A 72,089-nucleotide genomic window follows, 5' to 3' on the forward strand; every position below is an offset into this window, starting at 1 on the left:
AAGCTACAATCCAACAGCAGAGTTAGCCATGCACAATTTGTGTTAGCGTTCCTTCATTAACACTTTGTCACTGGCTGGTTTCTGACTGCAGGTCTGCTGTGTGCTGGATACTTTGTCAAGGCAGACCCAAGCACAGTGTTGATACATTCACGCTAGCACAATGCCTAGTACTGTGACTTTAGCATATGACATTGCTGTGGTGAGAGTAGTCCACCACTCAAATAATAACCTGTCTTTCTATGGTTCTGAGTTCAGTAAGTGACCGGGGATAATTGGACAGAATGTAGCTGATAATTTGTTTGATGTGCAGTCTGTAATTGTACACCTAAAAAATACCCATTAGAAATAAATCCAATGTTACATAATAAAGTGGCCAGTGACTGAGTATGCATGGACAATTGACTGAATTAGACTACTTGGTTTTCCTTCAGAAAAAAAAATCCCATACTTTAATAAACACAAGAAGACTACAAATATGCTACTAAATCAATTGCCTTAAGCAGTTCAATATTATTCATGTTTGAATCTACACAGATTTTCAAGCCCATTATAAAGTCACAAACGGCTCGTGAAACTTGATCTGGAGACTGGAAGTGTGTGATCTCATGTGCTATTTGATGATCTCATGTTCTGTAATGCCATGGGACGCCAAGTATGACGTCAATACCGGCGTGAACTGACAGTACATGGGCCAGGATGACGTTTACTAGCTCTTCCCTTAATGTTTTCTTGTTCACGCAGCGTGAAACCCACTCCTCGGGCTAGTGTGCTATGTCGTTTTTAAGATGGTTCTGGAACTCTCATATGGTTAGCTCTAGCATACTAGGCTTACAGACTAAACCTAAATCAACAACCATAACAAAACATTCATTCCTGACTTCAATTTTTTTTTAAAGACGTCGTCGTGTTGGTTGTTAACCTACGAGTGCACTTGATCAAGCAGTAGGCTGTATTCCAAAGCTGCGAAATCACGCCACCACACGGCTCGTAACAAAAGGAGTTTGCGCAAGCCGTCCCGTCTTTTTTTAAAGACACAGTACGGTATTTAACTTATTAGTGACACGGCACTTCCAAATTTTCAAAAGCGTCGTATCTGTGAGTAACTGAGGGCGTCGTTCGCGGTGCTGAAAGGATAGCGCCATTGCGGGGCTGGGGAAGTGTGAATTAAACTGAACCCCGGAAAGACAATCGCGATTTAGAAATCTTGGTCGTCATTACTGAGTAAAGTCAGAGGGGATTAGTGTTTTCTTATTTTAAGACTGATTTAGTTTCAGAGCTACAGTACGTTATAAAGACCTGCAAGGCAGGTACAAAATGCTTGCACTTATGTTAGACCGCATTTCAGTTAAATGCTTATATCCAGAACAGTCTAAGGACTTGTAGTTGCAAATATATTTATGTAATGTGGTATTTATTAAAATGGAGGACAACATTAGAAATATTAGGTTTTTGGCTTGCTATATAAGGGCCTTCCCATTTCTTTTAAGCAATTCCTTTAAGCATGGGTTCACGCCTATTACAGTTAATGCCGATGCCCATAATTCATGTACACTGTAAGTTTTATAGCATAAAAATCAGGTCTGTTAGATAGCAGTAGCTGTCATGGTACCTCTGCTGTTGTTCCTCTGACTCTCTGTAATGGAAATGCCTGATCATTTCATAACTATTCGGATGTGCTACATACCTTCCGGCTGAAATTATCATCGGCATCCAATAATGCATGTTATAGTGTCTCATCCCGCAGAATAATTTGTCCTACATTCGTCATAAATATTTTGTTCAGCACACTCCCTAAGCTGTCAAAGAAAACCCAGATTTGCTTTTTGCTTTTCTGTGCTAATACGGAACTTCTGTTTGTCATGTCTAACCCTCTATATATATGCCCAAGCCGATCAAGAGTCACCCTAGCTCTAGCTTTAACATTAGTTAAATATCTCCAACCTGTGTTTAGTAACTTGATCTGTCGATGGTTTCAAGGTCTAGTGCTGTGCAGAGTTGGTCGGGTTCCAATTTTGAGTCTGGCCTTTCAATATGTCTTCTGTATGTCATCTCAGAGATCTCCTTGCCACAAGTCCTTTCAGCTTGCTCATTAGATGAGTGATCCTGGTTTTCTATAAAGATGCTTTGTGATTATGTCTACGGTAAGAAATGGAGTACAAATAAAATAAAATTGAAATTAATCGGGTAAGGTAATCAAGCTATATAATATAACAAGCATGAAAGTGACCCTCTGTCACTGATGTGTTAGGTCTATGTTAAACCCGTGGTAATAAGGAAAGCGGTAACGTAAGATACTATTTCAAACTTATTATTTTAACAATTACCAATTACTCAAGCCCACCGCAGTTATTTTCGTCAAAGTGACGAAGAAATCCAATTGGCAACAATAAAAGTAAAACGAGAAAAACAAAAAAGCCCCCCCCCATATATATATATATATATATATATATATATATATATATATATATATATATATATATATATATATATATATATATACATACAAATATCCACTTCTATATGAAACGTATTTAACATCCTGTTCTCATAATCTCTTGCTGGATCGACGCATGAGGTGCGTTTTGATGCTCCGTGGGGATCCAGGACAGCACTGCCACCTCTGGTTTTGGGTTTCCACTTCTGTTTAATCTCCGGTGCGTTCGCTCTGAGTCAGTCGAAGCGTTCTTTCCCTTCTCTTCCAGCCCCCTCGCTGCGCAGCATGGCTGAAGGTAGACGCACTATGAACAGGGACGATGACCTACCGGTTTATCTCGCTCGGCCGGGTACAGCCGATCAAATACCCAGGCAAAAGCACGGAGGATTATTCTGCAACGTTGAAGGAGCGTACGAGAGCAAAACCATCGACTTTGATGCTCTTAGTGTCGGTCAACGAGGCTCAAGAACTCCGAGAACGCAAAATAAAGGAGGTGTAGCGAGCGAGGCTAGGAGTCCAACCAGCGACGCCAAGTGCTCATCCCCCAACAGAGCACACGATTCAAAACAAATGAAGGAAATTAAAGACACCACTGACAAGCAGGTACCTCAAAGCGGTAACGATGTAAAGGTAAGTGAGATGTTCCTACGTACTTTCTAGCCTACTACTTTGTCCCAAAGTAGTCCTGCTAAACCTCCACACACCAGTACAACGCTTTCACAGCGAAGAGGTCGATGTTGAATTCCTGTTGAGGATATTTCTGAATTAGGGAATTCGTTCACTATTTCTATTTTTGTAAAACATTAGACCTAAGATATTGCATGTTAGCAGCTTCTTGTCTGCAGGATGTGTCCTTTAATATTATCTAAATAAATGTTTGCATGAGGAGTGGTATGTAAGATGCACTTTACATATTTTATAGAATTTATCACTTCAGGCAAGAGAGGTAAATTCTCAGTGAGTAAACCTTGACAAAAATGTAATGCTGTAGAATCTAGTATCACCTTTTACACATTTAAAGTATGCGTGAAGAGAAAGGTTAATGTGTGTCAAATGCTCCTCATGATCAGAAAATACAGACCGGCTGTGTTGTTGAACCTTGGTCTTACAGCCAAAAGGAATTTTATCAAGTCATGCTTCTACATTTTAGCATGGAAGGGCAGCTGACCGGCAATGAGAGCTTGAGGGTTTTTATTAACGTACCTAAATAAGCACATTTGTGTCATCATATGCCACAATGTCCAGTAACTGAATAAGAGTAGGTTCTACTCAAACCACCGATCTTCCTTCCCTCACATACCCCATCCAGTGCTCAAACCCCTCAATAAAGCCGCAATAAGGGAATGCAAAGCATCATAGACAAATCAAATTCAAAACTAATTTAACTCATCTTGTCATCAGTAATAATGTTTTTGTTCTTGTTATTAATGGTAATCATTTGTAGTGCACACTTATAGTTGAATAACTAATGACAAATTGATGTTTTAGTAGCTCCTGCATGTTACCTGGTAGAGTAGAAGCAGGAGGAGTAGGGTGCTAATAACACCGGGTTAATGGGTTCAATTCTCAACGTAATGCTACTACTATAATGTTACTTCCAGCTTTATCGTTTTGTAATTCTCCCACAGTGACAGACCTTTTTTAGTTGCTGCACCTAATATGCCATCCTTTTTCTCTGCCAGTTTTCCTTTATTGAATTCTTCAACAGCTGACTTCAGTTAGAGGGACAGGTAAATAACCCTCAGACCTGTTTTCAATAGTAGAACCATCACTTATTTTCAACAGAAAGACTGTTAGATGAAGTGGCTAAATGTCTGCTAATGTGTTTCTGTAGTTTTTTTTTTTTTTCAGTGACAATTTTAGAACTTTGTTAGCCTAATACATTTCACCGAAAAGACTTCAGTTCGATTGAAAATAACTGCTCAACCAAACAAGATGCTCGGCATGAGGCCTACAAGGATGAGTCACTGAATTGAGTGACATGATTGATTTACTGCTGGATTGTCCCCAGAGATGAAGCCAATGCCGCAATTAGCAAAATTCTAAGGTTAAGGAGAAATAGTTTTTTTGTGAGAAATTGACAGTATTGCTGTCCATTTAAAGTAACCTATTATAAATGACCTAGAACAACTTTTGTAGTTTGGTTCAACATTATCTTCAATGGGCAAATCGGTGCCTGGAGCAATAATCGTGAGGGGCAATCACCACTTCTCTGACAGCATAAAAAACATTTCAGTAGGAGACTGCCCTCCTGTGGCTAGACAATATCATTACAATCCAGATTACAATTGACTCGGCAAAAACAGGAGGAAAGCAGGGGTGCAATATGATAATGAAGAAATGGTCAGTGGTACAGACTCCTAAGCATCGCAATCATTTATATTGCATATTGCAATCCCCAAATATAGAGCTCAAATAAGTCTTACATTCTTTTTAGTATTACTATTAAAGAAACATATATTTCTTCAAAAGCACTAGTTATGTTTTGGGTTTTTTTTACTGTATTTACAAAGGTGATCAGTTTCATGATGGTTTAGAGTCCATACACTGTTAGTGTTTATAGCGTTTATATTTTGAAAAGAGTAATGTGAAAGACATTGTGTTTATCCTCAGTTTTACAGTTTTACCAAGTGGAATTATTTTCAAATCCTAATGTGATTTGAATTTATGAGCATTTTAGCATTTTTGCTAAAGATTACGTATAGATATTATTAGTAGCCAAACAAGGCACCGCCCCCCTGCAGCTGTTCTTCTTTGGTAATTCATGAGCTAAGGGGTGGAGTCCAGATGGTAAGACTGCCAGAGCATGGGGTATTGTTTGTGTCCCCATCACATTTGCTTGTGTGTGTTTTTTTGTGGGTTTGCAAATGAGTGTACATGGTACGTGTGTTTACACTACTGGGGTCAGCTAATGTAATCCAAGATAGGGTGGCAACACTTGGCCAGTACTTACAGTGACACATTGGCTTGTTTTGAGGTTATGAAATAACCTATCTCAGATATTAGGTATTCAAGCTGAAAGTGGGTAATATGTCTGCAGTAGAACAAGAGTAGCCTACAGAAGTGTGTGTGTGTGTGTGTGTGTGTGTGTGTGTGTGTGTGTTTGGGTCGAGGAGGCTATAAAGGAGGTGTAGACTACAGAGGCACATAGCAGGGTGGGGCTGAGCAGCTGTTCCCTGAGCCAGACTGCATCCTCTTTGTTTTCATTCACAGCCTGGATGCCTGTCTAGTCAATATTCAACAAGCTCTTTAAATTCTTTTATTTTAAAATATGTGTTTAATAAAAACGAAACAGAATATTTCTTAAATATTCTTACCTCAAATTCTATTCATGTTTTATTAGTTTTTATTAGGGTTTGCAGAACTGTCCTGTGTGTTTGTTGGCCCGTCTAAAATTCCGATTTACAGTAACGTTTGCTAGCGTTTGCCAAATGTTACGGACTTATGAACGTTGAACAAAAATCTGAACTGATTTGAAGTGGGATCCCTTAAGAGGTTGGAGATAATATAGGTATACACACACAAAAATATCCTAGAGTTAGGGAATTAGGCTTTTAATACAGCAAGCGAACAACTGTTGATGCGAAGTGCTTTAATAAAACACATTAAAAATAAAGGGAATAAAACAATAAATAAAATGAGAAAACCCGGCTAGAGCGTCCTCTTGTGGGATGAAACGCACATCACGCACATCGGGACAACGAGGGCGGAGCCCCGCAGTCTAACGTTCTCGCTGCGAATAGGCGCTCCACTCCAGTGTGCGCAGCCACAAAATATTGATCAGTTTCCCTCTTTTGCACCAGCTGCAGACTGAGCACATCGAGAAAACAGTCATCATAAATCCCTTGGAATAACGTCCACATACACGACGCATAAATCATGTCCTACCAAGGCAAAAAGAATATTCCTAAAATCACAGTAAGTAGATATCGTTTCATTGTCCAAAAACTAATCTTCGCAAGGCAGCTCTTTTGTTGTCTGGATTTTACTGAAATCCTAAACAGAGGTTCGTAAATGCGCTATGGATAAACTACGAAAAGATATCTGTCCATGGCATGCGAATGCTTTTGTTAGATTAGATTAAATCTGCCGCATGGGACAGAATGACAAGCTCCCATAGTGACAGAAGCAGAATGAGGCGTTTTCTTAAAGCTAAATTGCATTATTGTCTGTGAACATTTAATGAACTACCCTAGATGATACACTCGGTAATATATTGAGGTTTTGTTTTTACATTTGTGAATGATTAATTCCTAAATGTGCATACTTAATCGACGATTAAAGAAGGAAGGTATATCGCCTTTGTATATAGGTGCAATTAAAAAGTACATGAATAAAGTAGCCTTACGCGTTCAGAATTGATATAATATGTTCAGAGTCGATATATAAAACGGCTCCTTTATTCAAATGTCTATTCAAATAAACAGTTAGGCTGAATCTCAGTTTCTCCTGACTGCCGCAAGAGAAAAACACGCCCATAAACGTTTAGTGCTGATAACTGGCAAACGCCGGTATTTGTCTGCCACAAAGAAGCAAACGGGCGTAAACACATTGTCCGAAAATGTATGAATTAGAACCACAAAAGGACTATAAGTAAATTAATTTTTATAAGGAGGCTTGCTGTATTTATTTATTTATTTATTTATTTTTGTCCAACTGCTGTATCACGGTTCTTTGTTCTTTTCCGTACCCTGCAAATTGCTTTTAGGATGCTGGGGCGTAATCAGTGGCTAGTGCGAGGCGATGTAGTTTATAGCCTTATAGTGTTATGACATAAGTGTATATTTTAATAGCCGGCTTTGCTGTCGGGTGAGGCAGCTGTTTTTCACTTGTCCTAGTCTACAGAAGCTTGGCTTGTGTAGAGACAGAATGAGGGTCTGGTCAAATTTCTAGGTGTGGTTTGCTCTTTTCCCGTCTCTTCGCTCGCAGTAGCTCAATGTTTCGTGCGCTGCTCGTGTCATCAATAATTTTCTCCAGACATGTGGGTAGGAATGATGGGACCTACCAGACGTGGGGAAGTCTATTTGCCCAGGCTAGCAGCGCAGAAAACGGGGTTGTAGACTGCAAACCATCTGTGTAAGGGGTGCTGACGGCAAGCGAGACAGGCAGCTGTGCTCTAGCACCACCCATACCAACATTCATTCACCATGGAGACGAAAGATGAAAATAGGCGTGTGGGTGGATGCTGCCGCTGGCACCAGCGTAGCGCTATGATTTGCAGGTTTGAATGTTGATTGGAATGTCACATTTGCGCTTACTACTTATAATCTACCTGCTGTTAAATATCAACAATATTTTACTAAACTAGTTAAACTAGTTAAATTTTTTAACTAAAGACCCATTCCTGGGGTTTAATTAAGAGCGCATTAGATACTTGATCATTGGCAAGGTTTAGAGGTGATCCAGGATCAGCCTGTAAGGTCATAGCTTGATGCTTTCATACGTAAAGGTCTGCTGGACAGTTCAGAGTTATAATAACGACGATTTTAGCTACCATGGCAACCACACCGCCTTCGTTGTAGGAAACGGATATTTTGTCCCTGGTGCATAGTATCGAGCGAGTGCAATTTATTTAGATTGATAAATTATTTTGGGTCGACTGGTCTGCCGGCAAAAAAAGAAAAAAATCGCAAAGAGTTTATGAGTGTATGGTAAATATTTTGGTCACTAAGCAACAAGGTTGCAGTACTGGCTTTCATGCCGCGTTGGTTTTCTTCCATCATCCCGCCCTAACTTATGAGCAGAGCTAATAGTACCGATCTGTAATGTCCTCTTGGCTCAGAATTATGCGACCTTTTTCCGTTCCATTTGTACAAACGACACTACTGTTCCCATCTAGAACCCAAACAGAATCGGTATCAGAATTGTGCATGTTTTACATTAGGCCCGTTTCCCAAATTGTTTCAATTAGTCCAACCGCAGATGTTCAGAAGTCGGTTAAAGTTACCTTAAAGGTTTCGGGTACTCTGGATCTTCCTGTATAGTTATGTTTGTGAGCAGTGTACAAAACTCCACAGAGATTTGGGTTTGTAGTAGGACAGCTGTTTTTGGACCATTTATGTTTTTCTAAGTGTCAAAGGTCTGCAAAGCACATGAGAAATCTGATCTGAGATCAGCTTTCATCTTGCTTTCAGCTCAACAATTACCTTTGTTTCATTCTTTTAAGGTCTGTTTGACAACTTTGTGTTGAACAAATGCCAAAAATACCACTGAGATCCATTCTATGAGGACCTAAAAGCATACTTTGCCTAGCCATCAAAACAATTTCAGAACACAGTTATTTGATGTGTTTATCCAAATCAACTTACAATTATGACTGAATACAATTTGAGCAATTGAGGGTTAAGGGCCTTGCTCAGGGGCCCAACAGTGGCAACTTGGCAGTGGTGGGGCTTGAACCAGCAACCTTCCAAGTACCAAAACCACTGAGCCACCACTGCCCACAATTAGTGCAATCACAAACAAATCACAGAGCACCAATTTTTTTTTTTTCCTCTGCTATAATGAACTGTATGCATCTGAATGTGCTGAAACATAATTCACTTAGTGATGCCATTCTTTAATCTGCACTACTGTATACTGGAAGCCTTTAATTTTTAATTGTATGACAAACCTGGCGTGCAGAAAGACAATGAAAGGAATCTTTTGTCCATGTCTGAGAGCTTTCCCCCTATGCTGCCTTCCTGTTTGCCTGGTCTTCGTCAATGTGGAAAACAGACACTCTGCTTGATTTCAGTAGAAACCCTGCATAGAAGAACCCACATCCTTTATCCTCTCTTTATCATCCCTTGAGTCTCTTGTTCATCCCTCGAATATTGCATAAGCTACTAGAACATTCCAGCACACAGACAAGGGAAAATAGTATCAATTTGAATCTGTTGATTTGGGATGCTTGCAAATTCTACTGTAAGCAAACAATTATTCCCTGGTGAATGATAGCTTTCAGCTTGGTGCATGAATGTTGTGTAATGATCTGAAAAGAGTTACATGGTAACAGTTAGCAATAAATTCAAAAAGGCTTATAAAGAGAGCTGTTACTGAGGAAATGAACACATCAAATTGAGGCATGTCACCTGACCGAAAAGGTCATGATTCTGTGAGTCAGACCTGTGCTGGTCCAAAGCAATACCTCACTCTCTCTAGATCTCCCCAGCCTCATGCCAGGCATGTTCCGCAATGATCAGTCTACATTTTCTGTTGACTCTGTTTGACTCTTCTGGGAGACTGACTTGCACTCTTATCCAGTGCCCAGCAATGTGAATGTCAGTTGTGATGTCCTGTCACAAACTTACTGACATTCATACTAGAAAAAATGCTGAAATGTTAGGTCCCTATAAGTGTTTTAAGAACTAGAACTTCAAACGTAGGTAAGTCTCACCCAGTTGTGTCCACTGTGTTTTCTGCAGAGATGTCTGGATATAAGGCATTTTCACTAGGGAACTGACAAGAGGCAGATTGAGTGTAGTGTACACACCATGCATGAAGGAAACAGGCCATTGTATCTCTGGTATTATTTAATTATAGCTTATTTAGCAATTAAAACATGTTCCCCTCCTTCATATATGATTCAATTGTGAGGGCTATGCATGTCCAAAATGATGAGGTCACCTTAGTCATATGCAGGGAAATATGTGGCAATTAGGGTTGATGATGAAATAATGTCCATGACAAACATAGTTATCACACTGTATGGCAGTAAATGGATATGATTACTAACAATTATAGAACAGCCATCCCTTATTACATAGCTCAACAACATAATTAAGTTACTGTTTATATATAAAGAGACTTATGCAGCTTAACCTCTACACGTGGAGTGGGTAAAGGAGATGTAAACTTCACATTGTCCAAACCTGATGTTCTTAAGCATTTCCTGATATACAAAGTAAGAGACACGTGGCTTTCCATTGACTTTTATTGTATAGCATCAGTCTCTGGCTACTAAATTGTGGCGAACCTTAAAGGCTGTGGTTTTAAAGAGTAATGGAATACATATACAATATTGGGGTTTCAAATATTTGCTCATGTCAGGTCAGCACCTCATTGATCATTGGCTCTGTCTTCACTTAGATGAAGCATCTTTGGTGCTGCCTTGACTTGTCAGTTTGTTTGTTTTAGCATAACACAACTGATCGAAACATATTAGATGAGTAATATGATTGAGAATTAACACTTTACGTTTGCATATAGTGCTTATGACTGTGAGGCATTTGGGCATGCCCCCATGTGCTACACTTTGTGTCAGTGTTCTAACAAGCAGACAGGAATTTGTTGAGACAATTATTGTGATGCCAGTTAATGTCCTCTTATAGTAATGTCCAACAAATGGGGTCTGAAAAACAAAAGCAGTTATGTCTAAAAATGGCAAAACTGGCTAATATTTTAATTATGCAGTCATGTTTTATTGCTGTATGAAATATCTTTTCAGATGGAAAAATAACTAATGTCTCCAATGATGAACAAAAATAGTTTGTACCAGTGAGCCTGAGCTAATTACATACACAATTCAAAAGCCCTGTAGGTTGGAAACCTCAGTAACTCCACCTCTACTTGTGTGAGAGTGTGAAAGCCAACCTCGCTGCATTTCGCTAATGTTTTGAAATGCAACTGTGATTAAACTGTAGTGTCTAACAAACGTGACCCCTATTCATTAAGTATTATAATTCACAATGTGTATCATACAAGGGGGCAGAATATAATTAGTCCACTGATAGCAAGGATGTCCCTAATCATACTTTAACCCAAGCAGTAGTGCCTAAGTACTCTATTTGGCAGTAATGAAAGTTATTGATCCAGGCCCCTGTTCCTCTGCTACTGCCCCTGCCCCTGCAGGTTAGAGAAGATGGCCCAGGTTTTATGGACCTGCATTACTGCTGCTTCACAAATAGGACTAGTGGCACACATGCTCAACCGCCTGGTGCTGCAAAACCGTGGCAACACCCTGCCTTTCAGCCTGTGACATCACTGAATAATTGAGCAATGGCCTCAGTGATCCATGTGGGTGTGTTGTGGTGGTCTCATTATGTTGTGTGTACTGCACATTACCATATGCTGTAAATGCACTACAGATTATTTATACTTATTTTAAATATGCTAAAAGTATATTAATTTTATCATATAATTTTAAGCAAACTTTGATCACACTTCAAAAAATTGTATCGGCCAGAGCAGGATGCCCCCCTCCTCTTTGAGTCTTGGTTCCTCTCAAGGTTTCTTCCTCATGCTCTAGGGAGTTTTTCTTGCCACTGTAGCCCTTGGCTTGCTCACTGGGGACTTGGACTTAGACATTTGTAAAACTGATTTGTGACAACATCTGTTGTAAAAAGCACTATATAAATAAATTTGATTTTATTTAAACTTCTTGATCTGCTGATTCTGCTGTTCTTCCTCTTTAGTGCTCAATGAATGCAACTTACATACTTTACAATGTTAGATTAAAATGTTACTGCATTACAAAGAGTATAGGCCATAAAGTCTGTGTTTGTAGTGCAAAAGACAGTAGTACAGATGGTTCAAGATAAGATGTTCAGTGCTTTTCCATACAACTGTTCGCAACTCTCTTAAATTAAACCAGTAGTGTGTGTAGAGAGTTTACGTTTAATTCCTAAACATCTCTTGACTGCTAGGAGGCTAAAAAAAACCAAAACAATTGTTTTTTTTACCATATCCCAAAGGAGTCTACACAGATTCAGACACAGTGTGTGTTGGATGTGAGTTGTTCAAGGATTCTTTGGCCCTCTTTCATCCCGCTGAGTCATTGTAACATTCTGTCTGTCTGCCAAGAATGTAGCCCTTGTGATTCAGTGCCCCTGTATTTCCGTACAAAAAAAAACAAAAAAACACTCCTGCTTTCTGCAGGCCTGAGATAGTGTATCTGATAGGGCTATGTTAGCCACAAGCTAGCGGCTTGACGGTGCACTGACGGTGCCAGTGACTCAATGTTACAATGTTTCACTTAGCCAGGTATGCTGCCACTAATTACGGGAGACATTTTGTCATTGAACTAGCTCCTTGGACATGAAGCTCTCATAGCTGACAAATGTGGGCTATTGGAGAGACTGATATAGTTCATGTTTATTCATATCAGTTAGTCCTGTGTCTTAAATGATATTGCATACAGAAAGCATTTGTTTTTCTTCTTCAGCTGTTGGCTGTTATTTTTCAGGAAGAGCAGTAGGAAAGTTCCCAAATACGTGTCCAAGACTGTCACATGTGATTGCCTCATATGTTTCCCCCCCCCCTCTCTTTTTCACTCTCTCCCTCCCTCTCTCCACCCTATCTTGCTCACCCGTGTTTTCAGAGCGACCGGCTTCTAATTAAGGGAGGCAGGATTGTGAACGATGACCAGTCTTTCTATGCTGATATCTACATGGAGGATGGCCTCATTAAGTAAGATAAATACCAGAGTGCACACACTCCAGAACACCCCCCCCACACACACACACACAGATACAAGCACACACTTCCTGGGACACAAATCTAGGCTCTTCGCTCCAGCCCTAGTTTGAGCATCCTCCCCTGTGGGCTCTGTACAAACACAGTGCTTGCATTCTTCAGTCCTATTCCAAGCTCACTCCTGGCCTTCTGCTCCCTTTCTCAACACTTAGCTGAGCATAGTTTCCTTCTTTACCCCCAAAGCTCTGGTGCAGTTCTGTTCGGTTTTTTTTGTTTGTTTTTTTTTATCCAAGAATGAAATAATTAGTGATTTGCAATGTAAGAAACTCACTCCTATTAAAAACCTATACATGCCTATATGATCTGCACCTATTGTACTAAGCGATTACAAATCATTTAGATTGAATTTATATTATAGCCTTTTCACCCAGCTCATGCTGATTATTGGTCATGGTGAATAATCCTCTAGCATTGAAATACATTTGTATTTAGTCACAGTATCATAGCAAACAAATACTTTAGTTACATTACCAACCCAGGTAACAGTTTACATAGACATTACCTTATGTTGCACGGCAATGTGTATATCATAGTCATTTCATTTTTGCTATTTTGTTGCCTGCAATGATGTTTTCTGTTTTCCTGAAGTACAGTTCAACTGTGAGTCCTGTTGTGTGTGAAATACTGAAGCTGTCATTGTTAATAGTGTGACAAATATAGCCCATGTTTGAGCAGTCCCCTTCCCTAAGGTCCTATCTCCTCCTGATCAACAGACAAATTGGGGATAACCTGATAGTCCCAGGAGGGGTAAAGACGATTGAGGCAAATGGGAAGATGGTCATCCCTGGGGGGATTGACATCCACACCCACTTCCAGATGCCTTATCGGGGCACCACCACTGTGGACGACTTCACGCAGGGCACCAAGGCAGCCCTGGCAGGGGGAACCACCATGATTGGTAAGAGGATATATGAGGGGAAAAAAACAGTATAAACAAGTGGTGAAACTAGGATGAAATGATTGAATAGGGTCATATCTTTTAACTTCTGGAGGCTTTTAAATGGTTTACCACTGTAACTGAAAGGCTTTTAATGGGTTTAAATTCCTGTATGAATTTAGAAGTTCTTGCAGTCACACACTGGCAGTTGCAGTCAAACACTAGTACTAGTACTGTTTGTTCTAAAGCAGTCAGTGACTGTTTACAGAAGTCTTTCCAGATCGGCTAAGTGGGCTGGTTAGTCTCTTTTCAAACTCGAGTTGTGCACTGTGGCACATGAGGTTCATCCTTGATTTAAATAGGCAACCAGGAAGGTCAAAATGTGACTCAAGGTGACAAGCCAAGCTAAGACTGCCAGGGATCACTCACTGGCAGGGAGCTATATGGCTGCGTAGGGAGTGCTTACTATGATAATGTAGTCTTAAATGACACAAAGCAGGCAGTGGTCCAGCAGACCACACAATGCTCAAGTGAGGGCCTGGGGAGGCCCACTGTGAAACACTAGTCCCGTGGAACCCCAGAAGCACTATAAGAGTTGCCACAAACCATAGAAACAGAAGCAGCAGCTTCTGTCTCTCAGCTCTCTCTCTCTCTCTCTCTCTCTCTCTCTCTCTCTCTCTCTTTTCACTATATCGCTGTTATGCTGGACCATTGACTACTTAATACACTCAAGGAAAGTTAGTTCTGTTATTCTGCTGTATGTCTGTCTCTGTTTTGCACTGTAGTGTTCCTGGAGTTAATGAATGCTAAATGACATTGAGAGATGTCTAGAGTGGATTAAACTAAAGTAGTGCACAGACACATTTCTGCGTAAGACTGGGAAGCTCTTAGCTGGATTAGGTTTTGCTTGATGGAAGTCTTTCCAGATTCAGTTGCAATGAAGGTGAGTTTAAGAGAAGCTTAGAAGTCTTAGTCTGAAGGACCATGGGCCTCTCTTTTCCAGTTGGCATAGGATGTGCACTAGCTGGTTGAGCTTCTTGTAATGAGTGCTATACGCAGAAACATCAGTAAACTAAGGAAACATCTTAAAGGAATAGTGTTTCTCCCCCCCCCCCCCCCCCCCCCCCAAAAAAAAAAGATCAGCATTGACTTTAATGGAATCACCTTGTAGTGTATACTTACAGGCAGGGGATCAGTTAGCCCTAACTATAAAATGCACCTATAAGGCACAATTACTTAATAAATGGCCAGGGAATGTGGGTAGAGCATTTGTGCTTGTAGCATGATCTCATTAGCATAATACTAAGTGTAAACCACTAGATTTCATGCATTCTTAACAGCATTATCACATTCCATTAAAAAAAGAAACAAGCAGCTCACTCAGTGTGGTTTGGATTCTGAATCCAAACCACACTGAGTGTGCTGCTACCACACTGAGTGAGCTGCTTGTTTCTTTTTTTGCTACAAGCACAAAGCCTCTGCCTACATTCACTGGCCATTTATTATGACCACTGGTAACCTTAGAAGCCAGTGCTCATGTGCTTGTCGGCCCGTTTGTCCATTAGCATGGCCTTTTGGCTAAATTGTTGTTAGCCAGACTGAGGATCAGTGGCAGAATTCATGACCTCCCTCCCTCTCTCTCTTCTGCCGGCATTCTCCGTCTACAGTCGACCACGTGATCCCTGACCCTGGCTGCAGCCTGGTGGAGGCCTTTGAACGCTGGAGGGAGTGGGCAGATGATAAAGCATGCTGCGACTACTCGCTCCATGTAGACATCACACACTGGAACGACAGTGTCAAGCAGGAAGTGGAGGTCCTGCTCAAGGAAAAAGGTGAAAATTTGGTAGGGGTGAGGGTGGGGGCCATGTTCTATATATAATATTGTTATTTTTAATGCTAGTATTCTTAGATGAAAATGTACTGAACCAGTAAGGTGGACAGTACAGGGTGTGTCGTGTAAGCTGTTTTTTGTCATCTTCTTCCTCATTTCTATTTTTTCCTTCTCATTCTGTCTGTCTCTGTCCAGGAGTCAACTCCTATCAGGTCTACATGGCTTACAAAGATCTTTATCAGATGAGCAACAGTGAGGTAAATCACCAAGAAACCACAGGAATGGGAACTGTTATGGTCAAAAAAGTCTCCAACGAAAATAATGCAGCATAAACCTGTCTCAAACATGTAAAGTACATAAAAACGCTTCAACATGAAGTTTTTGAGTGAAAAACTTGGTAGTGTTTGTGCAGATGTCATTGCTCCGCTTTCCTAGCAGCATGGACAAACTGTTTTTGCCACATCTGGTGAATGCCTAGTGATTCATGCTGGTTAATGTGTTCTCATTCTCTACTGAGATGTGTGTATATTGTAGGGAAGAAATGTGAGGATTACATCATGTAAATCTTTGCCTATTCTAGTGTGTGTGTGTGTGTGCTTTGCCTGAGTGTTGATTTCTTGTGTGATTGCGTGGGAAGGTGTGTATCTATAAGGGAGGCCAAGAAAGGGAAGGGTCTTAAGTTTTTTTTTTTTTTTTCATCCAGCTCTATGAGATCTTCACTTTCCTCGGAGAACTTGGAGGCATTGTGCAGGTCCACGCAGAAAATGGAGAGATTATTGCTGAGGTATGGGCAGACGAGTGCACATACTCACCAACACAAATGTCATACTTTAGCACTCAGTCAAGCCTGTCCTATATTTCATAGCTAGACAAAAGAAAAAGATTCACACTTCAAATAAAGTAGAGGAAGTGTGCTTTTGAGAAGTTGCTTGAAATATTTTTCTTTGGTCCTTTATTCAGATGCCAGCATAGTAACCATAAATTTATTTTTGCTTTCTGTTTTTTCCTTGACTCTGTTGTTGATGAGAGGAAAAATGTCCTAAATATCTGAACTTTTTAATATATGTTTTGTCTGTGGGTGAGCCCAGGATATTTCAGGGAAGTCTTCTTGTATAGCTTATGGACTCAGGGTGGTGTAAATTGGTTGGTGTAAATTAATCTATTGGCGTTGGTCTTATTCATGTCTGGACATTCACTGGATGGTCTTATTCATGTCTGGAACATGTCTAAACATTGACTGAATGGTCTTATTCATGTCTGGACATTGAATGGATGGAATTATTCATGTCTGGACCATGTCTGGACATTGGCTGAATGGTCATATTCATGTCTGAACATTGACTGGCCATTAACTGGGTGGTCTTATTCATGTCTGGACATTGACTGAATGGTCTTATTCATGTCTGAACTTTGACTGGACATTGACTGAATGGTCTTATTCATATCTGGGCATTGACTGAATGGTGTTATTTATGCCAAGTTAAGGTTGCCTACCATTCCTTTTTACCCCAAATGGCATGGAAGGGTTTAATTACCATTAAATACTACTGGATTAAAAGTGTAGTTGAAATTATCTTCACCTCTTCTGTCTATAAGACCGTATCTGTTGTTGATAAGAGGAAAAATGTCCTAAACGTCTGAATTTTTTAATATATGTTTTGTCTGTAGGTGAGGCCAGGATATTTCAGGGAAGTCTTCTTGTATAGCTTATGGACTCAGGGTTTTTGGTGGTGTAAATTAATCTATTGGTGTTGGTCTTATTCGTGTCTGGACATTCACTGGATGGTCTTATTCATGTCTAGAACATGTCTGGACATTGACTGAATGGTCTTATTCATGTCTGGACATTGAATGGATGGAATTATTCATGTCTGAACCATGTCTGGACATTGACTGAATGGTCATATTCATGTCTGAACATTGACTGGCCATTAACTGGGTGGTCTTATTCATGTCTGGACATTGACTGGACATTAACCGGATGGTGTTATTCATGTGTGGACATTGACTGGGTGGTCTTATTCATGTCTGGACATTGACTGGACATTGACTGAATGGTCTTATTCATGTCTGGACATTGACTGAATGGTCTTATTCATGTCTGGACATTGAATGGATAGAATTATTCATGTCTGAACATTGACTGGCCATTGACTGAATGGACATATTCATGTCTGGACATTGACTGGCCATTAACTGGGTGGTCTTATTCATGTCTGGACATTGACTGAATGGTCTTGTTCATGTCTGAACATTGACTGGACATTGACTGAATGGTCTTATTCATGTCTGGACATTGACTGAATGGTCTTATTCATGTCTGAACATTGACTGGACATTGACTGAATGGTCTTATTCATGTCTGGACATTGACTGAATGGTCTTATTCATGCCAGGTGAAGGTTGCCTAGTATTCCTTTTTACCCCAAATGGCATGAAAGGGTTTAATTACCATTAAATACTACTGGACTAAAAGTGTAGTTGAAATGATCTTCACCACTTCTGTCTATACGACCTTATGTCCACTTAAGACCTTAAGACCACTTATGTGTTCTTGATATGTGCAACAGTTGGTCCTCATAACTGAAAGTATTCCTTTTGTTATCCACTATTCTAGTGTTCTGGGTTCAGACAGATCTTTTGCTATTCCTAAGATCATCAGTATGCACTGGACCTTTAACAATGTATCAATCAGTTTTCCAACAGGACTCAACATACTTAATGTTGTAGTGTTAACCTCAAATTTAAGCTAATGGGGTTTTCTTTAACTTAGTCTTTTTTTCATTCATTTTTCTTTCACATGTAATGTGCTGGAATACACAGCCAGAGCAAAAAATGTTGTCACACAATTGCATTCACATCGCACAGCCCCACGATTTCAAAAGACTCTGAAAAAGGGCTTAAACTTGTGGTGCTTTAATGTGCCATGTACTGCATAATGAACACACACATAATAAAGAAAGCATCTAAATGACAAGGAAGTTTACAGTAAATGAAGAGACCAGGGTGTGTCTATGGTTCCACACAAGTCTGTAGCACTGATTCGGGGTCTGTTTGGGTACTGAGCCCCTGGGTATATATTGTGTATGTGCAGAGGTGAAGGTCCTCAGCTCTAGGCTCCACTGTGAATAGTCACGTGTGTTCCTGTGCTCTATAAAACGGACTGACTGTACCTACAGGAGCAGGCCCGCATGCTGGGCATGGGCATCACTGGACCAGAGGGGCACGTTCTCAGCCGACCAGAAGAGGTAAATGTTTGGAATACATGTAGCAGCATGCACAGACTCAAAATAACGTCTAGCCATTATGGCACAGTGCGGCCCATTACGCTTGGTTTAAGGTCTTGTGTGAAGAGTTACACATACCAAATGATGAGATCCCATTAAACGGGCCACATCAAATGCAGAGATCGACTGTCTAAATTATAGGTGGATTACTATAATTAAGAGAACATATTTGTATGTAACTATGTTTGTTGTTTGCTGTGCAAGATATAAATAGCCAGCTATAAGAATGTTTGCCTAATTCACTCCATTTCCTACATGACACCAAGAAAATCTGAACATATATATGTGTGCGTGTGTGTGTGTGTGTGTGTGTGCGCGTGTGTGTAGTTGGAAGCTGAAGCGGTGTTCCGGGCCGTTACCATTGCCAGCCAGACCAACTGTCCCCTCTATGTGACCCGTGTAATGAGCAAAAGCGCAGCTGACATCATTTCACAGGCCAGAAAAAAAGGTACCATAAACATCACCATGTAGGCATATTAGTATATAGCCACCGATGTTCCAAGTTTAGCCCTCTGTGATAGACATTATACATTTCTTTGAGGTGCATACTGATGCAAGGCCTTATCAGACTAGGGACACAAGCTTGTCTTTAATAATAGCAATCTGTCTAACAGTAGTGGCTGCCATGATTTCTAGAACTATATCTAGAGTGTAATGCACTGCATAATCAAAGTAAACTAAATGTTCATTACTTCTGCTTTAAGGAGCAAATAAAAATAGACTGATAAAGTGTTGCACTAAAGTCAAGGCAAGAACACTTGGCATAACTACTTGGATAAATACACAACATGCACCACTGCTGTTGTCAGCACTAAGCTGCGGTCCACCTCCAAAGCTCTAAAACATGCCCAAAGGCAGAGTGTTGCAAAACCAGGTCATATGCACAGTGACTGTGCATAAGGGTGTGTTAAAGTAGATGACAAACCACAAAAAAATCCTGCAGCAATGTGGATGTCTATATGTTTTTTAAAACTGCAACCCTGTGCTTTGCTTAAAGGTTGGAAAAACTACATTATATCCTAGCATGAAGCTATACATTTATTTAAGCTCTCCAGCTGTGATGAAGATTTACCAGGCAGTTATAGACGGAAAAGAGAAAGACCTTTTTCAGAGGAATCCATCAACAATGATGCGATGTATCATCCAGCTAGCTTCAGAAACCCATCTGCCATTCATGAGGGGTTTATGAGCTTAAGCTGATTCAGTCTGGATGGTAGAATGATATATATGCTCAAAGTAGAAGCAGTGGATGAGTGATTGATATAGTGACACCTTTTTCACCACCATATGTTGTACCCAAATCTCAGACTCAGACAAATTTGTCAGTGGAGACCTGATTTGCAAGCCAGACCATTAGCCTAACCAGCCGTGTGCTTCACCAGACACTGTAACTGCAGCTGAAAATCTGCTATCTTGATTAGCCTTCCACTAAGAGGTTCCTTGTGTGTTTACATTTGTGTGAAACTTTGTTACTCACCAGATACATTTGTTTGACAAAACACTCAGCATTGCATGCCAATGTCAATATTTTCTAAGCCAAGACAGCTAGACATGCTAATTTGCTTTTGGACTTCATTCACAGGTAATGTGGTGTTTGGTGAGCCAATCACAGCTAGCCTGGGTACAGACGGGACTCACTACTGGAGCAAGAATTGGGCCAAGGCTGCCTCTTATGTGACTTCCCCACCTCTCAGTCCAGACCCCACCACTCCGGACTACCTGAACACTCTATTGGCCAGGTGAAAGGAATCAGCCAAGTACATGAAACTAAATTTCACATGAGTCGCAAAATGTAAAGTAGCCAGCAACTTGCAAGAAACTCAGCTGCAAAAGTTGCATCCATCTCAACATGTTTCATGAAGCAACCAATCAAAACACTAATATTGCATCACATGATTATGTCGAATGACATTATTTCAAACAAATGATTTTACCAGATATAAATACAATCATTTTGATTGACTTTAAGCAAGTTTGCTAGGTTTTCACCATGTTATATGTGCATGTCATTAGTTATGTCAAGACATATCCACTGTAAGAACATCATTATGTAATGTGTGCTATCCAGAATTCAAACAGAAAAGTCAAGTTAGATGTAATTAAAAAGGGACTGAGAAATAAACCTTCAGCTCTTGATTTTGTCTGTTCTCTAGATGAGCCTTTTAATCAAAGCATAGCAGTCTGACTTTTTGCCAAGTCTCCAATAGAGCATAGATCACAGCTACAAGAGAAAATACCGCTGCTACCTTATGTGCAGCTGCACAGGGGCAAGATCATTGCCAGTGTGGGTATAGGAGAAATGCACTGCTTCTCATACTGAATGTACTTGGAAAGTCCCATGGTTAAAGCCAAAAATAATACAGAGGCTTGGATGTACAGTGGCTTTTAAAGTGGTTTTCCTGTGTTTCAGGAAGGCCACTGTCATAGCTACAATAGTGGTCAATTATATCCTTAGTTTTTAACCCATTCCCTGCCAGCAATGCTCAAATTCCAGCCTAGCTCATAGGAATGCTGAGAATTTGGGAGAGAACATATGCCTTATATAGCATGACGATGGAATACTGCAGTGCTGAATGTCACCAAGAGTCTAGTTTGAGCATAGTTTTGATCTCAGGGTGTTAAAAAAATATCTGCTCTGTCGCCTCTGCCCAGTGGTGATCTGAATGTGACCGGCAGTGCCCATTGCACATTCAGCGTGGCTCAGAAGGCCATTGGGAAGGATGATTTCACCCAGATCCCTGAAGGAGTGAATGGAGTAGAGGAGAGAATGTCTCTCATCTGGGACAAAGCTGTGGTGAGGCCCTTATGCGGATTTTTAACTACAACTATCACTCTTCTGTTCTGTTAATACTAACACCACTTTGTGACTAGTTTTGCTCCAGCTCTATCTGTTTGTTTGTTCATTTATTTAACAAAACATTGCGGTAACGGGAATGTGTGAGCCATATTCATCTTGAAAGGGGATTTGTATGGGTGTCTCTTTTTTTACGTTTTCTTGGAAGCCCTGTGCTCTGTGCTTTTTCTAATCCCAACTCTGTGCTTTTTTTTCACACAGTTGGAATTATGTCATCTGGTTAGATGCACATTGTGTGTGAGGGGAGTGGTTGTGTGAGAGAGAGAGAATGAGAGTTTGAAGCCTTTTGCAGCTAGAGTGTCACGGAACGCTCGCCTCCCGCGAGTCACATGGTTTGGCCCGCCACGTGCAGTGGGAGGATCTTTGTTTGTGGCCACGCCTGCACATACCTGTATCTCGTTTTGTCTATGTGTATTTAAACCTGCATCAGTGTGTGCAGTGTCCTTGGTCACTGGTGATGTTAGCGTTGTCGTTGTACGTTCCACTCGTCATTGTTACATGTATTCATGTTTATCGTTTTTGTTCCGTGTTAAAGGTTTCGTGTTCATGTTCATTTCTTGTGTTATATGTGAGTGCCATTGTCTTTATGGAAACAATAAATGTTCGTCTACGTCGCTGGAGCCTGTGCGTCCTGCCCCTCACCCTTTGGCACTCGGGCCACACACGTTACACAGAGCATATGCTTTCGAAATAATACCACTAGAGTAGAAACCCTTACATTAATGGACAGTTATAAATTGCTAGTGAGAAACAGTGAAAAGATAGTAGTTTAGCAGTTATTGTTTAATTGTATGTTAATGGTTTTTTTTTTTGGTTTTTTTTTATGAGTCACTGTTCTCTAGGAATAATTTGCAACTGCAGTACAGAAGTGCATGAAACATTACAATTTTCAACATACTTGATTTTGTATGTTCAGTTTTGTTGATGATGGAAAAATTTTTTCTTTTCAAATTTTCTTTTCTTCCTCAGGTTACCGGTAAAATGGATGAGAACATGTTTGTGGCTGTGACGAGCACCAACGCAGCTAAGATCCTGAACCTATACCCACGCAAGGGCCGGATAGCCATTGGCTCTGACAGTGACCTGGTCATCTGGGATCCAGATGTAGTCAGAACCATCACAGCGAAAACACACAACTCTGTAAGACAACAGGATGCCTACAAGATATATTGCAATTTTCTGTGCCAATTGCCTTTGGAAGAGACAGGAAAGACCAGACATAGCCAGAAGAAACAGTGAGCATTCTAGCAAGAGAGTGAGAGAAGTAGTGAAGCAGACCTGGCATGCTTCCACTGACCTCTGGTTCCTCTGGGCGGAGATGGAGGTCTCCGTGGAGGGTTGGTATTAAAGTGTGTGATGGATACACTTCATCCTCATAAAGAGCACTCCTGACTGCTTGCAATGGCAGAGAAATGGAGGTATCCAATAAAAAAACCTGCACTCCAGTCTTACTTTGTCAGGCCAGTTGGATTTCTTTCCCTCATCATGATGTCTTATGAGGATTTTATTGAGCACCTGCAGTTATGTTGTATTTTAAAAGTGATAGCGATCAGTTTGAACTGTGCACTGAAAGTTGGTCAAAGAAAAAAGAGATTTGTGGCAGGGGATGAAATTTTAGAAGAATATCTGCCAGCTCTATCACACATGTTAAATAGTACCAGTGGAATTGAGAAGGGCAAAGGAATCTCCATTGGATTTGTCACACATGGGAATGGAGGGACAGACAATGCTCTCTTTTAAAAGATATAAACAAGAATTTTCTGAACCTTCACACTGCTTGTGTAGTTACACATGAGGACTTGGCTATGACATCATCCTTGGCAGGGTTTGCTTTTTTTTGTCATCTCCTGTTGTCTCCATACAAGAGTGTCGTGAGCAAAATACTTCACAGACAATAACAGGACATAGGCGCTTTCGAATTTCCATGGCCTTTTCATGGTGAAAAATGTAGAAGTAGTGGAAAGAGGATTGGAGAGAGAGAGCTGGACAGGGAAAAACTTGAGCAGAATTGTAAGAGGGATAAAGTGGATTAAAAAAAAACTTACTTGAAAGATCAACTTGTTTATGTCAGCATTTGTACATGTGAGAAGGAGAGAGATGGAACAGCAACAGAGAAAAAGAAAAAAGAGAAAGATAAAGAACAGGGAGGGTGAGAGATGGTGGAATGTTTTTACCGTCCCTGGATCTGGCTGGGTAATGTCAGCTGCTGGGATTTCTATGTCCAGAGAACAACTGTGAGAAACAGGATAGATGGATGGTGTGGAACAGATTAATAAAGGCGGGAAGGGTGTCCAGGATAAGTGCTGTCGCTCTGTTTTCTTCTCTCTTTTCTCCTCACATGCTGTTAATTAGAGCGCAGCCATGGTCTCATTCCCAAGCCACTCACTTCTTTCCTCTCTGTTTCTTTCCTCCATTTTCTCTTTGACCTCAAAAAAAAAAAGTTCAGAGCCAAGATCTACTTAATGCAGAAAAAATAAACACCAAGCATTTTATGAGTACATTAATAAAGAAGAATTAGACTGCTGTTTGTCTTCAGAGCAACTTTAGTTCTTTTTTTTGCTGTATGTACAGAGGATATTCCAACAGATCCATGTGCGAAATTGCTCAAGAGTAACTGATACACTCTCATGTTGCTCCACAAAGTTGTAGTAGAACATCCATGTAATTAAAGACAGTTCATACTACAATGTTGTGCTTATTACACTTGTATCAGCTTAGTGGCAAATCTATCATGAATATTTAGTTTTAAATTTACAGTTTGCTGTTTTGGTACCTAGCACACTTTGATATGGGAGCCCAAAAATTTACTTTAAGAATCAGTAGTATTGTTTTTAAATGTGGAATATTCACTATTGGCAAATTTTATATTGTGTTTAAATTATTTTTTAGCCCACTTTTAAGTTATATGGTCTTCAAAATATGACCCCCTTTTTGCATTGTGCCCAATATATGCATACAGCATATCTTAAAAGTCCCCAAAATTCAATTTACCAGAATTTGGCTGGAGATTGAGGGGAAATTGCACTACTTAATTTCAGCTATGACCATATTTGTTCCAGGACCTCAAAGTTGGTGAGATCTTTTGTTACAATTTGCAGCACATATGTTGCAATGGTGTGTACTTCAAGAATACAGTTAGTGTTAGATGAATTTGTTGTGCATGTCCTGTTGGGTTACCCCCTAATGTATCTGACATGTGTTGCAGAGAGTATGTATGTGCATGTGAATGTTTCACAGCATCTGTTCATCATTTGTGTCAGGTGTAAATTCCACAGATGAGGTCAGTCCCAAAGGAGCAATGGAAAATACTGCGAACTCGTGTTTCTGAAGAGGCTGACTTTGTTCAAAAGTGTCTTGCTGCCAGTGTAGACCACTGTAAGCTTCATGACATACTGCTCTGGCTGGAGTTCTGGGAGGTTTCTCCTTCAGACTACATGGTGTGGAATATAGGAGTCACTGAGAAAAGGAGGGGTGTAAGAATTAGACATATCATGAGCCTAGTGGTGAATGGGGAATACATTAGTTAGGAGGGAAGACTTTCAGCATGGTCTTTCTGCCAAACATCAGACATTTATCACACATTACCTACAGAACAACTTATATATTTTACATTATGATGCTCTGTGAGGCCCCTGGGAATCAAACTCATGACCTTAGCAGAGCTAGCACCTTGCCTTACCTGCTCTATTAGCTATTGCATCCCTCCAGTTTGTAGTAATATAGTGATGACATAGCCTGGTTAGCCTTTTCAGCTGCTTTGCTAAAGTCATGCTAAACTTAAAAGAAGAGGAAGGGTGTGGCCAGGAAAGGGCTGTAAGTGTCAATGAACGTAGAAGTGTAGGCATGCTCCTGTTCCTTTATTTTACCATCTAATCACTTTTTTGTGCTTGATTTCCACAAAAAGCAATTAACCATTCAATGTCAGAAAAAAAACAGATGGTCTTGAGCTTTGGGTGACCTTACATTTACAAATGCATTGACTCACTGACACAATGCGAAGTACATAAGCTCAGGGTGGACTGGCACTCATTGCCCTTGTAGGCCTCCTTACCACATTTTACTGATTGGATTTGTCTTTTTTCCCCACCTCCCCAGGCTGCGGAGTATAATGTGTTTGAGGGCATGGAGCTCCGTGGTGCCCCCACGTTGGTCGTTTGCCAGGGCAAGATCATCCTGGAGGATGGAAAGCTGCAAGCCACCTCTGGCTCTGGCCGCTTTATCCCTTGCTCACCTTTCCCGGATTTCGCATACAAGCGTGTCAAAGCCAGGAAACAGGTATGCCCACACCAGTGGCCACAGACCCAAGCACGCAAAATAGGAGGGATTCGTTTGTTCTTCTCTGTGATGACAGAGGTTCTTCCTTTGATTCGATCCCTCAGCACAGGTTGCTAGGGTCATCTAGGAAACCAGACTGGGGCAGGTTTTTATCATCGGTGTCATTGTGTATTCAGCAGCTTTGTATCACAGTAAATTGACAAAGCTACATTGTGGTTTTAACTGGGACTGGTTTGTCATTAATTCCTGTGTGGTAGGCCCATTTTGGTGCTAGTGCCTTGGCTGGCTCACAGGGTTCCAAGTTGTGTGTCCATGTAGACACAACATTACGGCCAGGTTAGGGGCTGCTAATGGAACTCAGTTAAATGATCAAGTATTCCTGGTACGGAAACTGCAGCTACAGTTGGAACCGTTTTTCAGTTAGTTCTTTGACGTTTTATAACAGATGTATTTTTTTTATTGTACGGATTGAAAAGATAAAGTAGCATTCATTAATCCAGCTTGGACATTAAAAAAAGGCTGAAGCTTCAAAGAAAAGGGCTATGTCTTTGGCAGTAATGTAGCCTCAAAAAGGACAGTGGTACCAAGCAGTTGCCTTCACAGCTCTGTTTTGTAATTGGATTTTTACCAAGCCTGCTGCCCACACTTACACCATCTTTCTTCGAGATATAGTCAGCTGCAGTAATTAAAACCAGTGGCCGTAATGCTAGAAGTTCCACTGCTGTCAGTTTAACTCACTGCTCCTCTGCGAGACACAACGGACCTCTGTATGACCACAGTATTATTTCCCAGCTATGAGAGAAGAGCGTTAAGGCAGCTCCTTTATGTACATAATGGATGCCCTGTTCTCACTTTTCAGAAGTGGAAGATAAACTGATCAGATAGTACAAAGGGTAACTAAACAATAGGAACAATTTCTTAACTGGTGACGCTGTTGTAAGAGTGTGACAAAGCACTTTTGTAAGTCCCCATGGATAAGAGCGTCTGCTAAATGCCATAAATGTAAATGTAAATGTAAACCTTACTGGGGCTGCAGTAGCAGTATCGTGTTTTAGTCATTTAGTGAATATACAGTTTGTGTTAGCACATGGTTCAGTGTCTTTCTGTTACTTGCCTTGATTTCAGCCACCATGTGTTCCACAAAGTTATTTTCATTCATGCTGTAACAGTATGTTTCAAGTGCATAGTACATAAATAATGGACAATAATCCAATACTTGAATCAAAGTCTCAGGTCTTTATTTTTTTATTCATTTGATGCCTTATGGTTTTTGGCTTATTTGAAAAAAGATACACTCAGGCCTTGACTATGAGGCAGTACAGATGTGGTGATCGTGGTAACAAATCTGTACCGTTAGTAATTCAGCAAGTTCCTAACTCTGCAGCTTCCTGTCTCACTGAAGCAGAGAGAAAAGCTTCCTGTCTGATTAAGAGTAATGGTAGTGTTATTGTGTGACTGCCATGTTTGTCCTTCAAAGAATTTTCTTTCTGCTTTGCTTAATTTGCAGGCCATCAGAACTTGTTTTAGCAGCAATATGCTGAGCTTTTTTCAGCAATATGAGAACTGCTTTTAAATAACAGTTTTGGGGGAAACTACTGTAGCCCTTTGCTACAGCAGCTACAAATGCTGAAATTTCATTTTGTCCTCTTCCACTCCTTGGCCCTCTTCGGTAGCTGGCTGTGTTAAGGGCAGTTCCCCGGGGCATGTACGATGGACCGGTATCAGATTTCACTCCCATGTCCAGGGGAGGTACTCCTTCTGCATCTGCCCGAACCTCTCCCACCAAGGCTCCGATCAGGAACCTCCATCAGTCAGGGTTCACCTTAGCAGGTAATCCTGATCTTTTCTGTCTCTCTTCAAATCCTAACTATCAAACACACCATATAAAACACATATGCACTTCATGTGACAAATAAATTATATATGCTACATTCCAAATATACATCAATTACTAGGTCTTGATCATGATTTGTGATCAAGATTTGAATACATTTTGTTGTAAAATAAATTGTGATGTTATATAATTGTGATTACACACAGAGCCACACACAGACATTTCAGTTTTATTTCAACTACTGTAAAGTTCTCTTAAGATGTATTCCTTTTATCTTTTTTAATTATATGTCAATTAAATTTATTCCTTTAAGATAAAATTGTTTACCTCATTCCTCTCTATGTTCTTTATTTTAGGTTCACCACTTTGAATTACTTTTGTGTATGAAATGCGCTATTTAAATAAACTTGTCTTGCCACGTGTAGCATTCTAGCATATAGTTCACGTTTAGTATGAACTCTTGTAGTGTACTCTCCTATGACCAGTTTTGTATTTTAAGGATTTCTATATTAGCCTATTGTGTTTATAGCCTAACAAGTTCCATATAAAGAAACTGCAGTGTCAATTTATTTCATTAAAACCCTGCTACTTTAGGACATTTTGGGAATAATCACCTTGAATCATATTGAGAAACATTGTCAGTCCTATTCGACAATTCCTACTTGCAGTCTTCTGCGCCTAGACCTGGGTATAATTAGACCAAGTCCTACTTTATAAAGAGTAATCAGAATTTCTTATGTAGTGCCCTAATGCATGTGGCTGTGCTGAGCTGTACATGGGAACAAAGACCCTTATACTGCGCATCTGCAGCCTGTTAAAAACTAATGTAACTTGTCAGGGTGAATGGATATAAACAGCATTTTATGAGAATGGTTTATGCGTGATGCACTTATAGTGGATAGTGATCTAGATTGGAAAATATTCCTCCACCCCCCTGTCGTCCCTTAAGTAGAGAGGATAGAGAGCTGATTTCCCATCACCAAGGCTAGTGAAGGCTCATGTACTGTTTATATTACATCACCGTGCGAGCTTTGCTTAAATCTGGCTTCACTGCAACAGGCTGAGAACTGAAGTGAGGGCATGCACAGTAAAGGGTCATGACCCTTATCTTACAGGACAGGCTTGCGGTTATTTTCATCACCATTCCCTCCACATATGCTAACAGACCATCACTATTAGACAAACACTGTCCAACAGGCAATGAGGTGTCTGTGGAAGACGCTACCAGTTAAGCATTTCCAAAAATATGCACCTACGGAGAGCATAAATGCCACATTTTTAGTGGTTAGATGCAATGTAAAACATCTTAAAATCCACCCTTGAAGTAAGGGCAATGGGAAAAGTGATTCAAAAAGGGTGCATGTTTGAAAATGTCACTTTCTTATAAGTTTAACTTGGGGGGGATAACAAAAAAAGTCACATCTTTTAAATGCTCTTAAACTGAATCACAAGAAATGTGGTTAACTCTTGTTGTTCATAAATCCTAGTGCCTATTAAAATTATGTTTTTTATTATTATTCTTGGATGAATTCCTGAATTTTCCCCATGTGTATTAATAAAGGAATCTTATCATGAAAGTTTTAACCCAGAGAGTTACAACAAATAGCTAGGATCACTGCTAAATTGTGATGGATGCAGTATTTATCTTTTAACTAGGCAGTCATTTTTTTCTACATATATGTTGAATAGATAAGCAGATGTTTTTATTTATTCAACAGGTACTGTTCAAGGCAGTCTTTGTGAAACTCTGTGCCACTGCACTATAGCACATGTTAATGATCCTTCACTTTCTGCCCATTCCTTCTCTCCTTTGTCTCACCCTGCATAGGTCCCGAAGAAGCCCCCATCAGGCCAGCTGGAAGGCGTATTGTGGTGCCCCCTGGTGGCCGCTCTAACATTACATCCCTCAGTTAAAATGGATGGATATGATAATTGCTTGGGGCAGGAAGAGGTCATTAGTTGATGAAAAAAAAGAGAAGATAAGCAAAACATGGAATCCTCATGCCTTACCTTTCAAATGCATTACCTGCTTTAAGCTTTAAAGAGCTCCGTATTCCTTCTCTCAGGAAAGGCTAAATTAGCATTTTAGAAAACAGAGACTGGTTCAGGGTCACAGAAATTTCGAGTAGTCACAGCATGGTTTATACTGATGACATTTGACAAACCAAAATGCAAATTAGGATAAATTAGGAAAAGGGGCATTAATACAATTCAAACACTTAGCTTCCCTATTTTCAAAACCAAGTTTGCCCACAAAAACATTAGGAATTGCTTGGAATCTTTTTTTTCCTGGAGAGGGACTGCTGCCTTGCTCAGTGAGGTGCTCATCTTTTTGTTTCCAACATGTTAGACATTAGTGGCTTCAGACATTCAATGCTAGTCTGCAGTTTTATTTTGTGCTACCATCAGCAGTGCAAGACCTCCAATGTGATCAAAGCTTTGTGAATGAGGCTGGTATGTTTGTATGTTTGTTTGTTTGTTTTTATTGGTCACTTGACCAGCAGCAGATAAATGTGTGAATCCTTATAGAAAGGCATCATAAAATAGCAGGTTAATCCTGAGTGTGACTTTTTCCAATTGTTGACTATGACCAGGCATTGGTTTAAAAAAACCCCATTCCTATCTGCTTGTCAGGCTTATTTCTTTTTCTGACTGTTCTCAGTGGAGTTACTGAAGCAAAACAGAAAGTCCATGGGAAATCAAGGACCATTAAAATTAACAAAAGTATGTAAATGTTAGCAACTAAGGCTTTAAAATCTGAACAAGAGTTCTGAGAAAACAAATGATAAAACCATGTTATTGCTGAAAACCTGCAGAGAAAAGATAATCTTCATTTTCTTTGGAGTTTTCCTTGAATGTTATTTTTGACAGTTGATTTTATTTCTGTTGAGGTAGCTGACTTACATATAACAGAGTGCTAAACTTTGCATAGTGCAAAACAGGCAAGCAATTCTCCCCAGTTATTATATTGTAAATTGGTTACTTTCTTAGCTGCAACAAGTAACTTCTGGGGGATTTTCTCCGTTTTGTTTGTTGTTCGTAGTAGTAGTAACGCATACCTACCACAGGAGGGAGTGTCAACCGGAAGGGTTTAAGGGCTCTGCAAAGAATTAGTCACACTGGAATAAGTCAGCGTTGTGAGTCAGTTCACTTACCTTTAGTTTATATTCAGTACTGAGGCTTACTGCATTGCTCACCTGTTCAGAGTTCACAGAGTTGTCTTGTTTGTACAACTAGCTACATTAGTGTGGAGTGTTTTAAGGAAAGAATAGAGCAGTCCAAGTAGTTATTGTATTTATGTTAGTTTGATTGTCTTTGTTTAAATTTTTATGTTACTTTTCTACTGTTGAATCAAAAAAATAAAATAAAGATAAAAAAGGAGGCAGGTCTAAATCAGTGATGTGCCAATTTTGTTCCTGAATATATACAAGTTAGAACAGTTGTTTAGCTTTTTTTTAAAGAACATTCCATTTTGATGTACATTAATCAGTCATGACTATTTACTACTGAATACGTACAATGCTGTTTACTTACAACTGCATCTTTCATACACGAGTTTTGAAACACTCATCATGCTCCTTTTCTTCTGATCATTACCACAATATTCTGGAATATTTTTTGGAAATGTCACATGGGTCTACATGGCTCCTACTATTCCCATTACTAAATGAAGACCATAAATGGTAATAAATGTGTTATTCAAATGAACAATGACATTTGGCTATAACATAAAATACACTGCAAACTATGCCCTCTGTTGTCCTGCACTGGAAAGTCAATGAATGTGTCATTGAATGTGATGCAAGCAACATGGCAACATTAGTACACAAATTCCCAGTGGAAAACTTGCAGTACCCTGACTTGCTGCACAGGCCTGGACTCGATGAAATAGCCTCTCCAGGCATTTTTAAAATAACCAAGCTCTGAAATGCATTTCCATGCAATAACAGGCCAATTTATGAGTGAATCATGTTGACCTGGGGGGGAGGGGGGGTGAATTATTATATTGAAACAGTATCAGTTTCAGCAAGAGAGTGGCAAAAGTGACCTCTCTAGATAAATAACAAAGAGCAAGGGCAGTAAAGAGTTCAGTATAAATCTAGGTTTAGATTTGGGTCGAGCAACCTCATACAGCCTCCATTTTTAAGAGAGAAAGATGATGAGTTTAAACTATATTAATAACTATTATTTGGATATTCCTTTTGTTTTACTGTATTGACTTATGTGCCCCAAAGTGCTTTCTAAAAGGGTGGGCTTATGCCAAACAGGTCAAGGACAGAAGAAACTTATTTATTTAATAAGAGCACAATGTTCAATATATATATATCACAAATGAAGAAGCTTTCCAACACCTGTTTTATATATGCTCAGGTGACCATAAAATGTGGCATATACCAAGGTGATGCACTGCACCCAAAGATGTTCTGTGTAGGCCTAAATCCTCTCAGCCAGAATATTATAGAAAGTGGGTATAGATACAGATTCAGGAGTGGAGATAACATCCTCTTCTATAGGGATGACATCAAGCTGTACAGCAAGATGGAGTCAAGTTGACTCCCTCATCCAGCAGAACCTATAGCAAGGACATTGGGACTGAAGATCTGTAGTCATCTGAAGGTAAAAAGGGAATATGAGCTGAAATACCAAGGCCATATAAAATATATGGAAAACAGCTAAAAGACCTGGGAGACAGCTATAGATACTTTTAAGTAACCCTAAAATGTAGAAATTACATTTGAAATGTAATTCAATAATGAAAATATGAACATTGAGTTAGAACCGTTTACAGAAAAAGAAATCATTATGAATCCTATTTAAAACCCATAGCACCACATGTAAATTATATATAAATGTCAGTGAAAACAGAAAGGTGAGACAAAAGATTCAGACCACCTGTCCAGCACTGATGTATAGCAGAGTGTGAAACTTCAGTGATGTACTTGCCAGGAATGTTATGCAATGGTTTCTTGATAGAGTAAAGTGGTGTACTGGTTCACTCCAAAGTGGTTCCTGTCTCCCCCTGCTGACTATACTGTCACTCTATGGAATGGTGCAAGCAGAGCATTATTGCTGAGTACAGAGCCGGAGTCGGAAGGCCACCGTTGTGTAATGAGATCATGGGAGAACATGGAGGGATTCAGTATCAAAACCTGCATCACTGCAGCACATATTTTGGAGTACTGTCATGCTGGGGTCGAATGTTGCTTAGATGCTCTTCATGGCCTCCAACATCAGCTGCACATACTCCTTCAGAAGGCCCTGGACCACGGCGGCTAAAGCAGCTGTAAAGCCGTAAAGGTCTTCAAGGAGCACAATAAAGTTGGTCCTGTTGACACACACACACACACACACACACACACACACACACACACACACACACACACACACCTATTTACAGTGCTATATCACAAAGATACAAAGAAGGGAATCAAATCTCACCCATGATGATGAGAACAGACAGAATCCTCCTTCCGACTTCTGGGAAGTAAGGATAATAAACTCCTCAACAATACCGTCACGGCATCTTGGATTAGGACTGGATCTTAAGATGCCATTATAACCCTGAGCAAGGGAAATGACAAAACATCCAATGAGGACCATATTCTGCTCTGAAGCAAGATTCCAGTAAGTATTCAGTTCTTTATAATACACTTACAACTACAGGAGCTGAATCACTGAGAAAGCAGCGAAACCCAATGAGCTCGCAGAGCATGCCCAGGACGTTGAGGTGGTGCAACTGGACAGAAAGTAATGGGACAAAAATGCAATTAAAATTTTTAAACTGAAACATTTATGTTTAATGATCTCCAGACTCATTTAGGCCTCGAACAATTCCACCTTGATTGAATCCCGATTTGAAGGCCCTCTCAAGAAATTAATCAGTGAGTCATAGGCCTGTTGAAAACCAACTACATTCTCTGCAAAGATGAGGCACCGTGTCAGCCCATGATACTTTGTTCACTGTGAATGCTGAAACTCTCTTAGTTAAATGGGTGAGGTGAGCAGTTACCTGCTTGTTGGATGCTGTCAGATGCCTAAGAAGCTTCTTCCCAGCCACATACATTAGGTTCTGGGTGAGGGCACTGGAAAACACCATCTGAGGACCAGATGACACACAGCATAAGTCAGAGTAGACTCAGCATGTGCAGTTAAAGAAGCTAGTTAGAGAAACTGGGTGACTAAACACTAACATCTTGCGAAGGGTGTGCAGCTTTAGCGCAACGTCCACTACCTTGCTTTCTTCAAGATGGTGGCTGAAAAGCGGGATGAAAAGGGAATTTGTCTATTTCTCAGTCCATACTTTACTGCCCATATATGAGGAGATATTCAAATGTGGAGATACTCCTTAGCTGATCAATGTCACCTCCCACTCCTCTGAAGAAAAGTACTATTAATTCTCCTGTGACAATGGACAGAGAAAAAAAGCAAACAGTACATCTATATAGTCTCCAAATTAGGTAAACAACAAAAAAAGTCATAATGTACATCTACATCCAGCTTGAGATGCTGAATTATCTCAAAGACTTACGGTATCTCAAAGTCAGCAGGTGAATAAAAAGTTGTTTCTTCCACCAATCGGAAGCATCCTCCTCTCCACACTCCCACTCTTGCATGAAAGTGTGTGAGATGTCATAGAAGATTTGCTGTCAATCATGATCAAATGTTGAGAAATGCAGCATAAATACATTCAAAAAAGTATAATGCATTGCCAGGCATCAGATCAGGAAAGTATAATGAAGTTACCATGTAAGCCTGAAGAGGCACATCTACAACTGTCTCCTCGCAAAGGCAGTACATGCATTCTGTCACTGGGCTAGATTCATGCTTAGGGGAAATTGGAAATTGGAACAGAATTACACAATGTAGTTAGCCAGCTTTAATGTTATACCACCACAAACAGATTCCTCCCTGTATTTCAGCAGAAATCTCCTTGTAGCTCCTATAATAAGGGAATCTTTACAATTGATAATCAGCCGAAACCCACACTCTACTACTGCTATTCACCTCCTCTATTCAAGAGTTATACTAAAAGTGATATTAAAGTTAAATACTGCATTTACATCATGGCTAAACTGGATTATTAAACAGGACAGTTGCATCCTGGAGCCCCTAACCATACTGAGAACATACAGCCTACCCTCGACAAACAAAACTGCAGTTTACAACTTTGGAAAATCAATCAAAATGATCAGAATGTATTTATATAGCATTTTTTTATAACAGATGTTGCAGCTTTACAAATGTCTAAGTCCAAGGCCCCAGTGAGCAAGCCAAGGGTGACAGTGGCAAGGAAAAACTCCCTATAGTATGAGGAAGAAACCTCGAGAGTAACCAAGACTCAAAGGGGGTGCCCATCCTCCTCTGGTCGACAATGGTCACAATAGCAATATAAAGAGAAAAATAGATGAAAAAATGAAAAATAAGCAATTCACTGCCCACAGACTTTCTTAAGGAAATCCTACCTGAAGTAATTAAACCTTTACTAAATTAAATAAACTCCTCCTTGAACCTTGGCTACGTTCTTAAATCATTCAAATTAGCAGTAATCAGACCACTTATAAAACTACAGGTCGATCTCAAACCTTCCATTTATTTCCAAGATCCTAGAAAAAGCTGTAGCTCAGCAGCTAAACTCATAGCTGAATCAGAACCAGATACTTGAAGTATCTATGCTGAGGACACTCAGCAAGCTAAGCTATATGTCTTAGCAAAACCAGAGGACATGTTTCATCTTAGTATTACTGACGAATGCATAAAGGATTTCAGACACTGGATAGTTGAGGAACTTTCTCTCAGTTAATAGTAACACAACAGAGGTGCTATATTGATTTAGGGTTAGCTAAAGTAGCTTACATTTCGGCTGACACCTGTAAGACACCTAGCTATATCCTCCTGCGATCCTCCCATAACAACATTGGGTCCTGAAAAAAAATTTGCTTGGTGTGATTCAAAAATAATTCTGATATATTTTTATATTAAAAACGTTTTTTTTCTTACATCATTAGACGATCAGCTTCGTGAATGGCATGCCCGTGAGTGGTCCGCAGTCTGCGATAAATGCCGCAGAAGTGGCGCGATCAGGCCGAAGCCAGTGTCGTAAAACATGGGAATAATTTCCAGATGTCCATCAGAAAAAAAATAACTGATTTTTTCAGAGCTCAGAGAGGTGCGATTTATCTGCTGTGCATAAGAAACTCGACTGAGGCTTGTAGCTCTAGATTTCTGCTTTAAACATTCCAGAAACACTCCAGTGTTCTGTAGATTATCGTGGTGCTGGTAAATTCAAAGTCAAGGCAAATTAAATGAGATAAGTTAAGGGAGGTACTTGAATACAAATATTTTGATACAAATAACTAAACGTAACTATTTAGTTAAGGAACTGCTTTGTGTATTGTGCCATGTGCTAGAAGACAAAGTCTGGCAAAAATGGAATAATCTCCTATTACAAAGATATTGCTTTCCAACTGTCATTGAATTAATTTGCTTTGCTATCATATAGGAGAGTCTGCTCAGCTTTTCTATATAACATAAATCTTTTTTGAGAGCTTTACAATATTTTCTTTATGCAATACAGCTCTTGACATTCCAAGGCCTGAAAAACTGCATGTTTTACTCACTGTATTTCAAACAAAATGTACCCATTTATTTTACTATTATATTAATACCATTTACTTTATTGTCAGTTGTCAGTTATGTGTTTTTTATATTTCATTTTATATTTTTTTCCTTTCTCTAGGAGCCACATATGAATTGTTAAAAATATATTTTTCTTGTCCTGTTTTCATCTATTCTAATATTAGGATTAGGGTTAGGGATGTTGTTAGAGGTACAATTGAACCTATTCTTAAAAATTCTGTGCCACATGCCCTTCACATGCTCTTAGTCATTCAAATTTTGCATTTGATTTTATCTGTACTTATTTTTGAAGTCCAGTTGCCATACCCAAATACAGGTTAACTACCTTTTTTACTGTATACAGTCAGTATTGCTTTCAATGAGCAACAACCATTTTGTCTACCTTGTGGTAAACAGCAAAATTATAGTGTTCACTGACACCATTTGATATTTGGAGAATTAAAGCATTGGTAGCAACTTCATAAAACTCTATACTAAAAGTTTCATTGCCACATGTCAGGCATGTGATTTTATCTGTAGTCATTTTTGCCCTACCCAAATATAGGGTCGTAACTGTGTGTTCATAGCAGCCGGTAAGTCCGTTTTCAATTAGTAACCACCATTATATCTGACTACCAATATCCTGTGAGATAAAAATGTGTATTGATGCAATTTCTGAATGGGAGAATTAAAGATTTGGCAAAAAAATCATAAAACTAAACCTTCTGACCAAACAATTTGCTCTGTCATCTCCTGTTTTCTTCTATTCTGCACTGTGTGCACAATTATTAAGCAAATTGTATTTTTGAGGATTCATTTTATTATTGACCAACTACAGTGCTCTCAGTCAATCCAAAATGTTAATAAACCTCAAGCCTGAATAATTAAGAAAGTAAGAGTGACGTTTTGGCTTTCTTAGGAGAATATCTGTGCATGCATAATTATTGGGCAACTATTTGTGTGTAGAATTATTATGCAACTAAATTATTTTTTTCTTCCATTTAACTTGTTCATTGTCATCTGTTAAAGTGAGAATAATAAATCAGACAACTAAAAATTTATAAATAAAATTTTCTGAAATTTAAAAAAAGTGACCAATATAGCCACCTTTCTTTTCAATAACTGTCATAAGCCTTCTATTCATGTAGTCTGTCAGTTTCTTAATCCGTTGGCCAACTTTTTGTGCAGCAGCTACCACAGCCTCCCAGACACTGTTCAGAGAGCTGTACTGTTTTCCTTCACCATAAATCTCCCACAAGTTCTCAATAGGGTTTAGGTCAGATGAGGAAGGGGGCCATGTCATTATTCTTTCATCTTTAAAGGCCTTTACTGGTTAGCAACATTGTGGAGTCCTTCGATGAATACGATGGAGCATTGTTCTGCTTAAAAATCATGGTCTTATTGAAAGATGCAGACTTTTTCCTGTACCATGGCTTGAACAAAGTGTCTTCTAAAAACTGGCAGTGGATTTGGGAGTTGACCTTCCAACGAGGTAATATTTAATAATACCAGCCTATAGCAGTACCCCACCTCCACCTTGCCCATCCATCTGGTCTGTCAAGAGTCACTCTCATCTCATCAGTCCATAAAACCAGTGAAAAATCTGTCTTCAGATATTTCTTGGCCCAGTCTTGACATTTCACCTTATGTGTCTTGTTCAGTGGTGGTCGGGTTTCAGCCATCCTTACCTTGGCCATGTCTCTGAGTACTGAACACTTGGTATTTCTGAGCACTCCATGTAGGTTGAAGTTCTAGAATATGACAGCACTAGAGGATAATGGGTTCCTGGTCGCTTCACGTTTGATTTTTTTCAAATCTTTGCAGTAAATGTGTGGGGGTTTTTTCTCAACACATTTCTTGTGACCCTGTTGACTATTTGCAACAAAACATTTGATGGTTCAGTGATCACGCCCCAATATCTTAGCAATATTTTAGACTGCTGCATCCCTCTGAAAGACTTTTTACTATTTTTGACTTTTCACAGTCAGTTAAATCTCTTTTTTGACTAATTTTGCCTAAGGAAAAGAAGCTTCCCAATAATTTTGCACACCTTGATATAGGGTTGATCTCTATAGATCACACCCTCCCTCATTACACAAATACACATCACCTGATATGCTTAAATCCAATAAGCATTCAAGTGTATACAGCTTGGAGTTGTAAAAATATGCATAAATATGATGATATGGTCAAAATACTCTCTTGCCTAATAATTGAGCACACAGTGTAGGGTTAGAGTTAGGGTTGTGTTTAGAGATACAATTGAATCTATCCTAAAAAATTCATTTCCACATGCTCCTAACCATTTGAAATTTATGCATTTGATTTTATCTTATTTTGTGACGTTTAGTTTTCAACTATCATTTTGTCAGCCTAGTAGTAAACATCAAGATTAAAATGTGTCCTGACACATTTGGAGAATGGGAGTTTTGAAGCATTGGAAACAAGTTAATTAACATTACATTATGACATTTTGCCGACGCTTTCATCCAAAGTGATTTACAGTTGTGACTGAATACAATTTATGTAATTGAGGATTAAAGGCTTGCTCAGCGGCCCAACATGTGGCAGGGCTGAGGCATGAGTTGGCAACCTTCTGAGTTCTTATTGAATACTTTAACCACTGTCCTACTACTGCCCCATAGAAAGATAGAAAGATACCATTTAGCAATAATGAAAAATGTAAGGGCCATTTTGTGGTTCTTGTGTGTAACCAGAAGGGTATGATCATAGAGCAATAGGGGAACCATATCTGCTTGGGCTGATTTAAAAAAGGATGGAATTTTAAAAAGAAAGTCAATATGAAAAAAGAATTTGTGTATATCTGAGAAAAATGTATTCCCTCCTACGTGTATTGTGAACATGACATATATCTACGAGGGTTAAATCAAGAATAATCCCTGAGAGCTTTACCTGACATTGGTTGACTCTAATTAATGAATGTTCTGTCGAGATTGTTTATGGATTAATCAAAATAGCCTGCTACCAAAATAAATAAATAAATAAATAAATAGTTCTGACGTACCTAAAATTTTATCATGTATCTTGGGAAGAACGTCAGGAGCATTATCATAACAGCTACTGCTGTTCTAACCTGGCATAAAGTGATAACTGGTAAGACAAATTGGCTGAAATCATCACTAAAAAATTAAGTTTTTATGTAACTACTACCTTATTTTTGTTGGAGCCGCAAGAATGCACCAAAATCTTAAAGTGTCTGTTTCAAAATCAAAGAACATCAGAGTTCTTTAAATAAGACTGCTGAATTTGATCTAAAGGAAAGCTTTGCAATACAGGAATTCTACTTATCTAGTTCTTTTTTTGGGGGTATTCAGTCCATGAACATTTCAAGAAGGGCATATAAATCAATGGGTCAAAATACTCAGACAGCCATATTCAAATACATTCAAATGATATTTAGAAGAATCCAAAATACCAAAAATGTAATTGTCTACCACTGTAATCTTTCTGTGTGTCTATTACCACAAAACATAAATACTGTCTTCCAGGAGGATTAATTTTTTTTAAAAAAAAGGAATCACAAGGATGCTGTGCTCCTACAAGTTTTGCTAAACATGATCACAGTCTCACACGCAACTGTAACTGTAGATACCAAACAAGTCTGCTCACAGAGTCCCCTAAAACAATTATGCTACTCCAGTCCTCTGCAGATAGCCAATCTAAGTATAAGAAATGTAAATATCAGTATGATAAATCACAACATTCGATTTTGGGAATAACATCAACACCATTTATCAGTCAGTGTGTTTTATTTTGCGGTATGCGACAAGCAAAGACCCCACAAGAAAATCCTATTATCAGTGTTGGGACTAACTTTTGATCAATGTGTGCAAAAACCTCTTGGTCTGTTTGGGGAAGTTAAAGGTCATCTGCTGGCCTTGGTGCTGAATGTTGAGAATCACTGGATACATGAAGAAGGGGTAATGCCCCACAGCCTGGAGGTTTTTGATGACTTGGGGTGAATTCGCTCCTCTTTGTGGACATGGCAGGGCTGTAGTCTGCAGGCTGGCATTACCATGCTTGATTGCATAAGCATTGCAAATGACCTTCAGAATGGATTGCCTACCTGAACATCTCAGATTGTATGAGGCTGTATGAGACATCGTAAGAGGGTGTGTGTGTGTGTGTGTGTGTGTGTGTGTGTGTGTGTGTGTGTGTGTGTGTGTGTGTGTGTGTGTGTAAAAGTTGTTTGTAATAAGGTGATGAGTGATGAGTTACAAGTCAGAATTTGTGGGCAAGTCAGAACTTTGCAGATGAGGACCTCTGGTGGTGATCCTCATGAATCACAGGCACAGCTGCTTAAATAATAAAGCGCTGCAGGATGCACAAAACAGAGCTGAGAAATATCATAGAAACATTTGAAAAATGAAATATTAAATCAATGCCTTACACATTCAGATATTGCAATGTGGTAAAGCATAAGTATAATATTTGTAAAATATAATAAAGTAAAATATAATATTATGAGATTCATTTTTATTTTTCTATTTCTTTAGAAATGTTTGAGTATTTAATTCGATTCGCATGCCTTTGTAACCATCTAAAACTTCAGATGTTGCTGTGATAGAAAACAAACACGTTTTCAAATATTGAGTTTTGTTTAATATAGACTTTACAAGGTACTAAAAGATATTGAAATAGAAAATGATAAAAGATGGAAAGTAAAAATCAAACATTTTCCTTTTTAAATTTATATGTGTACCATGTACTATGATTGTCATGGTCTGGACAAGTAAAACTGTTGTAGCTGAATGGACTGAAAGTTAAATCCACTAGTACAACATGTTTTAATGATAGTACTGACCTCTAAATGTCAATTTGGGAGATATATGTCCAGTTATTTGACTGACTAGGACAAAATAGCAGCCTCAAGTTTGATATATTCTCCAAACCTCCTAAAATAAAGATTTACCACTCAGAGTTTAGGCATTACTCTCTGAAGTTCAACCTATTACTTCAAACAGAATTGTTGCTTACTCACTGTCTGTGGTATATTTGTGAGAAACATTGTGCTTTAACATATAAACTGAATTTCCATGTACAAGTAGTAGCAGACTATGCAAGTACATCTGATTTGATCCGACCAAATGTATTATTAGGATAGGAAGGAAAATATGGTTTGAGATGGTTCGAAGTTGCAAATCTTTTTGAAATGGCTCTTCCTGACACACTTAAAGAATTCTTAAAGACAATCAACATTGCTTAGGACTGGTCCAGTTCAAATCAGGTCTAGCACTGATGGACCAGTGTTACGGAGACACTGGAGAACATTGTAAAAGCTATACACTGGTAATACTAATTTTATTCTGAAACCAAAGGTGTAGTTTTCCTGTCAGTGTAGGCCATGATGCTGCACATGGTGAAGGCCCACTCTACTCCACCCTGCAGTTCTTTTATTCCTTAATATGTAAATTGAGGGGTTCAGCAGGGGTGTCAGTACTGACTAAAGCAAAGTGAAACCAAACGTATTTCTTGGTTAAACATGGACACGAGGTAAGAGATGTACACACAAGAGGCTGAGGCATAAGAAACACAGGCCCCGATCAGGTGGGCACTACAAGTACCCAGACCTTTGCTGGTTTTCATTGTTTTCCCAATGCTGATGTATGATAGGAAAGTACCAGTAATGTTAAATAAAGCCAGGTTTAGTGCAGTTATGTTGTTCTTTGTAACTGAGGTATGATCACAGAAGATATGTTTAACTATGTTGGGCCCACAGAAGAGTAGTGGCATTGCTAAAATTAAGACAGGGAAAGGCATGAATCATCCAAAGACCCATGCTGGAAATATGAGTAAAAAAACCCAAACCCATTATTAATGTGTAGTGTAAAGGACAACAGATAGCTAAGTACCTATGAACAGCCGTAACTAGCAAAAGCACGTCTTGTTACAGCAGCAGAAATAAAAATATACTTTTGCACAAAACAAAAAAAAACATGAGAAACGTTACTGGCTCTGTTGTGTTAATTGTAGTGGAAATCAGCAACTGTATACAAACTAGAGAAGAAATAACACTGCATTTAATGTGGTATTTTTATGTTAGTCCATCAGTTTGAAGTGGTTTTTAAAGTTAAATCTATCAAAACATGAATACATTTAAACCTATGGGGAAACATATATGTGGAAAAGGCAAAATGAAACAGTTGATTGAACAGAAACTGAATTTTGTTCTAAAATACAGACATGGACTTACTCAGCTCAGCTCAGGATTTCTAAAGATGAAATCAAGAAACAATGTATGAATGAGGATATAAATACACACATTAAAAAACAAGGGGGGGGGGGCTCCATTATTTTAATTAGTTGTCAAGAACAAGAGTTTGTTTTCATTCATATTAATTAAAAGCTTCCCTCGGACAAATTAAATGAATAATGTTTTAGTTTCTCTGGTTACACTGTTTTTCATTAAAGCATAATGACAAGTTTAATAATCTCTGTTTGATATGGATTTTGAATCTTGTACCTTAATTGCTTGGTTACTGTGAGTGACAGAGATGAACTTGTTCAGCTGTATTTCCCCATAGATTTAAAGCACTTTGGGTATATTTTATCCATAATGTAATGAGGTAGCTTGATTACATTTACCTGTTCTATTCTAAATGTTTTACAATAAACAAAAGGTTTCCCAATGTTTCTAGCATTCATATAGTAATGGTATATAAATTTAATGAACTTCTAACTTCCAAGTAGATGAGAGGTTTCTGTGTAGCATCTTTTGGATCCTGCTTGGCATCTTTTAAATAATCTGTGTAAATAACCAATCTCTCATTTTTCATATTCAATATTCATAGTACCAAATTCTTTACAGTTTAACCCAATGCTTCTCTCTGTATGCTAGTTCTGCTTTGCAAATGTAATATCGTTCATCACCATTAGCAAATTAAATTCAAAATTAGTTGTTGAAATAGTAGTAATCCTGGTCATATTTCCATTTACAGTATACAGTACCACGTAACAGCAGCTGTTCTTGTCCAAATGAACTTACAAAAGTGCTTTCTCGTCTCCATGTTATCCCTGTGCTAGGATAGGTCCGAGGCTAAGTGACAAAGACAGAGTTGAAAAATACACACCATGTAAAAGATTTTTCCATTAATTAAGTGCAAGATCTGCTTTGGCTTTCAGAACCATAGCAACTTGTCATGACATAGATTCCACTAGATGTTGAAATCATTCTGCAGTAATCTTGGCCCATGTGGAGAGGATAGCTTCTTGCAATTGCCACAAATTAGATGGAGGTACTGATGATGCTCTGAACAGCCTTGTATAGGATTACGATCTGGGCACTGCAAGGCACAGTCATGTTCCTGAAACCAATCTATGACTATACCCTTGTAGCAATGTGCATTGTTCTACTGAAATTGTCCTTCTGCCAGTGGTGGAGATTTCAAACACTAGTACATAAAGAAGGTGGGGTGATTACATAATCACTTCTGAAAACTGTATAAAAATTATAAAAGTGTTCTTTGTGTGACTGTTAGACATTCTCTGGACAATGCCTCATTTGTACGTTATATTGAACTGCAAATAAACACGGGACCTGCTATTCTCTTCAATTAGTTCTTGAGTCTGCATCTTTATTTTCTATTTGAGTGTACTTAATAAAATTACTGGAATGTGGGAAAAATTAAGGAACCACAGGACCCAGGGTCCGCCAAGAAAACATCCACCACACTATTACTCCACCTCCACCAGCTTTAACTGTTGTTAACTGACACATCAATTCATGCTGTTTGCATCAAAATCTGACCCCCTCATATGTATGATGCAACAGAAATCTGGAATCATCTGATCCGGTGATGTTTTTCCACTGCGATTCTTCACATCCTTCTCTGACCACTTTTATCCTCAAGTTGTTTAGGTCCGCAGTGTCCCATTTCACTGGATCTTTTTCCTTGATCACACCATTCCTGGTCTACTCTTGACACCATTGAAGGAGAAAACCCCATAAGGTTGGCAGCTTTTTTTGTATACTGGTCCCGGCTAGGCTCGCACCGATGACCATGCCTCGACTAAAGTTGCTCAGATTGCTCGATTTTCCCATTCTTATGTGGATTCACACTGTGATCAAGGAAAAACATCCAGAATTCTGGGTGATTTGAGTGTATTGCTGTCTCATTAAAGTGACCATTTCCTGTTTGGACTTTGCTGCTCCAAAGTAGACTTGTAGGTAAGGCTTTGGAAGTAGTCACCAGAATTTTACAGCCCACATGAAATCAGCCAGTGAAATATACATGGACGCTGCTAAAGAGAAAAACACGCTTTTTAATCAATGGTGTGAAGCGAGCAAATGTTTCTTTTGTTTATTATTTTAGAAGATTTTAGGAGTTGTCTTCCTGAGAAAGTCAACGTGCTTTTGCAGTGTCTGTTGTTTGCCTGAGGAGGATGGGCTCCCCCTTTGAGTCTTGGTTCCTCTCAAGGTTTCTTCCTCATGCTTTATGGAGTTTTTCTGTACCATTGTCTCCCTTAGCTTGCTCACTGGGGGACTTGGACTCAGACATTTTTAAAGCTGCTTTAAGACAACAGCTGTTCTAAAAAGTGCTATATAAATACATTTGACTTCCCTCCATACACAGGTATGGGATGAATTCTCTCTAGAATAACCTAATCTGGTATGTCTACCATAGCTATAAGGGCAGGGGTGGAGCTGGGTCACAGGTTGTAGACCTGTCTGTCCTAATAAGACATGGTGCCATTGGAGCTTCAGTTGGTCATACCGAAGGTGATTCCCATAGTGAAACACTTCTCATCAAAAAACCTGGGTTTACATTAAGTAACTCAACATTCCCATTCAGAGACAACTACAAGAGGTACGTGAGCAGTGCTCTAGCAGTGTAAGTACTAACTAGTTCACCTAAATTCTGCACTCCCTGCTCAGTCAGCCTCATAGAATAGCATATAGAAATGGCCTCTCCTGTTGGTTTTTGATGGACATGAGTCACACCTGGACCTGATTAAGGTGGCACAAAGGAAGAGCATATTCATTTTCATATTCCTTTTCCAATATTACTAGTGCAATATCACTGAATCCTCCCACAGTGGCCACAGGTTCACCTGCTGTAGGTCCAGCCCTACCAACTTCACAAGGCTGGCCATAATATAGCAGATTTGGTAAAGATACTAACAGAATAGGTGTTTGATTGCCAATTGAGGGAATGATAGCAAAGAGAGTACTGCAGCCTTTCCTAACAGAGATCCACTCCACAACCATCTCCCAGTGCCCAGAAACATCACCCCATGCTTTAATCGTACCGCATAAGATACCTGTGTCTACTCCACCATCTCCAGAAACAACTGTGTTCTCACCTTCTCCTCCTCTTTAAGTGGGACCTTCACCAGCAAACCCTCCTGTATGACCATGAAAACCTTCACCTGAACCCTCATAAATCTTTTGCTGATTTCTTTTCTCAAAGGTGTATACCTCCCTCTCAAGAAAAGCTAACCATTTGTCTTGCCTGTGGCACACATGTGGTACACATGTGCCTGGGAATCCCTTAATTCAAATTATAAAGCATAGGTGGCATAGCTTCATCATTATACAGTTCTCTTTAGTTTTTTTTTTAGAGCTTTTGATGTGGTACTGAAAGGTGAAGCAAGGCAGGATGCAAATTTGACAGTGAACACTCTTTATTGGTAGTATTTCCAATATCTTTGTTGATAGAATAGGCCAGGATTGCAAAGCAGTAAGTCTGAGATACAAAACCAGAAAACATATCTGGAAAACATGACTGGGAATACAGATTTGGAAAAACAAGACTGTACAGGAAAACAAAATACTAGGAACAAGAAACAATACCTTCCATTTCAAATGTTAAAATTGATTTAAACAGAAATACAGTTGTACTGCTTTGCTCATTATTCCAACAAATCCAATTTTGAATCATATTTTACTGAATTTTAAATGCTCAAAAGTATGTTCTCATGACTGTTGCACTTGACTTTGTTAATGTGGTTGAAACTGATATATCAGTATATATCAATACTGAACATTTTGAAATGGTTAAATACTCATTTCCTGCAGAATTGATACTATTCATATCAAATGTGTTTCCTGCTTGTGCTCTTTTTTGACCTACATAGGTTTCTGTGATGCACCAGGTTTTCCTAGCAAAGTGGCTATGGTTCCTAGCAAATTGTTATGGTGCAGCAGCAAGTTTTTTTGGGACCAGTTTTACTCAACAAAGAAAACAGCAGAAGTGATATGTGAACACACAGCTCTCCTCAAAACATTTGATGGATATCTTCAAGGGAAAACATTATTTATCATTGAGCACAGCTGTGGAATTACGCCACTGTATCGTAATCAGTAACGTGCACCTGGGAAGGTGCTGCCAAAATTGCCAAGGAGGAAGTGATGGAATGTCCAACAGTATTCAGCTGCAATGGTTTGAACATTATGTGAAGTTAGCAAATTACCTAACTAACTGTTGAAGTTATCGCTAAGTAAAACATGTGCTATGTTTGAAATAGCCTACTACATACTGTATACTGCAAACTGCACTCAGTATATACTGTATACTGGTCCCTGTAGTAGTATGCAGTACAGTATCTAGTATGCAACAAACACAAACCATACTACAATGTCATATATGAAGATTCCACTGATTCCACCATTGCATGACAGGATGCAGTACACCATGAAGATAGCTCTGGTTGTGTGCTGGAATATTTGGCCAGAGTAGTATGTCATCAGGGTATATTTCGTGTACTAGAAAATTTTATACTGCATACTGCATATGTCATACTGATACAGGGCCCAATCAGTATGTGAGTAGTAGGCTATTTCAAACACAACTATGATGTTTCAATTAATATTTACAATTAGCTAGACTAACTTGCTTGTTACTTAGCAAACAGTCAGTTAAAATAATTTTTTTTCAGCCCTGTGAACTTATTTTCCTAAAGCACTTATTTTAGCAATTCATATGTTCACTGAAAACTAGACCACCACTAATTAGCTTTGTTCCACAATACTGCTTATCACTGGTCCCGAGAGCAACTATATTAAACAGCCTGTTTGAGAATTTCACTCTACAACAAAAGTGTTTTTAAAGCATCCTCGAAAAATAGTTTGATAACATTAAACTTTACCTATGACTAATATATAAAATATATCAGAATATGCATTTAATTTAAATGCAATTCATCAATTCAGCAAGCTAGCTAGCCTAGCTAATTTAACAGTCATTTCAACATAAGGTTTTAGTTAGCATTAACTAAAATAGTTAGCTAGTTAGATAATCAGCAGCCTGTAAATTCCAGACGGAATTTACTCCAAACAAAGCATCTGTTTTCTCTATGGAAGGACTGTGTCCAGTGGTGCTCTGATATTTGGCTGTTCAGAGATGAGCAGTTTTTCTTTTGCATCCAAGCACATCCAGTTTCTTAAAAAGAGGTTTCCTAAATTAATGTTACATCATATCTGTGTAATGTTTTCAGCTTTGCAGATATGGTTTGTAGAATCTGCATTTACTTTACTAAGCAAGTTCAGGGGGAGAAGAATCTCGAGGACAAGTGAAACAATACAGATCTCATCTGATAAGCAGTTAAAAATGTAGTAATCCATGTTACTGGAGAGAAATGGTAAATTTGTCAGGTCTGAAAGTAGTGCAGACTCACAAGAAGTGGTACCAGTGGTGAAGAGGCTCAGGGTCAGAGTGTAAGACAGGACCCAAGATTAGGGTATTCACTACTCAAGTCATTAAGGGTGTATTAATGTAAAAACTAGCATTTACATGATTTTAATGTCACTATTTATTTGTCTTTCTAGATTTTCTCAAAGACACAGAACAAGTCATTTTGAGTCACAATGACAAATCTGGCTCAGACATAATAAAGAGAGCATGACATGTTACCTGTGCCAAAAGCACTGTGTCCACATTCTGCAGACTGCCATCCACAATCGACAGGCTGGATACCCTAAAACAATATGACATGACAGCTTTCCATAAAGCAGAAGAAAAGAAACACATTAGAGAAGGTAGCACTTTAACAAAAGCTTTGCTCTATAAGTTATTAAAAAAAACTAATATAAAATAGTTGTTTTAAAGAATAATTTATTAGGACAACACTGCAATATGCCATAGCAATATAGGTGGACATGGACCACAGGGCACTTGAAGGCTGCTTCAAAATTATGTGTGAATGCCTCAAGCAAAAGTGGTCCCACCATCATTAGTTGTTTATGCAAGAAATTGGGCTATGCTTTTTTTGATGTTTTGAATGTAAATTCTGCAGCCATTTAATTAGATGTCTGTAAATTGAACATCTCCACATACTGTCAAGTAGGCTGACCTAATTACTTTTCTGCCCCAAGGTCAGTGGCAATTCCAAATATACAAACAGCCACATCACTGATGAAATGGTTTTAATCATTGGCCAGATTTTGTATACACAGATGGTGGCAGATTTGTCATATTCCCCAGTGTGGAGATTAATGGTGGGTGGGTGTCTGTCACCAAGCAGCTGGGTCTTCTTGTGAGAGAGATTACATACTACAATTCAGTAAAGTCAGGCAGTGGTAGCTCAGAGATTGAGGCACTTAACTGCTAATCAGAAAGTTGCTAGCCCCACCACTGCCACTGTTGGACCCCTGAACAAGGCCCTTAGCCCTTGCTTGAGTTGTACTCAGTCCATTGTAAGTTCATTTGGATAAAATGAAAGTTAAATGATTTCAAAATTCATGTCTAGGTTAAAATTACTTAGACTAAATATTGTTTTTTTGGGACCTGACCAAATGGGAAGAAACAAAACACAAAGTGCTGCATTTGGATGAAGTGTCTGCATGTTGTAACTTTGTATGAATCCATACTGACAAAATCTTTGCCAGTAATGTAGCCACAGTATTGATAGGTCAGTTGTTTCTTTTGCTTTTACCTTTAGTTTAGGTATCAAAGAACCCATATTTTTATGGATTGGTCAGAATTAATTATGTATTCACCCCACCGTTTTAAATACTAGAGGCCTCTGCCCTGTATGCAAATCATTCTAAAAGGACAAAGACTCTATACTCCTTTAGGTTTTACTGTATTAATGTCTAATTCAATGTTAGAACTCTTTTAGTACTTAATTTCTCTTCTTTCGTGACTTTATGTCACAAACCAATCTACTATTTTATGCTATTCATTTCAAATGTGTTAACGAGGGTTTAACCACATATAGAGTCTATTTGTAGGGTTGGTATGATTACACTTATCCAAATATGTGTAATATACTTGTCACGGAACGCTCGACTCTCGCAAGTCACGTGGTGTGTCCCGCTACTTGCAGTGGGAGGAGCTTTGTTTATTTGTAACCACGCCTGCACACCTGCACCGGGTTAGCGTTTTGTCTGTGTATATAAACCCGTGTCATGGAGTACAGCGCTACAGGTCTTTGTTTACGCTAGTTATATGTATGTCGATGGTCGCCGTTTATGTCATGGGTGAGTACCATTGTTGTTTTCGTTATATGTTAATAAATGTCTGTCCACGTCAAAAGAGTCTGTGCGTCCTGCCCCTCGCCTTGCGGCACTCGGGCCGTTACAGAAAGACCGACCGTCGCAGGACGCGACTCCCTTGGCGCAAGACGGAACTCCTAGCGGGAAGTGCGTAAGCACCTCCCGCGCTGCCACCAGGTTCCCTGGATATTTGGGAGGACCGCGACCAACGTCTGCGTCCACTCCAGAGGTGGAGGGGAACACCCCCGGGAATTTCTTGGAGGCCGAGGAGCATCGAGGACCGTGAACAGGGTGGTTTGGTGGAGCCCGAGTTCTGTCACCTGTGTAGAATCGCCAGCGAGACTGGAGAGGTCCGCCCAAAGCCTCGGAGGCAGACAGTCTCTGGGACGCTCCTAGAGCGGTAGGAAGAAGGACCATTTGGGGGAGGAGCACGGCCTTAACCGGGGCGGAGGTGCACCCCTGCGTTTCCATCGAGGCCAAAAGGACACGTATTCGGCGCCTGCGCTGCAGTACAGCGCCATATGTGTTGGTGTAAAGGCGCTTCCGTCTGTATTTCTGCACCTTTTGTATGTTTACAGGCGCGTCATTGTGTTATTGGGAGCGTACCGTACATCCCTGAGTGAGACACGGACTCTGCCTTTCTCCCTCCTAAAGAGAGATCTCCCTTATGGGCGACTTCTAGACCGCCTAGTATGTGGTGGGTATAAGGTTGTTACGTGCTGTGTGTAGGTGTACACGGCAGCCTGAGGGTCGTGTTCCCAGGAAGGACGCGTTAGGAGCCGCGCCCCTTGGTGGGGTGGTTCCGTCACGGAACGCTCGTCTCTCGCGACTCACGTAGTGTGGCCCGCTACGTGCCGGGGGAGGATCTGTTTATTTGTAACCACACCTGCACCGGTTGGCGTTTTTCTTTGTGTATATAAACCCGTGGTGTGCAGTGCTGTTGGTCTTTGCCCCGTATGTTTGTCTCTGTATGTTTGCTTTTCACGCTAGTTATGTATGCTCACCGTTTATGTCGTGGGAGCCATTGTTTTCCATGTCTGTGCCTCCTGCCCTCGTCCTGCGGTACTCGGGCCGTTACAATACTTCCTGGCAAACTGTAATATTGTGTGTAGCAACACTGTTGGGGCTAGTGTTAACACAAGCACGTGAAAAAATGTGAATATAAATGAACAAAAACACTTCATAAAGCTCATCATGCTCCACCGTATAAGAACCCATACTGTACATTCATGAGACTGCTGAAGCCGGAGGTGACACCGCGGGAAGTGAGGCAGAAGGGAATACCCTCCCCATGAATCATTAGTTCTGGTCATAGATCAAGGGACATCAGAGCCTAACATGGGTCAAAATGACACCATCATAATCAGTCCCTCCCAGGTTCTGGTTTGGTTTTTTTTTTTGTTTTTTGTTTTCCTCCCCCCCCCCCCCCCCCCGTTTCGTTTTCTCCGTCCCTAGTTTGATTTTCCACACCTGTCCCTCGTTATTATATATTTTGTTTGTTTTAATAAAATAAAATTTCCAACAGCCATGCTCTGCTTGTAGTCTATTCAAAATTTCCTTCACTATTTAGCTATCTTGAATTAGTAGCCATCCCCCGTGGGAAATCAGATACTAAGCTATTGATGTGTAAGAAATTGCAATTTTATTTTTAAAATACTAGGGACAGTATTTTACTTTGGAAATACATTTTCTACCTTTTAACATAATGTATATCACTAATTAAGAGGGACATATTAAAATAATCTTAAGATGTTCCACTCAGAACTTCCATCTCTAACACTACATAATACAGCTGCTTAATAGTTTTTATCTGATAAAATGTTGTATAGCTAACAACCCCCACTATCTTATCTCGTCTACTAAACAACATTCACCCCTAAGCAATTACTTTCCTTTGCTTCCACAATTTTCCTCTTTACTAAATATGTGTAATTCATTCAACTTTATTCTCTTATTCCCAATCTCGATGTTGCTGAAGATGTTTATCTTTGCAAATGTCTAGGGGTAAAATTAGCCATCTCATTCCAATTTAAAACCGCTCCTATTTTCTTCACCGTCATAGCTTTCATCTTAGGCAATTCCCAACAATATCCTGGGCTCAGTGAATTAATTCTGGCAAGCAGTAATGATGTAGCTAGTCTTCTTTCACATATCACTTCCCAATTTTTTCTTTAAATGATAGCTGGCTAAACAACAACAAGTAAAACATTACCATCAATAGCACATTCGTGTGGCCATAGCCAAAGATCCCCGTAGTACGGGCCACCAATAAATGTCATTCCTAAATCCCTCAGTCAGCTAGTCTTAAAGTTAAACATTCAAATATAAAATGAAGATGCAGACTTCAGAATTGGTTCAAGAGAATAGCTGGTCCTGTCCTTTATTGCAGGTAATGTTAACAAGCATTATTGAGGAACCTTCCAGAGAATGTCTAACAATCAAAGAACCCAAATTTTTATATATTTGTCAGAAGTGATTATATATTCACCACACCTTTTTACATACTAGTGTTTGCATTTGCCACCATTACATGCAAACCACACATTAGTCAACATATGCAAAGTGATATTCAACACACATACACACCAGTTGGAAGCCATTAGCACCACATTCCAAGAGAAGACTTCTCTTAACCATGTCCTAAAGGAGATTGCTTTTCTATATGGTCCTGAGCCTAGTGGAGAGGTCATATATCTTACCCTGACGTCCAACAAAGCCTACCCAGGATTCTTTGCTGAAGCCTGAAGCCCTGTACACAAATATTTCTGAAAGGACAAAGAATCTCTATACTCCCTTATATTTTATGTTATTAATCTGTCTAATGCACTGTTAGCCCGCTTTTCCCTGTTAACACCTCAGGTCCATGTTCATTGAGCGTTATTGTAAATTGGGATGTTATGATGCTGTCACTTCACCTCACTTTTGTCACTTAAGTTTGTTGACTGAGAGCAGCGAAGTGCTGATGTTCCAGGGTGTCCTCGTGCCTGTGGTTCCTTCTAGCTATTTCCTTTTAGCTGTGCTGCCATAGCTAGATATGACAGAATCCATCTTTACACGTTATAGTTCCTTAATTTACACACCATCTTACCTGGACATGCGTAATAATATATTCTCTTTTATTGCCGAGGTTCACCTACCCCTGATGTCATGTTGTTACTGAGCCTTAACCCGTCTCAGCTGTCATGGCTCCTCCCACAACCCCCTGATACCCCTTGCTGTAGCCGACCACACCTCTACTCTAGCCAACTTAGTCTCCATTGCCCTTGATGGACATTCTCATGCAGGATGGGTTTCATACATGTGCACATTCTCGAGACAAGAACAGGACTAGACTTTAATTGCTTATTTTTTTCATTTTATTTTAGTTTTTTCTCTTTCACTACTTATTCTGCTCATTGTTGTTTATACTGTTAATATTGTAGTGTCCGTTGTGCCCCCCCCCCCCCCCCACACACACACACACATGCTCTTAGTGGAGTTTTTCCTTGCCACTGTCGCCCTTGACTTGCTCACTGGGGGCTTGTAAAGCTGCTTTGTGACAAAATCTGTTGTAAAAGCGTTATATAAATACATTTGACTTGACTTTACAATGCAACTGGAGACAAAATAACCAGTAGCCTACACTCAGATTTAATTTCCCCGTCTTTACACATAAATCTTAAAAGCAATTAAATTACTAATCGCAGATTTTAATTCATTTTCATTTCACGAATGGACTCCTACTACTTTAAAGAGTTAAGTATTAGGCCTAGGAACCAGCTTACTGGGAAAAACCATTACATTAAATAACCACATTTGGAACTTGTCTAAAGTGAGACGTCAGCTTGATGAGGTTGGTATATTCGGGGCCAAAGTATAGTAGAACGTAGTTATAACCATGCCAACCCAGTGTTCCATTATAGAACTCTTATAATATGACAGAGCAGAACTCTACAAACACATAGAAATCTACGATATCAGTTCAGTCTGATCAACGTTTAAGACCACATTAACGTCTAACGCTAAACAGTGAGCGATTTAATGGAAAGAAATGCCCATACTATGGCCAGCCACGGTGAACGAGAAACAGACGTGTGCCACGGCGCTGAAACTTCGGCTACTCAGGGCACTGCGTCCCGAAAACGTACATTTTCCCGATCGGCTTCGCCTTGCACTCCGTCTATTCACAACATTGACGAAGCTAGCGACGGAGAGATTCGCACTTATTTGGAGGAAAAGGCATTTCAGGTGCTTGCCCAGAAATCCGTTATCAAAAAGCCGCGCGTGGAAGTTCTAGGAGACGGCGAGGCTCCGTTCGAGCTTAACGTCGCCGCGCTCTCGTTTCCGCGGAAGCTGTGGCACATAGTGGAGAACGAGACCTACAAATCTATCGGATGGGACGCGCAGGGGATGTGTGTTCTTATTGACGCTGAGCTGTTCGTGAACGAAATTCTCAGGAAAGAGGGAGATTCAAAGATTTTCCTAACGACTAATATGAACAACTTCCTGCGCCAACTCAATCTGTACGGGTTCAAGAAGATGGGCCGCGTGCGTAATACCTCCAAAGTTGCGAGGGAATCTACATCCAAGGTAAATATCCACTTCAAATTAATTAAATCTTTATAGCAGGTCAAGCCATCAAGCAGGCAAAAGACGTGTCATTTCCTCATCTTTCCACAGAAGCTGGTGTTTCATAACAGCTCCTTCTGCCGAGGACACCCTGGGCTCCTGGACCACATGAAGCGCCGTACGAAAGTCAGGAGCGAACTAGCCTCTGGTTCTAGGCACAGTGCTTCTGTCTGTACGTCCCAAAGCCTCCTCCCTCTACAAAGCTCTAATGGTGAGATAAGCCTCGACACATGCGATGCACCTCTGGACCTCAGCCTCAAGAACAAGAAGTCCAGAACCTCCTCCTCCTCATCTGAGGCCAGCATGAACTCCACCCTTCTCCGTGTGCTCTCCCTCCTGACTGAAATGACCTGCTTGGCCCAGGCCTCGACAGCTGAATCTCTGATCCCGGCCAGACTACAGGCCACACTGGCTGCCTGGATCTCGCTGAGTACCCCGGAACTCCAGGCATCTGGGCTGATCTCCACGAGCCACCCAGCATTTAGTGCACTAGCCCAGCCTTGCCCCAACTGTGGACACAACCTTTTGCCCTCCCAGAGCACTCAGGAATAGAACTTTCACCAATTCTCTGTTCTCCACTAGATATGATACTATTGTGTGTGTGTGTGTGTGTATATATATATATATATATATATATATATATATATATATATATATATATATATAGTACATACAATGAGAATACATATAGAATGTATTTTTGAGTATATATCTCAATAATACATCTACATCATTCATAATAAAAGGATATTGCTGCAGTGTTGGTTTTGCTATGTGATTTATTTTGTGGTACTGTAAAGAAGTCTGGTATGATGAAGTAAAACATATAAATTGGTCATAATATTTGGAGCCAATGTAAAACAGAACAAAACATAAACAAAAAAAGAACCATTCTGTATAAATAGTAGGCTACTGTCACAGTATGACCCCTCCTCCCAAATGTCTCCCTGTGTGTTCGTCAAGCAAGGCCTGACGCTCTCGGATATAGAGAAATAGATTTATTTTGTTCGTGTGACGAACAGCATATTGGGTGTTGTAGTGTGCTTGGGGTTCGGTCGCCGTGACACATATGTTCCGCAACTCGTACCCCCATCCTGCTCTGCCTCCTCAGCGTAACAGAAACATGGCTACTCCCACCAGCCCCTCATGTCCCCTGCTGTAGCCCATCACACCTCCACCCCAGTCAACCAAATTTAGATAATTCAGCATCATTCTTTCAGAGTGTGGATGAATTTTAGGTCACTATTCCTCACAGAACTTCTTGCTTGCATCACAGAAACCTTGCTATGTTTTTGAGAAAGATTGGCTCAGGTCTTGCTACATCACTTCTATTTATTTTAACCAGGCCACACAAAATTTTAATTTGGTTTCTTTTCAGGCTTTCTTTTCTCTGTCCTAATCGTTCAAAATTACTTTGAAGTTAAATTTTGTTATTTTCTGCATTTTTTTTTTGATCTCCTAATCTTTCATATCCTGTCAGATATATTTTTTTGTGTTTTGGAAAATCTTTGTGCATAGTGCCACTTGTTGGAAGTTATACTGTGTTACAGCAAGATGTCTCCCACCATGCAGTGTTTAGTAAGAAGCTTTATTAACACAGTCCATGCAATTAGTAAAGGTTCTTGGAGCATCTAATATTAGAGATCATATTTATATTCCTTGCTGACTCAGCTACAGAAATTGCAATTTTATGACATTGGAAATATTTTTGCTAAATTCTTTCCAAGCGGTTGTTATTTACTATAATATCCTGAAGGCAAAGAATTAGTCACTTGCCGCTTGCCATTATAGGAGGCAGGTGCGCCTCATTAGGGCAAGAGTTGTGTATACCCATAATAGAAGGGCCCTTTGAGATTTGGCTTTTGTTTAAGTTTGGCAAAGGTATGAATAAAGCTCTTCTGGGTCACTTGTGTTGGTCTTGAGTGTGTATTTCTGTGCTCCTGCTTGGTTTCCTGGCTAGAGTGACACAATCCATCCCCTGGTCTTGTAGCAGTAGTAAATATAACATCTTAAAGGTTTTAAAGTTGGTCATTAGTTTTGCTTAGTAGAATTCTCCCCCTGTCTCCTCAGGCCTTCATTACCTGAATGAAATCCCATTCTGCATTTTAAAAATCTGAGTCTGTTATCAAGAACTGAACTGATTTGACAGTATGCATTAGCCTCAAACTGCTTCCATAAGATCCTTTGATATTGTCTACATAGATTATCTTTTGAGTGAAATATATGCTGTCACAACAGTCTTAAAAGTTGGAGAAAATGCTGTGCAAAGAGGGTATTCAGATATATTTCAGTTTTGGACAAAGATTTCCCAAGCAGACACACACACACACACACACACACACACACACACACACACACACACACACAAAGATTTTTCTCAGTTAAATAATATATTCTTGTTTCATGTGTATTAACTAAATAAACTGTTACATTCATTTTGAATAAATTATGGAAAAATATGAAGTTCTTGGTAATCATGTCAGACTTTTGGACCATATTGTATGTGATAAAAAAAAAAATCAAAGTTGTTTATCATGAAAACCTGGGCCTTCAATAACCAAACGCAGACTATAGTAAACAAATGGTTATTTAATTGTTTATTTAATTTTACCTTAGCTTTAATACTTCTACAAACAGTGAAACCTAAGTTTCAGTGCTTCACTCATTTGCCCTTGTCTTTTCCTGGTCTTCTCATCTTCCTAGGGCTACTCTCAGTCTCAGAGCCATGAGAGGGACTCGGAGAGTGTGTCTCCTCCTCTTCCTACAGATATTCTGTTCAACATGGTTTCTGAAGCTCTGACTCATGGCAGGAACATGGGTGGAGCTGTGAGCTCTGCCTTCATCAGGAGCTCCAAGATCATTTCCAGGCCTGGAGCTGTGCTGAGCCTGGTCATTGTGTGCCATGGCCAAAACATCAGGCTGGGGCATCTTAGATTCATTGGTAGATGATGGCTTATTATAAATTGGATGCCATACAGGTGTGAAAGAATCCCCTGCCATCCCAAAGCAGATACCCCATGCATCGGAGTTCCAAGCAAGCATGCCAAGCAGAGGGTTGTCCCTGTCATATTCAGGCACTGTGTAGTCAAAGGGCCGGGGAGATCATGCCACTGAACGTTTTCATACTTCTTGGATCTGCACACCGGGGAGAGAAAAAGTCAAGTTTCATGAGGTCCTTATTGTTGCAGCATTGCAAAGCTCATTTTGTTGGTTTGAATTGAAATGGGTAATGTGATCTGCTTTTTGCTAGAGGATGTGTGATTTGTGGAAATTATTATTATTATTAGTTGCATTAGGTGCATATATATTTATTATTAGAGTGCAATTTTTTATTGCACTGTTTGTTATTTTCACTTTTAAAATAAACATTTTTAAAATAACCAACAACTACCTCTTTTAAATATAAGTGTGCTAAATGCATTAAGTGTAATATGTAAAATATATAGTGGGGGAAATTAGCTTTCTGGTTCATTCCCTCTTCTTATGGGGTGATAGAAATTTCGCCCAGCGCAGCCAATTGCTGACCGTTGATGATATGATACGCACATATCAACAAAAATGTAGCCAATCAGCGTCCTCGATTCTGATATGTAAGGGCGCTTCATATATCGCCCCAAGCCACATCAATCAGTAGTGGAGTAGGGACATCTGACGTAATTAACAATGACGAATTTGGTTACTCAAGACACTTTTCAAAGTGCGTTTTAGACGCCCTCAAATTCAATAAGATCTTCTCTAAAAACCATTTGAGAGAACGTTTGTCGAAAAACTGCTGAGTAGCTTGCTAAGATGACAGCCTGGCTAGCTAGATAGTCGTGTATTTTGTGGTAGTTTTTCATTTATAGTACCAATGAACTAGCTAAGATAGCTAGTGAATGTTAGGTTTACTCTAGTGTTACCTATTAGCTAATGTTAACTTTCTAGATTTATGTTTTAGTGATGGTTCTAGCGAACTGAGCCAAGTTTAGCCAGTTGTGTGTGTATGAGCTTTCCTTTTGATCTATAGCTAGGTGTCTTAATTTATAGTGATCTGCACATTTATTTAGCATTAGTTATTCGTTTAGCTTTAGGTCATTTAATTTAAGATGACTTAAGGCCATAGCATTTATATGGAGGGTGCAATCGTGTGACACCCGTAAAGCATCTACAGTATATAATCTTTTAGAAAATATGGTTTAAAAACTAGGGGCATGTTGACTAGAATAGTACACAAAAGAGGACAAACATAATTTGGCTGGGATATCGGAATTCCTTTTGTTTAAAACTATGATTTACAGTGTTGTGTTTTGTAATCCAGATAATATAGTTGCTGTTGTTTTTTAAATCTGCACATCCAATTTATTATACAAGTTAAAATGTTTTTCCCTATTAAATGTAATTAAAAGTTTTAAACATAGTTTCAGATTAGCCTAGCGTTAGGTAAGATAATTCCAGTCCAGTAGACTGAATGCACACAGATCACTTTCATATTGGCATGTAGTTGCAGTATAGCAACAAGTTAATTTTGCCATTTTACAAAAACCTTAAATGAATTATATATTTTAAACCTTTAAATGAAGCGAGTACTTCTGGCTACAGCTATGTACACCGCCCTTGTCTAACTGGCCGTGAAGTGGCATTGTAGTTATTTATACTGACACTAGGATAAACCAGAAAGCTGGTTATGATTTTAAATGCTTTAAATTCTTTTAACATGAATGATATAGCCAGGAAATAGAAGTCAGCATTTTTCACTAAGTAGTATTTACAGCCCAGAAAGACCCTAATCAAAATTTCTTAATGACTTTGCAGATTTCCTCTCTAATCTAGTTTTTTAGATAGAAATAATAAATATTATTGATTTCAGTATTCACTTTCATAATCATCAAAGTGGTATCCTGGCCTACATAATATTTAGTTAATATCGGCAACTACATTTCACCTGTTGAAACCATTGGCTGTGAGATTCCTCAAAGATCCATATTATACCAGCACTGTTCTATTTTTATATATGCTCTCTCTAGGTAATATTTAGAGAAAACAATCTCTTACTTAATCTCTTATTGTTATACAGATGATACCCATCTTCAGTGTCTTCTAAGGTCAAATGATTTTTATCCATTAAAGTGCCTCATTGAATGCAGAGGCTCTCTGAAGGACAAACAATGTTTTACAGTTAAACTCAAGCAAAACTGACATAATTTCTTTTTTCCCCCTAAATGACTGGAAACCTGGTTGGAAACCTAGGAGCATTGACAGAGTATGTCAAACTAACAATAAAGGTGTTTTGTTTGATCTAAAAATCAACTCTTTTTGAAAAGAGCAGTTTTTACCAACTCAGAAAAACATTTATAATCAAACCATTTGCAATTGCTTTCATTGAGGTTGTGGTACATTCTGCTGCTGAGCATTAGGTCCCCTTCCATTATCAGTCCTTAATTTGAGAATTAAAACACAAATGTTTACTTTACCATTTTAGCGGTGTCACGTGGGTGTCCTCATGTTACTGGTTTCCTTCCGTTTAAGATTTTATTCTTTTAAATGTGCTCTTTAAATACATTTTTCTTACTTACTGCTTACCTTCCCAACAGTGGTGAATACCATCTTGCACTAAAATAAAAGGCTTGATAGCAAAGCTATCCCAGTTATTTAAAAAGCTCACATTATTTTCTTAGCACTATTTGGACAACTTTCATTGCGGCACCAAACTGGATGGGGGCCCAAAGATCTTACTTTCTACATCACTATACTAGGTACATTTCAAATCCCTTTAAATTTTTCTTTAATAATCTCTGACTGTTTTAAATGTACATGTGCTGACATGGGTTAAATAATAGTGGGGATTTCACTGTCTCTAACATCTACCAAACCAGCATCTAACACTAGACTTATTTAAAATCCAGATGCATCTTCTGTCAGACAGGACACTAAGGCACACATTTACATGTAAAACTACTAATCCTAAACAAAAGAAGGTTAGCTAAATGTGGCACATAAGACTGAACCTGGCCATGTTGTGATAATGAATATGCTACTTAGGTTAGCTTTGCTTTGTTCAATGGTATGAAAATAAAATCTTCACAAAATCTTAATTTTCATTTTCAGTTTAATGTCGCTGATAATTGGTCTGAACATTCTTGGTAGACGCTTCCAAGTAACATCAATTAAATCCAACACGGGGTTTGCTATATTAATAATAATGAATTATGTTTGATTTATTGGAATGTATATTTAGACTGTAACAGGAATGTGGGATTGAGTTTGAGGTTTCATGATGTAACCTAGCTAGCTACATTAAGTAACTAAACCAGCTAGTCTTGACTGTGTCCTTGGTTCTGTAGACACATTCCACTTTTTGGCATATTTTAATATAGTTAAGTGAAAGGACCATTAAAAATGACTTAATCTGCTTAAATATGTTCACTTGTCGTATAAAGGGTTTGATAATTCTCTCAAGTTAAATAAATTGTAATAAACCATCGAAAACACATACATATGCAAAGCATGTTTCCCTCAACCCAGCAGCTAGATGGCTATGTTAGGATTTCACATTAAGCAAGGTTACATTCTCCCAACACCATGAACATTTTCACAATGTGAGTGCCCTGATCTGTTTGAGTTTACAATAACTTCTTATTTTTATATTCTTTTGTATTCAGCTGTTAGTTTTTACATGTCAAAACCTGTTTTGAAGTAATTTGCTCAGCTGCACTGAGCAAAATATTTGTGCTCATCAAAGCAAGTCAGTTTGAAGGTATTTATGATTGAACATTGATATTACTTTAAATTCAGATTATCTGAATAATTGAAAAAAATCAGTTATTTCAGAAAGTTTTTTTTAATAATACTGAAATCCATCTTCTCATAAATACTCCAACCTTCTGAAGTATCATGCAAAAATAGCAATTTTAACTTCACTAATTTAATTTCACTAGTTTAATCTCACAAATTTTACACAACACTGCATATAAACAATAGTTACATTTTTAATGGGCTACCTGTAACCCAAACTTGCCCAGTAGTGTCCATGTTCAATAGAACTCAATTCAGCTACCATTTTTATTCTTGGGTAAAAACCTTGACAGCACATAACAGCTTTTAAAACAGAAATGACAAATTATACAAACACAGTGCACACAGCAAGTAACTTCCTTCCACATCACACACAGGATACAGTGTGCATAATATAGAAGCAAGCAAGCAAACAAACAAACAAAAACCAGCAAGAACCCTTGGAGCTGTTCAGTCACTCCCACTGTCACCGTCACCCTCTTCGTCACTCTCCTCCTCCTCCTCCTCGCCGTTTGCTTCATTCGAGTCTAGCAGTCCAGAAAAAAAGTCCCCTCTTGTACCAAAGGCCTTACTGCTGAGGGCTTTCAGACGTCCATCTTTTTTCTTGCGCCGCCTGTAATCACTCACCCTCGTATTGGGGAGGCATGAAATGTCCCAGAACTTGATGAGCTGGTCATGAGCGGAGCTAGCAAGGAAGCGGCCGTCCTGAGACCGAGCAATCTCCTCAATTGGCTCGCCGGTGTGCTGGCCTACACTGCCAACCACCCGGTTGGGCAGGATGCTGATGACCCTATATGGGCGAGAAGCCACTGAAAAAAAAAATCCATATTCTAGAACATCTTTTAGCTGGTTAAGTAATTAATCACTGCAATCCCATTGTATACACAGGGTTGTCAGTTTATTAGGTTAACTGTTGAGGCCGCCAATTTATCAATGCATTTACCATATAAATGTAAATTAAAAGCATATGCCCTTTGGACAAAATCGGATCACTCAAAAATAGTGGACAACGTACACCAGGTAGAAGACCCTCAGCTGACTGAGAAAATAGAAGGTTTACCTACTGCAATCACTCAGTTGCTGACAGATTTCAGAAGTCTATGTTACTGAGGGGAGGGGAAGCTACTCTAACAATAAATTCCACAAAACAAAGTGAAATAACGAATGCATGAATTCAAAACAAAATTAGTGTGAGCATACCATTTAGACTAGTGAACCACTTACAGTTTTTGACTAAATTCATTTTATATTATTTTCAATTTCTATGACACACCTATACCTTAACTACATTTTGATGGGATACAGATGAACTAAAGTCTATTTCAAGTTGGAGTGAATAAAACATTTGTTTTTTAGGTTGTGCTGTGTCAGCCAACCAACGGAAAGGAAGAAAAGCACTACCCATCAAGGACGAAGCTTTCTGAAGTAAATTAGAAACACATGCGTTGAGATCCTGATTTCTGGGGCCACTGCATAGCAATGATACTAGGTTTAAATGCTTCAGTGAAGTTACAGATGTTTGGCTGTGTGCAGTATCGCTTTCACACACTCCGTTTGCAGCCCTATCTCTCCTCCTACCTGATGACCCCATCCATGGAGGCAGCACACAGCAGGCTGTCCGTCATGGGCACGATGCAGTCCACAGACTCTGCCTGCAGAGTGAAGCGGTCACTGGTGGCCCCGAATCCGTTCCAGTTGAAAATGTAGATTGTCCCGTTGCTGGAGCCGCAAACCACTTTCCGTCCCCGCTGGGAAAGCATAGTTAAGAGGAAGAATTAAGAGGCCTTGGCCATGTTGCTTCACTGATCCACTTTACGTGATGCTGCGCTGTCTGACAATGTGGCCTCTGGTACATTTCAAGCCCTTTCAGTGACTGTGTTGGTTGCGCTTGGTGTTAGCTATGGCACCAACATGAAGAACCTGACCCGGGTCAGGGTTTTTGCCATCCCTTCTCTTACTCATTTCCTCACAGGATTTATAGTGGGACTATTCATATCATTCTTTATACAACTGTAACTTTAAAAGTTATGTTTTATTTTGCATACATGTTATATGAAACATGGGATAGGAAGAAAGAATAGCAAACACGGTCTAAATCAATTATGGCCAAAAAAAACAAAACCAGAGCACTGATACATTAAATGACCAGTTATTACAAAATCCAGGACTGGATTTTAGATTCAAGGTCCAGATATAGAGAGCTCTGTCAAATAGCTTCATGCTATGATTATGATTTTTGAGTCAACATCATAGTTAAGCAAACACATTTTTGAGAAATTTTACTCAAAAGATCAAGTCTGGAAGACTTAAGTGTCTTACTTTCATAATTGAAACTGAAGTAAGATCCCCACTTTGGAACTCAGACAGCAGTTCGAATCTTCTCCTCTTTAAGTTGAACACACCCATAGTTCCATCACCACTAAAAAAAAAACCACATCAAAACACTCATTTATACTAAATCATTTTACCCTACCCTAAATAAATTGAAAAAACAGTGTTAGCCTCCATGTGCTTAAGCAGGCTTTGTGTTAAGTATAAGTTGAGTATTAGTAGCTGTGCACTACACCTACCTAAAAGTAGAGGTCTGCTTTGAACATAGTAGAGCTCAACTAGATGAAACTTGAAGGCAGCTAGAAAAGCACCAGCTCACTCTATAAAATCCAGCAGTGCTACTGAATTTTGCCCAAGCAGCAGATGCCCCCTAGACGTTAAGCAGTGCACTGCTTTGCCTCTTACATGGCAGGTCCTGCACTAACACATGTACTTGCTTGTAAACACACATCACCTAAGGCGGTCATCACCTGATATGCCTGTTCATGCTTGACACAGGATAAGGTGTGTTAAAAGAAGTCCTGAAAATGAAGGACCACTTTGGAAATCCAGTCATGCTAAATGATAACATGAGAAATTAACCGGGGCCAGTTAGTGTCTCACACATGAAAGGACTCGAAACTGAAATTCATTCTAAACTGCTTGCATGTTTCATGGGGTATTGAAATTGAACCAAGCAACAGGCTGCGGCAATGCGAACAGCCTCTTCGGGCTGAGCTGTTTGCGATCAGCTCACTACCTGGAGGTGAGCAGCGTCCTCTTGGCCAGGTCGACGGCCATGTCACTGATGTAGTCCTCGTGGTGTTTCAGGGACATGAACGCATTGCCCTTCCTCATGTCCCACATTTTCAGTGTGCCCTCATCATCTCCGGTGGCAAGCATATTCTCGTCAACCAGCAGCAAAGCATTGATGGGCTTGCTAAAGAGAAGAACAAAGCAAATTAGAAGAGCTCACTGACATATTCCTGTCAGATGAGAGGCTTGCGCAAAATAACTAATAAACATACAGATGAACTGAGATTAATATGTGGTTACAAACAAGCATTGCGCTATGTGGACTCGTGAAATTGAAATACACCTAATTTGGACCACTGCATCATACCACAAAGACTTAGCAAGTCAGGTGATACCTGTGAGCTTTTGGAATGCGCGTTTCAAGTTTTCCAGCCTCCACGTCCATGATGTGAACAGCCTTGTCTTTGGATACACTGAATAATTCTTGGGAAAGAAAATTTTATAGGAAAACAATAAGCAAAATACATAACTGAATACATGCTAACTTTTAAGAATGAATGTTACATAATGTTCATTAGATTGCAATGAACATAATATTCACTCTTTTATATGCAGTGATGGTCATAAAAGCAGATGTTAATGACAGTTCTAGTTCAAATGTCACATCATGCCCTAAAGCATCTCAAATGTCGAATGCCATTCTAGAACCAGACTTTAGCTCGTAGCTAAGGTTACTATGACAAACACAAACTGATAGACAAAACTCCCAATGTTTGCAGCTTCACAAATTTAGCACAATATAGCCACAGCAAAGATTCATGACCATCTGTTTGAGACATTAACTGCATTTCCCCATCAGTAAGCCAGTTAGTTTGTAATGCTGCACTTAGTGTGCACTTTGATTTGTTGATGCTAACATTATAAACAAATACTTTAGTAAATGCATACTGACTTCCTCCATCGCTTGAGAATGCAACCTTCCTGCAGGACTTTAAGTGATGCCCAGATGACCAGAGTTCCTTGTTCTCACCTTCAGTGCAAGAGTAGCTGTATCTGCAATGTAAAAATCAGCTTTTAGGTGACAGTGAAAGACTTCACTCATCTTTATCACTTTATGCCTCCAAAAATGGTTTTGCTTGGCAGGTCAATCATCATCATGCTTCATTAACACAGGAAATTAGCCCTGGCATCACCTGGAATCAATACTGTTTTACACAAAAGGTAGCTGTGGCACACAATTCTTTGTTAGAAAACAAGAGATGCGTGGCTCTTGATTCTGTTTAAGGGAAAGCCATCAGTAGGTGTGAATAGCATACTTCATTGTCAGGCAGTATCCATTAGCCATCAACATGCCATATAGCTATTGTGCAGAAGGATTTTAAGTGACACTGGAAAATTGTGGGAAGCCATACAAAAGTAAACAGTGAAAAGTTCTAACGTAATAACTGCTGTATTGAGTGCACTTAATCACTTTATCTTCTTGAATCTAGGGAACAGTTTAATGCAACAAGCCTAGGTAACTGAAAAGAAAAAAAAAGTGTATTGGGTTTATTATCCATAACACTGTCCACATATCTGATGTCCTATTGGAGAAGCATCGACCCCTCCTCAGCAATATCTGTGACAAAAAAAGCGCAAAAAAATAAATAAAACGTACAAATATATATCTCCGTCAATGTCCCCAGCAGCGAGAATGTCCTCTTTAGGATGGAACGCCAGTGTATTAACGATGGCCTCTTGTTTAATGTCCTCTGGAGTCTCTCTGATCTTTGGTGGTTGAGGTTCGTCCTCTATCTCCTCCTAACGTGAAACAGAAAATCAGTGAACATGCTGTGATCCAAAATACCTATAACTACCTAGGCTAGCTAAGCATCTACAAATTACTATTCACGGCTACATCTCATGCTAGTCTTGGGTTTACGACAAAATAAAGGACAAAACTAACAGCCATCTATGCAATACTTTCCAGCGCAAAATTCATTCTCACTCCAAGAACCTGTCCTAAACTGTTACTTTGCTAGCTAGCCTGGTGGCTACCAAACGTTAGCATACTATTCAGAAATTAAAGTTGTTAACCTAGCAATTTTGGATGCTGCTAAAGCTAATACAAATGTATTTCAGCGTTGTCAGATAAGTAAGAATGATGAGCATAAACACTGATAAGAACCTACATTCTCTTCTACAACGCTGAAAGTTTCTTCTTCGGGAGAAGGTCCACGCTCTAACTCGGCCGTCGCCATCTTGTTTGTAGGCTAACCAGTTTATTTCCAGGTTAAAGGTCTGCGATGACGATTTGGCCAAACGTGCAAACTAAAAATTGCTCTGCAAGTGAAGTCAACTTCAGTAGTATGAAGATTTAGTTTATATGCTGTATTTTACAATTTTCTTGTGGCAAACATAGGAAATCTTAGAATAAATCTAAGAGCATAAACTATCTGTGATTCAACTGATATGCCACTAGATGTCATTACTTACACATACATGGTGCGATTATAGGCGCCCATTCGCTAAAATATACTACGTTAGCTTTTTCGGTAATGATTAGAAATTCTGCCCTTACAGCATTATACCTTGTTTCATGTCAGGAATACAACTCTGACTGGCTACTTTGTAATAAAGACATTCCATATTGAATGTGGCCTTTTCTGTTATGTAAAGTTTTTAAATGTTAATGTCCGACTCTGGGGATGTTTCTAGGTATATGTTTATACATTCATACCTTACGATAATCTTCGAGGGCATAATCATGTACCGTCAGGAACAGTGACGGGCATTTGTTTCTAGAGCAGGTCTATAACGCTCTCTCCTTAGATTAACACTGATCACCATATGCACAATTTCATTTAAAGGATCCCCAAACTAAGTCACTGAAATCTGAAAACAAGTATTACTTAGTAGCTTATTCTGTCATTACTGTTAATTTGTAATGAAATTACTTTGAAGGTTTTCACGATAGCTGTCCGTCTAAGTGACACGCCACTCGCGACAACATAGTCAAAATATTTTTGAGCAATTTCTTCATTTGTGCATTTTAGGGTCAAGATAAAAATCACATATCAAACCCCATTTTTTACGAACACTAAAATTAGAATGATAAAAAATGTTTCAGAGTACATTTCAAGACGGCAGATTGCAGTCTTTAATAGAATCTCTGAGATCCTTCTACAGACTCCCTGGGTTTCAAAATATTACTGAAATGCTTCATCCCTCGTTCTGTAAAGAAAAATGAGCCCTCATTACTTCGATAAACAGAGCCTGTAAGCCTGTTGACAGACCTAGTTATTACTCCTGTGAAAAGGCTAGTTATTTGATACGACAGTTCCCAGCACAGTTTGGCATCCCGGTCAGTTCCTAGCCAATTTAAGTCACACACGTGTCATTTAATACGAACTGAATGACAATGGCCAAAACATTGCCAAGATATACAGATATTTAGATCATTGTTTCACATAAGTAAGAATTGTTTGCTTGCAGGTGTAAATTTTCGTGCCTGAGCCATGTTTAACCTCAAAAGTCACTGATTAATGCCTGCTTTTCATTTGTGGAATGAAAACTCATTGGGAATCAAACGACACACAGCCAAGAGCACCTCTGAGGTGCAAGACAGCTGTATGCCTGAATCCAGAATTCAGCAGGAAGCATTTTGCAACACCTCAGAGTGGATCCCAGAAGGTTTGTCTTGCTGAACGCATCCCATAGTGAGGGGAAGTGTGGGCCCCTGCTAGGTGTCTTGCCTGTGGCACTTTCTACCCTTTTACATTTGAATGTCAAGACTCCCCATGCAGAAAATTGATTCCCAATGATACTATTGAGCGGCTGGGTCACTCAAGAGAAGAAATATAATCTCGCTCAAATTTAAACAGAACAGTGAAGATAAACTATTTTCACGAAATTATGAAAATAGGACGCAAATTTAAGCATCACAAGCTCGTCGACAAGGTTTAACCACAAATAAGGCCTAAAGCTGCTACTTCTGACCTCGTCAATTTATAGACTCCAGTGAAATGAATTCTCAAACAAAGGCCACAGTGCATGCTACAGCACATTCAGTAGAACAGACACTGTAACCAATGGCACCAGGCCCAGTGCTGTAATGTGTGAAGAGAATCCTCCAGCAGTACAGCCACCAGCAAGCCCTCTGCTCCACCCACCAGACCCACATGCAGAGTGACTGGGCCACTGAACTGCGGCTAGGGGCTACTGCCACCAGAATTGAGCACAGCGCAGTCTGCCACTTCACTCAGGGCGCCTCTTCCCAGTGTCGGGGGAACGCTCTGTTCCGTCAATTTCCAGCCACCCAGTGTGCCTTCTCCGGGCCGGGACTAGCCGGGGCCATGTGTCGAGCCGTATTTTATTCCCCCCGCCGAACGGGTAAACACCCTCGGCAGAGCCCCCTATCAAATTCCCGCGGAACAAAAGACAGCGAGCGCTTGCGAGGGACGCCTTCGCCCTCACAGCCATAATGAGCCATCTGTTCAGCCGTGGCAGCGCAAACCAAATGTCATCAAACTGTGCTCTCCCTCTCTCTTTCCCCTTTTCCCTCCCTCTCTCCTTCTCCCTCTGCCTCTCTCCCACTTTTCACCTCAGCATCATTGCAGGTAAACAGCTCATGTTCAGATACCGAGAGAGACCCTCAGTAATGTTCAATCTGCAGCAAACAGCTGCGGCGTCACACTTTGCACTGGAGCCTGGCCTACTGGAAATACGTCTTCCACGGTTCTTGGACTGGGCTGCAGTGTTAACGTTGGTTTTGTACATTCACATATACATCTGCTGACATACAGGCAATATCAGGATGGTCGCGCGCACATGCTCACACACACACGTTCAACTGGGAAAATACATAAACTCCTCCTCCTGAGTTCAAATATTTAATGTTGGTAACCGCTTGCAAACAATAATTAACAGCATTTCATTTCAAAGCATACAATACATAAGGACAACAGAGGACGGCACTGATGGCACAGGAAAAAAAGAAGACCACAGCAGAATTATGAAATTAGTCAGAATTATGAAACAGGGTGTCCTTGGCAACTGTGTCTTCTAAGGCTTCATGAAAGACCCAAAATGGCAAAGGCTTCACAAAATTCCCTTGCAATACACCCTTCAAAATATTTAGGTTTGCTGGATTATCAGATACCTTGAACTGAAATGACTGCATCCTCCCAGTGAAATGTGTCCATGTCAACAGGCACCTTAGCTACATCCCAGTTCAACAGTACAAACTTGGATGAATTAAAGGAACTAAGTGAATTAAAGGTGTCGGAATAGCGACCATAACACTAAGGAGGTCACGAAATAATGCATTTTCAGGAGGAAAAAACAAGCCAAAACAATTCAAACTCATAAAACCAAATGCATTTAGAAATAAAAGGCCAATCAGTATTTAACCACTGATGTAACTTGTTTTTTGTTTTCTATTTTTCCACTGAAAGGAAACTGCAGGCTAGTATTATATTTGCATGCCAAGACCGATATGCTCAGAACCATAAGACCATAGTAAGGTTTTCAGGCACTGGCAGTTAGATTTGAATGAGCAAGACTATATAGAATTGGCCAATTCAGATGCATGTACACTCCCCTTTAAAAAACATGGATATAGCAATAGCAATTCCGTTGTGCACAGTGCGTGGAAATAGTGATCTTATTTTTCTTTTGCTTGATATTATTATGATTATTGTTATTAGTACTATTTCCAGGGCTTTTGCAGACAGTAAATGTAGGAGTGAAGAGCTGTATCTCCTTCACAGGCATTCAGAGGACAGGACATTGTCAGTCAGTGGCCATAAACCATCTTCTTGGAGGGTTATGTAACCACACAGTCTATTTCGACCCCAAATGTGTCTGATTCTTTTTTTTTCTGAAGTTATCTCAGGTCTTTTTAAGTATGGTTGGGACTAACCCCTGTGTGGATGAAGACACCTAGGGGGAAGGTTGGTGGCCACTGAGAGTAGGGGAGTGGTTTGAGGAATGGTCCTTAAGCAAGGGGAGGGGCTATTCCTCAGTGGGTGAGATCTGGACCTTAGATTCAGTGTTAGTTTCCGGGGCAACACTGTCTGTACTCTCTGCCGGTTCTGAGCTCTCTGAGCTTGGTTGCCCATTCTCCTGAGGCTGGCCCTCTCCCTCAGGTCCAGATCTCTCTGCATGATTGGTCTCCTCAAAGCTGGCCCCTTCTCCTGGTGCACCGTCACCATCGTATATAATGTCCTCAGGGTTTGGCGCTGGTGGACAGAACTCCTCATCTGGGAGGAGCTGATTAAACATAGATTCAGCCTACAAAAACAAAACACACACACACACATCATATAACAATCACACTAAAATGGAATACATTTTGGAGTTATGCAACCAAACAATAACTAATATTGAAAAAATGCCAAACAACAATAAATAAATAAATGAACAAAACTAAGAGAACATGTAATAATAATAATAATAATAATAATAATAGCTATCTGAACAATATTGCCCCCTTCTGGACCCACCAGCTTAATGGAGTAGTCGCAGCCCAGGCTGGCATCCGGGCCGGTGCAGACGTGGACGTTGCTGGGCAGACTGTAGCAGCTGCTGTCCAAGCCAGACGTGTCACGCATGTTGAAGTACATGACCCACAGCGCCAGAGGCTTCTCAGTCTCCTCAGACCCTGCACATGACACTGCCATTATCCCAGATGCTTGAGACACCGGGGAAACAGACGGCCAGTGTCACAGGAGCAAGACGAAAGCCAAGAACTCCAGTGAAGGAAATGAGAGGCAAAGATTAACAGAATGTTAACTTTGGGGTTTTTCCTCAAGCTGCTAAACACATTTGGCCACATCTAGGATCTTGTGAGCTTGGCTCAGCTTCCCAACGCAAAGGCTCTTTTGCACTACCTGCTAAAAATAAATGTGCTCTGACACTCTTCCCAATATCAGGAACATTACAGCTATGCTTGCTTTTATCTTATTAAGATTAGTACAAGATGATAGAGGGGAAAAAACACTTTAAGAGAGCAAGCCTTTTCTAGTTTGTCTCACCCCTACCCCCCAAAGTTGATATAACCAGGTAGACCATCTGGACAAAAAGGCAAATCCCCCATCAACAAACTGTCTCTCTTCTCGCTCTCTTTCATCACGTGCCATATAAGAATCTGTTATTGAAGTGCTAAACAGCTCTGTGCCACACAGGTCAGCTCTGGGAGGGGCCTGCAGCTGCTTCACCTGGAGAAAATGCCATTGGACGTTGCTGCACCGACACTGCTGTAGTCAAACTCAAGCATCTTATAAACCTGCAAAATCATCCTCATTTCACAGACACACATCAGCAAAAGGTAACATCACAAACCCCTTTTTCTTTTGATAATATAGTGCGATAAGGAGTAGTTACAGCACTACCAGGCACAACACTTAAAGCACTCTAGTCCGTCACCAAGTTTGATGGCATCTTGGGCCAGGGTTGGCTATAGGGATACAGTCAAACTTAAGAAGTGGGTGTGTGTGTGTGCGTGTGTGTGTGGTGTGTGCATGTGTCTTATTGGAAGTGTAAAGCTGTCAGTTGGTATCATTACCCTTTAAGTACACGAGCTTCCCTCCGCCCCCCAAAGAAAAAAATGAAGTGGGAAAAGAAAGGCTAGGAAAAAGTAGGGAGAAAGGAGGTGTCAGTCTGAAATGTCAGCACGGTCATTACCCAAATGTCACACAATTATGACGCGTGTTCCTTTTCCTGCCCGGAGTGGCTCAGTGATTT

The 72,089-nt window shown here is 39.7% G+C and overlaps 3 protein-coding genes across 4 annotated transcripts in view; 1 reads left to right on the plus strand and 2 right to left on the minus strand.

Annotated features, from left to right (window-relative positions):
• Positions 1–2,660: 2,660 nt before the first annotated feature.
• dpysl3 (dihydropyrimidinase like 3) lies at positions 2,661–31,240 on the plus strand. 2 transcript variants are annotated; one of them, XM_027010998.2, is made up of 14 exons: positions 2,661–3,064; positions 12,735–12,823; positions 13,603–13,787; positions 15,434–15,598; positions 15,793–15,854; positions 16,301–16,381; positions 18,777–18,845; positions 19,212–19,332; positions 20,467–20,623; positions 21,537–21,678; positions 22,708–22,878; positions 25,834–26,013; positions 27,687–27,843; positions 29,676–31,240. In XM_027010998.2, exons 1-14 carry the CDS (start codon positions 2,720–2,722, stop codon positions 29,759–29,761), a joined length of 2,010 nt encoding a protein of 669 aa, XP_026866799.2. In that variant the 5' UTR covers positions 2,661–2,719; the 3' UTR covers positions 29,762–31,240. The 2 variants fall into 2 exon arrangements, with proteins under 2 accessions (XP_026866799.2, XP_026866798.1); XM_027010997.2 differs by lacking the exon at positions 2,661–3,064 and adding an exon at positions 6,152–6,352.
• A 30,492-nt stretch (positions 31,241–61,732) lies between these two features.
• On the minus strand, positions 61,733–66,616 carry wdr55 (WD repeat domain 55). Its single transcript, XM_027027233.2, has 8 exons — positions 66,536–66,616; positions 66,022–66,164; positions 65,317–65,417; positions 64,760–64,847; positions 64,369–64,548; positions 63,618–63,717; positions 62,877–63,046; positions 61,733–62,088 (listed from the first exon to the last, which is right to left on the minus strand). Exons 1-8 carry the CDS (start codon positions 66,602–66,604, stop codon positions 61,749–61,751), a joined length of 1,191 nt encoding a protein of 396 aa, XP_026883034.2. The 5' UTR covers positions 66,605–66,616; the 3' UTR covers positions 61,733–61,748.
• A 2,605-nt stretch (positions 66,617–69,221) lies between these two features.
• The window catches only part of chm (CHM Rab escort protein), a 31,301-nt gene continuing 28,433 nt past the window's right edge, over positions 69,222–72,089 (minus strand). The window contains exons 14-15 of the mRNA XM_027027232.2: positions 70,850–71,007; positions 69,222–70,637 (exon numbers count right to left, since the gene is read on the minus strand). Of these exons, the coding sequence (XP_026883033.1) occupies positions 70,359–70,637; positions 70,850–71,007 (437 nt within the window). The 3' untranslated portion in view covers positions 69,222–70,358. The remainder of the gene's footprint in view (positions 70,638–70,849; positions 71,008–72,089) is intronic.

Source organism: Electrophorus electricus, chromosome 6 (genome assembly GCF_013358815.1).
Source record: "Electrophorus electricus isolate fEleEle1 chromosome 6, fEleEle1.pri, whole genome shotgun sequence".
NCBI lineage: Eukaryota > Metazoa > Chordata > Actinopteri > Gymnotiformes > Gymnotidae > Electrophorus > Electrophorus electricus.

Excerpts from the sequence above, each read along its gene's own strand:
- dpysl3 (XM_027010998.2), top strand. The coding sequence starts at position 2,720 with ATGGCTGAAGGTAGACGCACTATGAACAGGGACGATGACCTACCGGTT. Across the intron at positions 12,824-13,602 it reads ATGGAGGATGGCCTCATTAA|ACAAATTGGGGATAACCTGA; the intron begins GTAAGATAAATA and ends CCTGATCAACAG. Across the intron at positions 21,679-22,707 it reads TCATCTGGGACAAAGCTGTG|GTTACCGGTAAAATGGATGA; the intron begins GTGAGGCCCTTA and ends TTTCTTCCTCAG.
- wdr55 (XM_027027233.2), bottom strand. The coding sequence starts at position 66,604 with ATGGCGACGGCCGAGTTAGAGCGTGGACCTTCTCCCGAAGAAGAAACT. Across the intron at positions 64,549-64,759 it reads CGCATTCCAAAAGCTCACAG|CAAGCCCATCAATGCTTTGC; the intron begins GTATCACCTGAC and ends TCTTCTCTTTAG. Across the intron at positions 63,718-64,368 it reads AGGACGCTGCTCACCTCCAG|TGGTGATGGAACTATGGGTG; the intron begins GTAGTGAGCTGA and ends TTTTTTTTTTAG.